The 72,089-nt window shown below is 36.5% G+C and overlaps 1 protein-coding gene across 4 annotated transcripts; it reads left to right on the plus strand.

Annotated features, from left to right (window-relative positions):
- The first annotated feature begins 23,317 nt into the window (after positions 1–23,317).
- Positions 23,318–59,167, plus strand: SKD1 (AAA-type ATPase family protein). Of its 4 annotated transcripts, none has more exons than XM_011626705.3 (10): positions 23,318–23,366; positions 23,451–23,509; positions 23,710–24,460; positions 41,756–41,861; positions 44,429–44,627; positions 56,784–56,852; positions 57,038–57,112; positions 57,506–57,604; positions 57,811–57,966; positions 58,698–59,167. In XM_011626705.3, the coding sequence occupies exons 3-10, from the start codon at positions 23,986–23,988 to the stop codon at positions 58,821–58,823; spliced, it is 1,305 nt and encodes a 434-aa protein (XP_011625007.1). In that variant the 5' UTR covers positions 23,318–23,366; positions 23,451–23,509; positions 23,710–23,985; the 3' UTR covers positions 58,824–59,167. The 4 variants fall into 4 exon arrangements, with proteins under 4 accessions (XP_011625007.1, XP_020525616.1, XP_011625004.1 ...); XM_020669957.2 differs by having other exon boundaries at positions 23,754–24,460; XM_011626702.3 differs by having other exon boundaries at positions 23,318–23,509.
- The last annotated feature ends 12,922 nt before the right edge of the window (positions 59,168–72,089 follow it).

Genomic DNA, 72,089 nt, shown 5'->3' on the forward strand with positions numbered 1-72,089 from the left:
TTGAGATGTATAGATACATTTAAAAAAATAAAAAAATTCAACCATTAAAGGTAGTGTTTCTTACATATTGTCAATTTTCAAGATTTTTAAGGATTTATAGATAGGCTTGATATGCACATTTTTTTAGAGCTTTAACTTTCATAATTAGAGATGAATTTAGACTATGTTAACGATTTTCCATACCGGAAGTACACTCGAACTGGGCTTGGAAATTGGCCAAGGGCTGTGTCCGAGTAATCGGTAAACTGGCCGGTTCAACCGGCCTAACCGGGCAGATCCCAGCCATTCAAAAAAGTGTTAAAAAATACAAAAAAATCCAAAAAGATATGGCAAGTATATATTTAAAACATGATTAAATAAAGCACATCCAAATGAAGTTGAAAAGTAGCGAAAAAAATGGATTTTAAAAAGCAATTTGTGGTCAGGAGTATTTTTTAAATTTTTTAAAAGATGAGAAAATGTAAAAAGAAATATTTAGGGCTAAAACACTTCCCAATCTGTGCCAAAATGATAAAAAAAAAACATTAAAAAACATTGCAAACAAATCTCTTATTTTTGAAATTATATATATATATTTTAAAATTTTTTAAAATTCCCAGCTGGACACCAAAACCAAATTGACTAGTACGCCGTTCGGATCTAACATGTCGGTTCTTAGTTCTATAGGCCAAGTTTGTTAACACTGCTTTTGATGCCTTATTTAAACGACTCCTTATTTAAACCACCTTTGTGAAATTATATAATATAAACTATATTTACCTTGTGAAATTATATAATATAAACTATATTTATCTTTCATATAAGAAGATCAATATCAACCTCATCCAGTCAAATCGGAGGGATCGTCATATGTAATAATGTTTGATAAAAATTTTCTTTTGAACTTTAAACGTGGTGAAAAACACACCTGGGTATCCTGTTTGAAATCTTACAGTCAAAGGTGACTGACTCATTGTACCGCGCACAAATTAACATATTTTTCCAATTATTGCAGAAAATAACTACACAAATTATCTTACACGTAGCCAAGGAAATAAAATCAAAACTCTATCTCTCCTCTAAAAGCACTGGAAAAGTTATGTGATTTGCAAGATAATAATTTTATATTAGGTGGGAAAGTTGTCGAATTCTTTAAATTGGATTCATTGCTCCATTGATAATTCTCCAATCTCATTATAATATCGATTCATCAATGTTGGTTTTTTTATTTTTTTAACTCGAACTCCTGTGAGTTATTCGGATTCGCCCGAATAGCTTGGCTCGACCAAAGACCGAGTACCTTGGCCGACTCAATTTTTTGAAAACTGGTAATAGCTAATGGCACAATGGGCTTGGGCTTGTGTTCATTTGCCTTGGCTGAATACCTTGGCCAAGTTAATTTTTTAAACAGTGGTCGTAGCTAATGCATAATAGGCTCGGGCTTGTGTTCATATGCTTTGGTGGATTCATCCTGCTCGTGGTTGATGGATCATCACATTGAGCTTGCTGCTTAGGCCAAGGAAAACGCGCTTCAAATCTGACCGTTGATGCCTTTTTATCTATGCAAGATTGGTAGGTCATGAGTAAGGGTGGCAATGGGCCCGGTCTGGGCTGGGCCAGGACAAAAGAAACTGAAAAAGAAACAATGAGAAAAACAAGAAAAAATGCCGGCTGCGCCGGGCCACCCTGCCCATTGCCAGCCCTAATCATGAGTGGGCTCAGCATGAACTTTGAAACTCCTGTTTGAACGGTCCAACAACTCTACTAAATAGTGGAGTAATATGATAGAAACCAATTTTTCAAGTAACGTGTTTTGGTTGTGCTTGATTGGGGGTGTAAAACCCAATGGAGCAAACTGTTTCCTTTTTAGACTCTCAAATGGGTGGGGGAGTAAATAGACTTATTTGTTATAAATGGTACTCCAAAACAGGAAGTGCACCATAGGGAACTTTCCTTTCTGCAAAAAAAATTATATGACTATATGGTATCTTTTTCAAGTGGATTTGGAAACTCTCACCTAAGAATAAAGAACCCCTTGTCATATTGGAAAAAGTATATAAAGAGACCATTTGAGACTATTTATTTTTAGTACAAGGTAATCTCAATTAATTTTGACTGTTGGATGTGAAATTGGGTGACTGTATTTATTTTATTGACCAAACTCAAAGTTCAAAAGAAATTTACTCGAATTTTGTAATACACCTAAGCAGTCAGATTTCACATTGGATGGTTATAGTAATTGTGACCTCTTTGTACCAAAGTTAAATGGTCTCATTGTATATAATCTCATTTATTTTCATGCAAGGATGTCACAATCACTTTTGTAGGTCAGGTTTTATATTGGGTGGTTGTGAATGGATCATTGACTAGATTCGAACTTCAAAAAAAAAATTAAACTTTGCAACACAACCCAAGCCTTTCAATTTGACATCTAATAGCTAGTAGCATTTGTGACCTCCTGGTAACAAACATAATTGGTCGTATAGTATACAGTCCCTTGTCATATTTGAAATCAATCTCACTGCCTTCAATATGGAATAATGTTTTTATACCATAATTTAAAATGCTATTGTATTCCGTGAATTCAATGAAGTTTCTTGTATAACTTTCATGTATCAAATATGTTGAACGAATATTGAGCCAATGGTTGCAGCACTGTGAAAGTTAGCCCGTAAAACTCACTACACTAATTATATTCGAGCCCAATAACTCTCATACATTGGAATGGCAACTTAATCACAAGTTGTTCTACACTAGTGTCTTAAAACTCAATGGATTGAATCGGTTTTAGAAATATTGGCATGGACCCGGCCCCAACCACAAAAGGCTACTTTCATTAAAAAAAAAAAAAAAATTTAAGCATATCAAATGCTTTCTTAGGTCCCTATTAAATTCGCACCAATTTTAACTTGTATTTTTATTTTTAATATTTTCTGTATCGTCAATTCTCACTAATGTAGATCACCGATTTAGTGATATGACATGGAGATTTCATAACACTAATCTACATTGTTCAACTTGTTGGGCTCACCCAATCGAACCCTTTCACATGAATACGCATATGCGCTACGGAACCAGGATATATGGGATATAAAAATATGTCAAATTTGATGTGTGTGTGTATGTGGAAAAACATGTTATGAAGCAAATAAAGAAATAAATTTTACTGACACTAGATTTACATTGTTCACTTTTTTTGGCTACTTCTACGTGAGAAAGAGACAAATTCATTATTAACTTAATGGTTAAAATAATATTTCAAGAAACAAACCTTCTTTGGATTACTAATTCTTTTTAGAGACTTCTTTTCTTTTACATATATTTTCTATCTCTAAAAGAAAAAGGTTCTCTCTTTCTTTCATTTTCTTCCATTCTCTCTCTACAAAGAAAAAAACTTAAGAAAATGATCACTAGCTCTCTTTTATCATTTATTTTTCTCTAAGAAGAAGGATAATTATCTCTTCTTCTTCTTTTTAAGAAAATGATAACTTTCTCTCTATTTCTCTTCTTCTTCTTCCCTACAAAAGAATGATTCATGTACTAATACACCAAAAAGAATCCATCCAAAGAATGGCCCAAGAGAGATGTATTTCCAAAATGGCCCTTTGGTTAACACATAGGCTTTGGTTAAACCAACCAAGAGCAAACACAATCCACCCATGTGAGGGCATTTATCGTATGTTTTTTTTTAAAATAGATATGGTGGAATCTTTGACTGCCTTATTTATCTTTATCTCATGAGGACCATATGAGAATGTCACTTTAGAGATAAGACTATTATGGAAATAATATCTTATAATCTCCTAAAGTGGTTCATCTCCATCCTTCTTTTGAGTAGGAAATAAAAGAAAATATTGCCCATCAATCATGTAAGAAACTTCCTATATTTCAAGGGATTATGACTTAGTCAACAAGTCATCTTTTCTTTTTTTGTAAAATTACCTTTCCGTCAAAGACAATTTCCATTGGTGTCCTTCCCTCATGGGATGGGATGCCCAACAATCTCCCCCTCCAATCCTAGAATGGAGGTTTCTTTTTGCAGATCAATAATGTGCTCAAATAGCACCCGTGCCAACCTTGCTTCTCCAGGACACTTGCTTGTCTTTGACCAAGGTCTTCGGCATCATATCCGAGAAACTCATCTCGGTATGGATTTTTCCTAGTTGCAACAGTTTCTTACCCTTCTGAAGCTTAGACTATCATACAAAAACTCCCCCTGCAAAAGTAATCGAGTATCTCAAAATTGACTTTCTGGAGTCTAGTTCTCCAATAATGTCCTCATCTGTGTACCAATGTAACACAAGTTTTCCTCCCTCAAAGCAGAAACACACTTTGAATGTTCATCTGAGATACATGAATATCAAATTTACTATTGCCTAGTTTTCCTTGGCAATATTAGTTAGTTAAACCTACTCACTGTATCACTATCAGTCAATACAGTCACAAGCGGTTAAAGTGATTCATTGTGGTCAAGGTGGTGACTGATTGTCTATTGGTCAATATCTTCTTTATACAGTGGCAATTCATTGTTGGTTAAGATGATAACGAATGGTCTGTCGATCACAACTTTCTTTGCATAGAGGGCACTCATCGACAGTCTCTAACTGGTCTCACCACGCTTTCGCTGTATGTGCTTCCTACGGCCGACTCATATAGAACTTTATATGTCTTTTTCTTTCTTCCTCTTGGTTGAAGGGATTTGTCTGGCACTTAACTTCCGTGCCTTCTTGCCTTTCGACAACTTTACGAAGTCATAGATGTGATTCTTATACAAGAATATACTTCATCTTGTATAGCTTTAACCCACACCCATTTATGTTTATCGATCTAAACTTCCTGGTGGATTTCTGGTCCACCCATTTCAGTGTATTGTCAGTGTATTGGACATACTCTGATGTGGGGTAATTAGTAGATTGTTTATATCCCCTATATGACCTTCTCAGTTCAACTATAGGAATAGGCGGCTCCCCCTACTCCTCATCACCCGAAACTGGCATGCCCATGCTTTTGTTTCACTTTTCCCCTATTTTCATTTACCATGGTAGAGAAACTATAACCAATCCTGAAGATTTGTGGCTTTGTTGCCTTCTTACGTCTTCAATAGCAAGGTCTTCCTGAAAGACCACACTCATACCCTTGATCATATTCATGTACGCAGGATCCCACGACCTATATTTGAACTCTTCATCTGAGTACCCTTAGAAAGTGCATATGAGTGCTTTCTCATTCAACTTGGATCTTTGTTCATCGAGCATGCGCACCAATGCCTTGATCACCATCAAATGTGAATAAAAGATATCATTTTTGGTCCAAACTCTCTTTGGGATCTGACCATCCAGAGGAAACAATGGGGATCACTATTAGGTAGCATCTTGTGAGGACTGCTTCACCCCAATACTGCTAACTCGGAGACACTCTAGCAGCTTGTGTGTCTCCCTTGCCACCTTAAAGTAGAAATCTTGAAACATCTCAAATGCATGATGTCACGACCTTGCCCCCAGCTGCCCGTCCATTAGCACCGGAGGGTGACAAAGCGCGGTTTCATGATCTAGAGGTAGCGAATGTCGTGCGTTCATCGCTTCAATAATGTGGTAAACCAAAGCAAACCAATGAAACAGAACAAACAATAATTTTAAAGGGCATAAGAGCATAAAAGATTGGGTAAATCCATACACCACTGAAAATCCACTAAATAAAATTTATTCCAAAATATTACACTAGAGTTGGGGCAACAAAGCCCAATAATACATGTCTCAAAATACACAAAAGCTAGGGCCAACTGCCCAACAAATTATACAATGGAAGAAGCGTTCTTGTCAAGTCCCAAGCCCCAACCATCCATTGTTCTCACCAAGCCGCTTGCCTTCCACCTGCGAACTATCACTCTACATAGATATAACAAAAGAATGAGCTATGAAGCCCAGTAAATAGATCTAGGTACAATGCATCGTTATTAAATCTATCCATCAGTCAGAAACAATTCTTTAAATTATAAAAAATCACAATGTGAATGTTATATATAATCAAAAATCACAATTTAGATATTCAATATCCCTATAAATTAGCAGTTCAGAAAACCTTTCCTTTATGAGTACCATCACTATTTATCATATTATGCATTTCTCAATATCACCCATTCATCTATAACTGAACATGAGCATACGTTCATTTCAAAATAGAGCATATTTTCATTCCCTAACACTCACAAGGTCAGGTCATGTAATACACCCAAGGCATGCACCTCACTCATATTAATGACACAGGCAGGCCCTACAATACTCTCAAAGCAGGTACCCACTCATATCAATCTTGGTCCTGCAATACGCACAAAGCACTGCGAAATGAATCACACGACATTCATCACATCAGTTACACTACTAATGGATTCCCCATTGCATAGTGCTTTATATCACTCTAGCTCGTATCAATCAGACCATCGAATGGTCCCATCACATATCACGTCAAGTGGCAAGTTCATACTTGTCCATCAATACCACATTGTGATTATCATGTCATCACAGAGCAAGTCTCATTATTATGCAATCTTATCATAGTTAAGCAAGGCTTGATCAGTAATCATTTTGAACTTATCACATTCCACGTTATACTACCAATGTGTGCCCCATTACGTAGTGGTCATTGTCATAACATAACAATATAACACAACATTATCATAACATAACAATATAACACAATAGTGTAACATAAAAGTACAACATAATAGTACAATATAACAGTACAACATAACAGTACCCACTACCAATAGATGGCCCATTACGTAGGAGTCATTATCACAGTATCATAACATGCTCAAGTATTAAATTTCCTCATACTTAGTCAGTACCTTATAACAAATAATTCAAGTCTCATCATGCAAAATGTGAGTCTTGTTCACAAATATACAACTAGCATGTAACACTATGACACTTAGCATGAAGCATTTATCATATGAGGGCTATCACATGACACTTATCACGTAACATTTGTTATGGAACTATCACATAGCATTGCACTTTTCAGTCTTCACATATTGCATAGCTACATAACATCGTTCACATAATACTATGGCATTCAGTATCCATCACAAAAAAATTATCACATTGCACTCACTCTTGTCAATTATCAAGGATAACACTTTGCTACTTGAGTTGATCAGTGAGTGGTTTAGTAGGAAAGAGCACAATTTCATTACATCCATAACCATGATATCCACATAGAAAAAGGAGTGTCATTTTCAAACTGTGGGGATTTTTGGTATAGTTCCAAAATCAATTTCGAAATAGACTCACTCATGGTTCACATAAAAGTGATTTGAACATATTTGGGCAGGATTTAAGTATAAAACAATTTATTTCTCAAAACAGGCATAGAGTTGAAAATCTTGGTAATGAGTGACAGTGACGTACCCCTCTTCTAGGGAGCATAACTCTCAATCTAGAGAGAATTTCAAAGTGATTCAAACATACAACTTTAAGCTTATCCATAGATCTTTAAAATAGCGGTGGCTTGAAAGTGTTTGGACAAACTTTTGTAGGTCAAAAGCTTAGCACAAAATGAGTGACAATTGCTGGAATTTCCTGCAACCGTGGACAGTGGCCCACATTTCGGGGCATAACTCTCGATCTACAGGAAATTTCAAAATGAGTTCAACATGCAACTTTAAGCTCACTCATAAATATTTCAAATGGTGGTGCTTGAAGGCGTTTGGATATCATTTGATAGGCCAAAATCTTGATACAAAATCTTATTCATATTAAACTAGTCTTACAAGTAATTTATTTCACAAATTTCCACAACTAGCAAGATCATTTATATGGCTCAAACAATCTTGGAATGTAGAGGCATAAATCTGGAATTTCAAGCTCATTTTAACCCATTCAGATCCATACCTCTCATCCTACCATTTTACCCACTTTCATGACTTACGTTTACTTACTTCTAAATCAAGTGATGTATGGGAACTAAACCTGGTTACATGTGCTCATGGTGCCTTCAAATCTCTACAGGCTACTTCAAGCTTCAAGTGGTGGTTTTCTAATGGGAATAGCAATAGGCTCTAACTAGCTTTAGAGAGAGAAAATGTGAGAGAAAAAGGGCAAACGACAGTGAGATGGAAGGGGAAATAGTTTAAGTACCCAAGGTAGGTGGGGTTCACTATAGCTAACAGTGATAGGCGTGATAGGCATGGCGCTGACAGATACGACACTGACAGGCACGGCGCTGACATGTACAACAGCAGTCAAATCTTGATTTTACACTCATGGCGCTACCCTTTCTTTATGCGCGACGTTATTTATTCTTGGCTTTCACACGCGGCGTTCCTCCACTTCACGCACGGCGATGTTCCATTTCATGTGCGGTGTTCCTCCACTTCACACGCAGTAATACTCTTTACGCACGCGACGTTCCTCCCCTTCACGTGCGGCGTTGCTCACTTACACATGTGACGTTATTCCCATGCACGCACGGCGTTACCTCCCTACATGCGCGGCGCTACTCTTTGCGCACGCGGTATTGCCTCTTCCTTAGTCTTTTCTTTTTTCTTCATGCATGGCACTGCCCTCTCTCTCTCTTCTTCTTCCATGTGTTTGCCATGTGCGACTTTAGCCCAACGACGAGCGCGGCAGCAACTTTCCTGCATCTGACCATGTTGTCGTGTGCATCTCACGCCCAAGGAAATTTGTGGTCTTTACACATGATCTTTCGATTTCACCCATACCTTTAATGAAGCATCATCGATGAAGATGACGAGGTATGATGAACTACTAAACGACTTGACTTCTATGGGACCACACACATCTTAATCCACTATATCCAAGATTTCCTTAAAGCCCTTACCAGAGAAAGATATTCTATGTTATTTGCGTAGCAACCAGTGATCACATGGAGTTAGAGATGCATACATCTCCCTTACTCACAATCTTTGAGGAACAATTGTTTCCCATCTCTACAGATCTAAAATATTTCATTTTGTAAGAAGCAAAATAATGTCTTTATGGAGTAATATGAAACGATGCTTTGGTATCCACAACCCAGTCTGAGTTGCATGATGCACTATTAATGCATCTTTCACTACAGTTTCCGACCACACTAACATTTGTAGTCATTGTAGTGGTTTGCCTCCCATCATCCATGGCATTATCCTCATTCCGCTCATTCTTGAACTTCTGACAATCTTTTTTGATGTGTCCTTCCTTGTCACAATAAAAACATGATCTCATTTCTTGCCTTCGAACGGTTTTGGTCCCCATTCATGGACCTTCCTCGATTGTGATAAGGGCTTGCGAGTTTGATGTGTCGGAGGATCTTCTTCTTAATTCCTCATTCAGCAGACTGCTAATGGCCCGGCTCATGGTCACTATGCTATCAAGTACTGAGTTCTTCATCGACAGATGTCATTGTCGGATAGTTTCGAGAGTCTTTCAATCCAACTTCTTTCACTCATTGTTTATCATACCTTTGGACTTGTGTTCTACCCCTCCAATGCGTGCATACAAGTCTCGACAGTATAATAGATATTTCATCTTTAGCTTCGAGATGATCCAGTTATTCCCATTGAGCGAGATCATTCTATTCTTGGTACTGGAATCCATCTATCCACACACAATGTCTATCCACCGTCAGTTATATTTAGCTATCGCCTTATGTTACGGTTAGCGATCGCATGTGCGTTACGGTTAGTTATTGCCCATGCGTTACTATTAACTATTTATCGTGCATTACGGTTAGCTATTGCCAATGCGTTACAGTTAGCTATCACCCATGTGTTACATTAGTTATTGCTCGTGCGTTACGATTAGCTCTTGCCCATACGTTATGGTTCACTATCGTCTGTGCGTTACGGTTAGTTATCACTCGTTCATTACAGTTATCCCTCGTCTGTTAAGCCTTTGCAAAAATTTTCACAAAATTTTGACATGGCTTCTGCATGAGGGTTTGAATCCCTAAAAATCTCGTAAGCTAATTAATTGATTGTCAAGTCGGGGCAGAGCCCATGAGCAGTAACTAAGATTAAAGGAGTGGGATTTATTTTCTTTCTTACTCATCTTATGACTGGTAGGTTCGTTATACCGAAATACGGTAATAGGGAGGATCAAGTGGTGAGGGAAACATGTTATGATACCACTTGTTGGGCTCACCAGTCGATCCCTCTTGCTCGAATGCGGATATGCGCTACTAAACCAGAATATATGGGACACAAAAATATGTCAAAGTCGATGTGTGTGTAGGTATGAGCGGGAAAACATACAATAAAGTAAATAAAGAAATAAATCTTACTGACACTGAATTTACATGGTCGACCTTTTCAAGCTATGTCTACGGGAGAAAGAGACGAATCCATTATTAACTCAACGGTTACAATAATCTTCCAAAAAACAAACTTACTTGGGATCACTGATTTCTTCTAAGGACTTATCTCTCTAGGTTTCTTCTCTTTAAGGTTCTCTTTCAAAGGCTTTTTTTTTTACAGAGGTTTTCTCTCTCTAAAAGAAAGGGTTTCTATCTCTCTCATTTTCTTTTTTTATCTCTACAAAAAAAAAAAGGTTTAAGAAGATGATCATGGTCTCTCTTTCATCTTCTTCTTCTCTCTAAGAAGAAAGATAACTCTCTCTCTTATTCTTCTCTCTCAAAGATGGATAACTGTCTCTCTCATCTTCTTCTCTTTAAGAGAAAGATAATTTTTCTCTCTTCTTCTTCTTCTAAAAAAAGAAGGCTTCATGTATCTCTGATATACTAAGAAGAACCCAATCAAATAATGACCCAAGAGAGATGCATACCCAAAATGACCCAAGAGAGATAGCTTTAGTTAAAACCAACAAAAAACAAACACAACCAACCCACATGAGAGTCTTTTATGATGTGTTCTCTCTCTCTATGATAAATATGGTGGAATCTTTGACCACCTTATTTATCTTTATCTTATCTCATGTGGGGACCACATGAGGATGTTACTTTAGAGGAAAGACTTCAACCTCATCACAATTTTCCATTATGGGATATTACCATAATGGAAAGAATACCACATAATCTCCATCTCCTTTTTTAGTAGGAGATAAGATGAAATACTGCCCATGGGATGGGAAGCCTAACACGACCTCGATGATTCCAAGTGTGGGATGGTGCATATCACCCAACTCAATGAAAAAAATGTAGGTATGCTTTTAAGTTGCAACTATATTATGCCATTGTTTCAATGAGAGAGAGAGAGAGAGAGAACCCTGATGAAAGTTAAATACTTGCAGCTCCGTCAACTACGTAACTAGATGTTTAAGTAAGTTTATAGGAGTGCATCTAAAAATGGAACGATAAAATTTTATCAAATGTCTATCTGATATAATTAGAACGATACGTAGTAGTTTTTAGTAATGTATATATCACAAATTGAGTATACCATGGCGATATGATAAGCTTGCAGATAATCTCATTGAATTGCTTATTCAATCATTAAATGAGTTACAAAAGGTCCACTACTGCCCCAAAAGACTTTAAAACAAAAAAAAATGAATGGGGTAATTTGGGATGGCACAAGTTATAGCCAATTTCTCTTAAAATCTTTATATGGATCATTGTTTCATGATAGAATATGGTGGGGTGATAAATCATTTGAAAATCATGAACTTGCCTATATCTCTCAAAATACCCTTTATGCGGTTGCTTGTGATGCAAAGGCTACTGAAAATGGATCAACTCAGGTAGTGGGAGATTGTCATGAATGTGTGCATTATGTGTATAAAAGATGAGAATATAGGAATGGGGGTTGGGTCGTGGTGGTAGCTCTCTCATACCTCATGACCACACTGTGGTTTCCAATCATGTCTTCAAAAAAGCTAACTCCCTACTCTACCTAAAAAAACAGGTGGGGCCTTGTCTACCCTACTGAATTACCCAAAAAAAGAAGAAGACAAGAATCCAAATAATTTTTACTTTAATTGTAAAATGGCATGAGAACTATGGAGTTGGTCTCTTTAGAAAGCTGAAAATATGACTATGGGGCATATTACAATTCTCTTAAATATACCTTTATTTTTAGAAATGGAAGAATCCTTTCGAAGATTATGACAGAGTATACAAAGAAAGAAACAAGAGAGTTTTTGAATGAATATTAACACCAATTGAGCACTTAAAAGTGAGGATCTTGTTGGGAGAGTCTTAACCTATATGGGAGGGACCTCTATAGTATTACCCCCTATTGACAAGACTCATATTGGAAATACTATTCAATGACTTGCTAGGCAAATCCTTGAAAGCATATAAAAAGGAAAACTCACATGAGGGTGATTAGGGTTTTCTTTAGGATGTGTGTGATTTTTCTTATGTGAGAAATAAGACAAAGTGCGAGAGAAATAGTTACAGGGTGAGATATTTTTATTCAAGAGAAAGAATAAGCCTCCAAGAAAGGAAAGAAGCCTTTTAGAAAGAGATAACCATACTACAAAGAATAAGATATTTGTATAGAAAACACCCAAGGGAAGAAAAAATTAGAGAGAAAAAAGCCTCTAAAAGAAGTAAAAAAAAATTTTAATTCAAAAGAGAGCTCGCTACTTGGAAGAAGGTTGTACTCCATTATTTTTAATGGATTTTTTATCTTTTTCACCTGAGGCGCAGATTAAAACCGAACCACGTAAATCTCAAATCAATTGAGTGGTTTATTTATTATTTGTTTTATTGTATGGTTTCACATTCATATCTACACACGTAAACATCAAAACGTATACAATGATACCATTTATTTTTTATATAAAAAGGTCACGATCATCATTGACCACTAGATTTGAAATCTAATGGTTGAGGATGTGTCATTATTTGAGCACAAAGTCCAAAAGAAAATTTCTCAAATGTTGTGACACACCATTTATTGAATTTCACATCTAATGGTTATAAGCGATTATGACTTTCTCGTACCACAAATCAATGGTCTCATAGTATATAATCCCCGTAAGCATTTAGGGTCGTTTGGGTACCAGAACATATATTGTTTGCATAATGAGGATACTCTTGAAGCACCATTTTATTGAGTTTAACAGTTTAATAGCTAGAACTAATTGAGTTGTAGTTTGCTCACTATTTTTGGAATGGTGACTAGGTTTATTATTAAGTTTAACAGTTCTAGCTCTATAGAAGCATAATCTAATGAGTTTAATTGTTCAAGAGTTGGAACAATTCATCCTTGTCTTATATAAAGAAATACATATAATAATAATATAAATAAATTACAGACAACTATGCTCTAGTTAAAGTTGCCGTAAAATACATGATAATGCACCTACCCTTCCTAGTTCCTATACACATTGATTATAATATGCAGTTATATTCTCAACCTTGTAGATACATACACTTTCCTTAACACTCCCCTCACACTCAAGTAGTTGGATCCTCAAGTGCACAACTTTATATTACTTAATCAAAAAGCACAATTGGACCTTAGAATCGGAGCTCAAAATGGTAAGACGAAGACATATTAGCTAGTAGAACATGATAGGTTCGAGAAATGATAGATCAACAGGCCCGAGGAATAAAAGGTTATAAAAAAGCAAGTTCGAGCAACAACATATCAACAAACTACAACAATAGAAAAAGACTTCAGATCTTCACCAGAGACAAAAAAACTGTCGATACAGCTGAAATAACTAGAAGAAGCATGAAAAATACAATAAATTAATTTCTGATGGTAAATTGGTTTCTAATAGTCCAATTCAAGACTAATTCAGAAACTCATATATAAGAATAGACAAGATCAAGTAATAGAGCAACATACTCGATCATATAGAAATACAATGGAGCGAAGATGATCTCAGAAACAGAACATGATTTCTTCCTTGTCCTTTTTTTTGAAAAATAAAAAGATTGATAAATCATAACTTAATAGTCCATAACCACACTTTAACAAATGGTTGATCACAAAAGGTCCTTCACCACACCTTTACAAATGATTTGTCGCCACAAAGAAAAGGCTTTGGAAAAGTGGTACACGTCACTTTAAGGAGGAAAACACTCTTGAAAAGAGGGACCCAAAAGAAAATAGCGAGAGAGAGAGAGAGAGAAGCGAGCGCTGACGAGGGAAAATGGAGGTTTTTTCACTGAGTTCAGGTGTTTTTTAGCTAGTTTAGGCAGCTTATAGGTGGGTTCAAGGGGTGGTTTTTTCGAGGCGGATTCAAAGATAGAGGGTTTTCTATCAATTAGCAAAACGGTGCGTTTAGGGACATTTCTGGAGAATCCATAGCATTATCCAACTAACTTAGATATTTTTTCGGCCAATGTTTTTAGCTAATTGGGTCAGATTTTAGACGGATCTGGACCTTGGGATGAAGATTGAGAGCTATAATAATTTTTATATTACAGAGACAGCATAAATTTTTTTCAGAGGCAGTTGTTTCTTTTTTTATGAGAAATAAGAGTGGGTGGTTTTACATAACTGAGGGGGTTTTCAAAGGTGGGTTTCACAGAGCAGGTCAGGATAGATCTGGGCAATTGGCTAAGAAAGATAATAGTTGAGGGGAGAAAAAGGTGAGTGAAAGATTGAGGGGGCAGATTTGAGTGATTGGGCGAATGGCTGAGGTAGCTGATTTGAGGGGTTGAAGCAAGCGACTGAGAGATGGCTGAGTGATTGAGTGGCTACTTATTTGCCCTTGACTTGCTCCAAATTCTCAGTGTTCAACCAAAAGCTCTATTTTTTGGTATGCAGAAGCTCTCTGTCATCTGTCCCAAAGAAGAAATAAGCAACTCTACCATATGGAGTCGTTGATACTTTCAATCTTGTAAGCTCATGCTCACAAAAAACATGAGTAATATCTTGTAACAATCTCTTCCTATCCAAACAAAAGAATTTCAACAAGAACCTGGCATAAAGCTTTGGTGGGGTATAACGTTCATTGTAATATGAATAGGAAAAGTACATGCATATAAAAAGCCTCTTGTGGAGGCTAGATCACTTTACGGTTCTCATGGGACCTTAGCTAGTAAGAACACAAACATTATGTAGCACCATCTACCGTCTGTGAAAATTCCAAGGATTGATAAGCAGGCCTTAGGCAAACAAGAGCAGACAAGATCAAGTGATAACAAATGACCATATAGGCATGGACAGGGGGAAGATGAATTTGGCTCTAAATCACGGACACTTATACTATACGCAGACTTGCATAAAATACATGATAATGTATCTATCCTTCCTATGCACATTAAACACATCATGTAACTAACATATAGTACATTTTAGTTAACATAATCTGATGAGAAGAAAAATGTTGATGATAGTTGGGTACTAAAAAAACGTATGATTTTTATCTTTTGTAAAGATGACCTTGCAATGAGACTTAATTTCTCTTTGATAAGTTAAAAAACATCTCACAAATAAAAAAAGTTTCAATGGTTCCTCCTGTCTTCTGCTAGGTCATGAGCAATCCATATTAAGCTAGGATGTTGGAGAGTTTTATTGAATAACACATTGCATGATCTATTTATATTGTGATAGAAATAATTTTACAATTTAATTTATTTATTCATGTTTTTTTAGAAAATTAATTGTTCAATAGTAACCATATTTAAATGGCTAGAACTAGTTTCCATAAATTAGTTTATGCTCACTAATACTTATAAATTTGGTTGGTTTTTGTCAAATTTCGTTAATTAGCTGGTCTTTGAACTTGGTAACTATTGTTGATGAATATGAATGGTGGGTTAAACAGCTAACGAAGACCAACCCGAAACAGTTGGGGCAAGGGTGATTAAGAGGACCTCAAGAACAGGGAGCCCTTCAAATTAAAAGCCCTTCAAGATTATGGAACCCCAAACAACTGTATTTTTTCTCTTTTCCAAATTGTAATATGGTTTTATTAAGTGGGAGTTCATATATTTTAATCAAAAGCTGTATTTTGATGTGATAGAGCGAGGGAAAAAGATTTGTGTAATTGTATTTAGAGAGAGATGGAGAGAGCATAATTATAAATCAAGAATTTATATGGGAACCTCAGTAAATTTGGAGATTTTTGTATGCAATATTTTTTTGTTCCAATGAAAATTCAATTGTAGATTAACTTATATAATTCTAATGGTTTCTCTTCATGAAGTTGTTCAACCAGATGTTGGCCTTTTGATTTTGGTCTGATTGGTGAACAAAATGAAAAATGGGAAAAGGGAGAGAAAGAGAGACACTATAACTAGAATGATAAAGTACTGATGACTTTGTAATATGCAAATATTGTTTTCCCTCAATAATGAAGTAGTATGTAACAAATTGTGTGGTTTGCTAAAAAAACATCTTGCTTGGTTTGAAGATTTGAGATACTTTCAATAGATTGAGAATAATAGAAACTTTAGGATGTATAATTGCTAACTAATGGGCCGTTGAAGATATTAGGATACGCAAATCTTTCTTTTGAGTATACAGGTTTTGAGAGCCTAAGGTCGTTTGGTTGTTTTTTTGAAGAGCATATCCAGGATATCTGCATCCTCAAAACCTCTCATATTCAACATCTGCTCATTCCAAAAACAAAAAAAAACAAAAAAAAAAAGAAAATTTTGAATGAGCAACTCAAAGCTTTAAGGAAAGCTAGCTTTTGCATTGGGGGGAGCGCCTCTTTGCCATTTTCCTTCTCACTCATAATAACGATATTATTCCATATTTATAATGTTCATACTTCATATTATTACTATTTATTATTATTGTTGTAGTAGTTGTTAATATTATTATGAGATAATCGTCAACATAATTAATATTAATACGTAATATTGTTATTATTGTTCTTATTACTATAACTATTATTGTTGTTGTTATTATTATTATTATTATGGCATAATCATCAACATAATTAACATTAATATTATTGTACTATAGTATGTTATTATATCACACCATATTTCTTCCAATGTTATGCTATTATCTTAACATATTAATGTCATATTGTACTAATTATATAATAATAATAATTTATTATAATATTAATTAATTTTGTAATATTAATTAATACTAATAAACTTGGTATTATTTTTATTATTATATTAATTAGTTTTCTCAGAGTATATTAATACTAATAAAAATATATCATAGTATTAATAAATGTCTATTAATTTACTATAATATTATTATAATTATAATAATATTTTCATAACACTAATTATAACATTATTATAATAATATTTATTATAATGCTATTATAATTATTTATTATAATGCTATTATAATTATTTATTATAATATTACTATAATAAATTATTATAATAAAATAATTATTATAATTATTATTATTTATTATGATGTTTATTAATTTATTTAATATCTATTAATTTTATAATATTGTATTAAATACTAATAAAATGATATTCTATTATTATATGTCTATTATAATTTTGATATCATTATAAAATGATATCATATTGTATATAATTATTATAATTTTGATATTATTATTATTATTATTATTATTATTATTATTATTATTATTATTATTATTATTATTATTATTATTATTATTATTATTATTATTATTATTACTATTATTATTATTATTATTATTATTATTATTATTATTATTATTATTATTATAAGATTTTGTTTGTCATATTATGAATGTCAAAGATTTCTACCGTCTAATTCCTTTAACATATTATGGATATCTTATTTTAACAACAAATTTCCAAAACCTGGTTTTCAACTTAGTAGAGCTAAACAACGGATTTGTCATATATTGGATAGAAGTTAACCAAACATCGTTGTTGCTAAAACCAAGTTTTACATATGGATGCGGTTAGCATGCGGGCCAATCTCGCACATGTAGAAATGTCGGGCCCTTAATAAATCTATTTTTGAGATGATTTTTGGACTTAATTTGTAAGGATATGTAATATCTAACATAGAGATCATGAATATGAATAACTAAATAAATTTTAAAAATTAGAAATAATAATTTAAAAAAAAAAACAATTGGACCGTTAGTTTCAATTATTTTTGGATGGACCACATATTTGCATCCATCTTTAAAATGGATGTTTTATACTTCTGGACCGCATATGTATAAATGCGGTCTAACTCGAATGAAACAATTTTCTTTTACATAAACTTGAATGTGCATATCTAGGTTTTCAGGAATATACATGATTTGTGTATTCAGGGACCCAAATGGCCTATAAGATATTATAAAGGGAAATGAAGAATTAGTATTTCATGAAGGTCAAAACGAACAAAGAAGAATGCAATAAAAATGGAAATTTCGTTCTTAAATCTTAAATTTAAATAAAGGTAAAAAAATAAAAAAATACCCATACAGAAATTCTAGGATACACTTCTCTCAAGCAATCCAACAGTGGACATGCATCATCCAGGTGCTATCCAAACAACATAAACCTCTATTCTCAAGACAAGCCAATTTTAGTAGAAGCCAATTCCAGAAAAAACCTATCCCCATGACAGTTATCTAGATATCCAAAGACCCCTATAAAGTTTGTGATAATCTTATATTTATCTTGTATGTAGGAGCAAATAATAATCCTTCATCTCTAAGGGGGAAACATTTTGGGGTGGACTACCGAAACTTTCACACTCACTATTTTGGGGTGTTTATGGGCATTTGTTCATGCTCAAATTTGGCATGCATATTTTCAAGGACCGTAGCAAGAAGATCATGCTCTTTTTTAACACGGTAGAGAACGTACTTAATAGAGTTTCTCCATTTTAGAAAAAGAAAAAAAAAAACGCTATTGGTCATAGGGGTTTTTTTGGAACCAAAACTTCGTAAATTGCCTCATTGACAATTTTAGCGAAAGAATTTGATTTTGTGGTTTTTAAGTGCTAGAACAAAACACCCACGAAATGGCATGCACCGAGTTCAAAAAACCCATTTTGAGGTCTTTTGCAAATCTTTTTAGGTTTCTTTTTTTTTTTTTTGAGCAAATGCGAGAATTCATTCAAGTAATGAAAGTTACAATATTTAGAAACAAAATAAAAGAAAGAGCAAAGAGAAAGACATGGGAACAATGAAGAGAGACAGAGAAAAAAGAAAAAACGGAAGGCCACCTTCAATCACGTGGCCATCTTCGCCAGCAGATCAGTGTCAGAGCTTAAACTGAAAGAAAAACCTATGTGATCATTTATCGGGGAATATATATATATATATATATATATATATATATATATATATATATATATATATATTTTTACCCTTTTCTTTTAGCAAAAGATCACTTACATGTGGTCTTTATTATATTAAGATAACTTTCAAAATAAATTCAACATAACAATAAAATCAAGATCTTAACAATTTGATGCCATTGAAACAACTATGCACTATGTTTGAGAATAAAAAATAAGATTGCAAGAAACAAAAGGAAGAGTCTCAACCGGGCTTATTACACCCCACACCGAGTCACCACCATCTGATGGTGCGGAATCAATGGTCTAGCTTCAATCTCGAACCGAAAAAGCAAATTTTGGCCAAGCCATACCATTAGAACATAAACCCATTTGATCACAAACTCAAATCCTAGGTGAATTCTTTTAGCAACTTAGTTTGAGAGAGATGGATTCTATGATTGTTAAACCCTAAAACCCTTAGCCATAAATCCATATTTGAGAAATAGGAGAGAAGAACTCCATAACCTAAACCCTTAAGTTCTTTCACAATGTGGGAGAGAGATCAAACATGAGTGAGATCAAACATGAGAGAGATAAACTTTAGAGAGAGATAAAAAGATAAGGTGTAGAGATTTTTTGGTAAAGACAATCCATTTTTATAGGCTTTAAATAAGATTATGGTTTGTTAGGGTTTTTTTTGGCTTGCCTCTTCTTGTGAGATTGAACATAAACCGTCGATCAAGGGTGAATTGTGGGTGAGAGATCTGAGCCATCCATTTCATAGATGGGCCATCAACATTATGGAAGGTGCATGAACCATTATCTCTCTCTTAAACCATTTTCCCATCAATAGAAATTAAATAAATTAAATCTAATCAAAATATTGTGCATATGCACAAGTCTACTCAATCTTTTCACAAAATCTTTCAAAGATATATTAAGTCAATATTTAATCAATATCTTCCAACGATAAGGCCACATATCATATCACCAAAAAATAAGAAAGAGAATAAAGGTGGGGCGTGCCACCCAACGGAGGCACTCATGGGCCCCACCTTCTAAAAATATGGCGAGCCCATGTGTACAATGGGCCCCCATGATATTTTTATATATTTAAAATTAATAAAAGGATTTTAGAATATTATTTGAATATTTAAACGATTATATAATCAATATCTTTAATTTTATAAATCCAAAAATTATAAATAAAATATTCAGGGATTCATAAAAATTCAAATAATAATCTTAAAATAATTTCTATCATAAAACAAACACAATTAAATTAATTTGATGGGAAAATGATCCATATGATTTAGGAATCAACAATCATGGGGCACAAACCACATTTGCTTTATCAGACTGACACAGTGTTTCCCATGACCCTCAGTCCAAGTAGTGGCTAATTAGAGGGTCACCAAAGTCTGGCCGATAAGCCAAGGGATCACAATCCCAGTCTGTAGATTTCAGGTCTTTTTCTAGAGACGAGTCAAGATCACCTAGACCTGATGCGACCATAGCTCTTATGGTGCGTAGGGGTATCTCTCGCACATGAATACGCTTCACCATAAAAGGTGGATTTCTAGCTTTCCCCAACGATCTATCGATATGCATGCCGTGTGATGGTACATGGATGAGGCTTTGGTCCTCGTCTTTGTAGGCCATTATCACACACAAGGGTCACACTGTCCCTCGGCTCACTCATCTGGGCATGTTCTCCGACTTCATCAAGGCTAACCCATAAACCCTCATCGGTTTGTTTTTCATGCCCAGGTAACATAGATTTTTCCAACCGACCGGCCTAGATCGTTAAGCACAGATCGGTATCAGCAAACCATCGTTTGCTTAGTATGGTCCACGAGGGACCACACTCCCACTGAGTTCATGTTCCACTATATCATTTCATTTTACAAGCACTCATAAGGCCTTTAAAGGCCACATGAACCCAACAGAAACCTCGGACCACATGAGGAAAGATCACTTCAAGCTCCCTAAGAAGGACCATGATTTCATCTATAATAGCATTGAGCCTCCACGGAGTGGAATATGGATTAGAGCACCATCTTATCACATTTGTCGAGTCTCCTTCGATGACAACTCGATGGAAGGAGTGGTCGAGCTTAGATAACCCCATTTGCAATTTCATAAGAGTATATCCTCCAGAAATAAGACCAAAGCGTGGCCCCATTGTGGTCCCCAAAACCAAAGATTTCTCCCTTAACACTGCCCTCAAAATTAAGTTTAACCCAACTTATAGGAGGTTTAGTCCAGACTCTGTGAAAGGAGGTTTGTCTTAGTCTGTATTGCAATAGGTCCTATAGTGCGTGAAAAACATTTCCTTTGGTACTATAGTGAGAGGGAGAAAAGCATAAGCCTCGAGAGTCAATGGACTTCTCGACTGCAGCGAGAAAAGTAGGCAAATCTCTGCTATGCCCTTTAAAATTTCTCAAATTCTTTTTAGGTACTCCTACATCAGTTAAAAGAAAATTATTTTTGGTTGAATTAGTGCCCAAACAAATACATGCAAAGCCCCAAATTGGCAGAGGACGGACTCGACTAGCTGTCCACCCTTAGGGGGGCAAAATGTTTTGCCGTTTTTAAAAGGAAAAAGTTTATATATAGTCGTGGTTCTAAATAATCAAATTATATCCCATCTTAAAAATTTTACTAGAAGAAATTGTTTTGATTCCTAATTTTTTTCAAATTGATCATCTCGACATCAAGATGCATGAACATGAGAAAAACATGGATTTCAAGTGTTGGAACTATAAACCCTTAGCCAAAGAATCATGTTTGTGTTTGAACGGTTAGCTGTTGAGTTGGGAATGCTACATCTCAAGTTTGCTTAGTGGCAGTTTAATTGCAATATTTTTGGATTGTAATTAAAAAATCTTGTGAAATAGATTTGAACCGTTTAGACAACCTCATGATTTTGTTTGATTTTTAGATTGAAATAAAAAATATTGCAGTGTGAAGGCAAAAGTTACCGTAAAAAAAATTCAAGTTAGACTTAGATTTTTTTTTTATGAAAGTACAGCTGTCTCATCCTGTGTAAACCTCAACCCATGACCCAACAACTCCGTGAAACCTCATAAACCCCAAATCTACTCTCTCTCTATGAATAAATAAAGCAGTTTTAGTTTTTCTCTCTAAAAAAAAACCAGAGCAGCTCAAGCCCCATCCACATGGCAGCCTTAAAGCGGCATCTTTATAAAACCAAGACCCTTTTTCTCTCTACAAAAGGCGAGCCTTTCTCTCATACCACATCCATGTGATGCTCCTTCTCTTCATGAATAAGGGAAGCTCAAGCCCCATCTTTGGGGCCTTAGGCCTTTCTCTCCTTACAAAAGGCGAGCCTTTTATTTCATACCACACCTATGGGCTCTGGTGGTAAAAAACCAAAGAAGCTCAAGCCCTATCCATAGCAACCCTAAACCCTTCTCTCATACCACACCCATGGAAAACCCCTTCTCTTCATAAATAAAGAGAAGCTCGTGTTGCGTGATTGCTTATTCTTGAATTGGTAAGAGAATTTTGGAAGGGTAGAATACTACTTTGCTTTTAATATGTGATATCTATCTCCATCATAATAATAAAAAAAAACATGGTAATGGTTATTAATTAAAAATGAAAAAACTTATGCTTTTTTTCAATATGAAGGTTTGTTTATTTGACATAGAAACTGGCCCTTAACTACCCAAAAAGATAAACCTTTAGCCAAGGATGGAAACACGTCGGGTCTAGCCCAAGCCAGTCCATACCCTAGTCCCTATAGGGCCGGCACATGCTCAAGCCGACTGAAGAAAGCCCGCATCCATGGTGGCTCACTCAAGATTGGGCTGGACCAAATACAATAAATATAAATAAAAAAAGTGATAAGAAAAAAAGGGCTGGGCCGGGCCATTGGCAGCCCTAACATTCAGCTTAAAACTTCACTTGTCCATTCTCACTTATACCACCATTCCATATTGTATCAAACACATATTTCCTTCTTGTTTATTACTAATTATTAATTCATGTTACGATGCAACTCGGTAGAGGAAGAAATACGGAGGTTTCCTTGCTACAACACGCTAATTCAGGAAAATTGATACCTTCAATCATAATCAAACTGCAAAAAACCATAGGAGTATACACACATTATAAATAGTAGATACGCACTAAATATATTGTTATTTTTACTTTTTTGGTTGAAATTTCCTTATTATCTAAACAAGACATGTCGGTCTTTCAGAGAGAGAAAGTTAAAGAGAAGGTTCATCACAAACTTGTTCTGCTCCAACGCGTGCGTAGACAGCAATTTTGACGAGGGGATTGGTTGCTGGTGGTGCTCTCGCTCTCTCTCTAAAACTCTTTCTCTCTCAAAAAATCACTAAGTCCTTAATCAAATCCCCGTTCTTTTTCTCAGATCGAATGCCGCATACCTAAGAAATCCCCCATATAGTAGAGGCTTCTGAAGATCAAAAGGTTGGTTCTGTTAATCTCTCTCGTTTTTGTGTGCTCTGATCATCATTCTGTATCAATCGGATTTAACCTTTTTGAAGATTTTTGAAGAAAAACCAACCTAAAAAACACGGTTAAATTGCAAAGGTTGGTTCTGTTAATCTCTCTCGTTTTTGTGTGCTCTGATCATCATCCTGTATCAATCGGATTTCACCTTTTTGAAGGTTTTTGAAGAAAAACCAACCTAAAAAGCACGGTTAAATTGCAGGAGCTGGCTAAGTTTTTCCCGATTTTCGAAGAAGCCCAGCCCTAGAAAAAAAAGGGAAAAAAAGAAAAGAGAGGATTTGACCATCTGATTAGGGTTCCAGTGTTGGTCTCTTTTAGATATTGAAATAATTGGACTTATAAAGGGATAATTGAATATAGAGAGAGAATTATAGCATCTAGGTCAGCAAAATTTGGAGCTTTTCTCTCTCTATGCAAGCCGTTGATCCCAAAAGATGTATAGCAATTTCAAGGAGCAGGCCATTGAATATGTGAAGCAAGCTGTACAGGAGGATAATGCAGGGAATTATGCCAAGGCCTTTAGCCTTTACATGAATGCCTTGGAGTATTTCAAGACGCATTTGAAATATGAGAAGAACCCTAAGATCAAAGAGGCGATAACCCAAAAATTTACGGAGTATTTGAGGAGAGCGGAGGAGATTCGAGCTGTTTTAGATGAAGGAGGAGGTTCAGGGCCTGCAAATAATGGAGATGCAGCTGTTGCTACAAAGGCTAAGACAAAGCCAAAGGATGGAGAGGGAGGAGATGGAGAGGACCCTGAGCAGGCGAAATTGAGGGCTGGCCTCAATTCTGCGATTATTAGGGAGAAGCCCAACGTGAAGTGGAGTGATGTTGCAGGGCTTGAAAGTGCAAAGCAAGCATTACAAGAGGCTGTTATCCTTCCTGTCAAGTTTCCTCAGTTCTTTACAGGTTCAAGAATTCATCTATTTTCATCGTTCATTTGATCTTTCTCTCTCCCTCTCTTTTTGTTTTGGTAAATCTCTCTATCTCTGAATGGGTATTTTCTGCTTCTTTTTGTTGCTTTTTGGGTATCACTTTTGTTGTTAATGCTTTGAACAAAATTGGGTAATTATGCTTGATTTGCTTGTTTAGTTATTTTAGGATATTGTTCCCTTGAATGAAATAGGTCACAAGGAGATTGATGAGAACTGGGGAATTGCCTATTTCTTTGTGCATTTATTGGGTGATTTTGGTGTGATGGTGGCTGCTGATTCGATGCATCTCAGGTGTTTGCGGTTGATGATTTTTCTGTCAATGGCTTGCTCTCTATTTTGTTAATTTGTCTGAGACTATATGCAGCATGATTAAATCATCAATGGCTTCCTGATGCCTTTGCAATCTAGTGAAGCACACTAGTTGCTATTTTATCTAAAATCATGTTGGAGAACACTTAATAGTTTGGCTTTTGAACAAGTTTTATGTTATTAATGGCCTTTAGATACTTCAACCAGACAGACTTGGAATCTCTTTCGTTGATAACTAGACTTATTGACTTAAATATGAAAGTTGTTCAATAAAAGTTGTTGGATTATTATTGCTATTATTCTTTTTATTATTCGTATTATGTTTATCATTATTATTATTATTAGTATTATTATTTTATATTTAGAATGTATCTTGTTTTACGAAGAGCGCAGGTAACTTCTCATAAATTTTGAAATTTTCCACCAGTTGTGTTATTTATATTTCCTTTTGTATTCTCCATGGATAATGGTACGAGCATCTAATGATGTTTGCAATGGAAATCAAATGTGACAAGTGCGTTCATGTGTTCTTGGCCACCATGATTGCAACTCCAAGCTGGAAGCTAGGTGCTACTGCTATGATATAATAACTTTACCTGAATTGAAAAAAAAAAAAAAGAAAAAATCACAAATCTAAATGGACTAAACATATAGAACCACATAGCTCATAGATAGTTTGATGACGATAGTTTGATGACTATGAAAAAGGTACTCATGAGAGAATTAAAGAACTTTTACAGACTAACGTGTGAAAATGTGCTTTTGAGATAAAAAGAGACGTAGTTTGTTTTTAATTGTTAGCTGTATTTTATTTTTTAAAATTGAGGTACAAGTAAGTGTGTTCTCTTTCTGTGTACAAAATCGACTCAGTACAACATCTCTTAGGAGGTGCGAGTTAGTTCAAGTGGAAGGATTGAAAAGAGCAAGGGGTTAGGCCTAAAAGGACATGGTTGGAAGTAGTCCAAAAAGATATGGGGATTTATGGCCTCACTGAGGGTATTGCCTTAAATAGGGCAGAATGGCAGACCAAGATTCATGTAGCCGACCCCAATTAATTGGGAAAAGGCTATAATGATGATGATATATTGGTCTCTACAAAAATAAGTGCTTGTTTAGAACCGGGTTAGAATCAAAACAAATTCACTATTGCGCATGTCTTGGATATCGGAATCGTGGCCAAAGCATGAGCTTCTTAGTTGGCTTCCCTCCAAGTGTGTTGAAGCTGCATACTTATCCTTTCGGTACAATCCCATATTTTTTCGAAAACATTCTGCAGTTGCCAAGGGAAGGGCTCGTCGCTGCTTCCCTACACAATCATATTGCTGGAGTCTCCCTTTGCGTTCAACTGTTTCAACTGGTATCTAGGACTCTTAGTCCTTTTAGTGGGGACCTGGCTTGAGCCTCGTTCGATACACAAGTAGGAATTGGCCCAGAATAGGATAGTATAATCTTCACTCGGTGATTCATAAATCAGCCCCTAAAACTTGCTGAGCCTGGATTTCCTCAGGAGCTCCCTACTAAATTCAACTTCTATGTATCCTCTGAGGGAGGAATTCACTTACTCAGCTTGTTTTGCATTGGCATAAACGATGTAGCAATTCATTTGAAATGGGTATCAAAATTGGTCACCATGTATCCCTAGCAATGTTTTAAAATGCAGGATGTGGCCCTGATGCGGTGGGGGGCCGATGCAGCTCGATGCGGCCCGGATGCAGGTGCATCGTGATGATGCGGTAAATAAATGTAAATAAATTCTAAAAAATCTAAAAAACTAAGTTAATGCATAGAAAAAAATATGAAGGTGATATATGTGATAGTAGGTATTTTAGTTTAATGATTAACTTCAACACTATTAGCTGTCGGAGATTCTGTATTCAATTATCCACTATCCCCTGATAGAAACTAGAAACTTGAAACCAGCTTCATAAAGCATTCAACAATCAACAACCATAAGCTCAAATTTTCTCCATAAGCACAACCATCAACAACCATAAGCACAAAATAGTGATATTACAAAATACAAACCAATAGTCAAGCTCAAGAAGAGTTAATAGTTAATAACTTAATACAATCATCCATTTTGAGAGTCAATTTTGAAATTTGAACTTCATTTTTTCAAATATTTATCAGACAAGTCATCTTGAGAGTCGTCATGCGCATCATCAATATCATCCTCGACGGCCTCCATGTATTCTTCTTCATCGGTCTCCTCTGAGTCAGCTTCCTGCTCGACCTCTGAAGCTAATGTGCGAGTGCGACTAGACCCAGCAACTCCTCTACTCCTTTGTGCTCTAGTGTTAGGTCAATCTTCTTCATTAACCCTTGTTGCTAGCTCGACATCAAGCCATGTAATATTCTCACCCTCAAACACACGCTCTTGTCTTGGATCCATGGTCCACTCACTTATGGAATCACCATCAGCTTCATATAATTGAATAGGGTTGAGCTTCGTGCGATTTTCATGCCGCTCCCTAAGCCGCTCGTTATACCTCACATAAACCAAATCATTCAACTTTTTCTGCTCCAACCTATTTCTTTTTTTTGTATGGAGCTGTGGTAGAAATTTGAAATCAGATAAATTAGATTTTAGATTAGAAAATTGCAATTCAAGAAATAAGGATTAAGGAATAAGGAGTAAAGGACTTACATGCTCAAATGCACTCCAATTGCGCTCACAACCAGATGAGCTACATGTGAGATTCAACACTCGAATAGCGAGACGTTGTAGATTTGGTGTCTCGCTTCCATATAATGCCCACCATGCAGCTGTATAATATTTTATAATTTAGAATATAGTTAAAATTAAGGGTATAAATAAACAATGGAAGTATACATAAAGTAAGAGACAAGTAAGATTATTTTTGGGCTTTTGGCCTTTACCTGGATCTGTAGTGTCCCTATTTCGAGTGGCAATATCTCTCCCAAAGTTTTCCAAGGCTAACTTGAACTTAATCAATTCATGGCTCTGGATCTCATCCTGGATATCTTTGTCTGGCTCCAACCTCTCTAGCACATCTAAGAACCCACCATTTATTACACGATCTGACTCAATGGATGGGTGCTTGTAGTGAAGAGATGGGTTTAGAAAATAATCGGCTGAATGGAGGTGCCTGTGAAGCTGGGTATCCCATCTCCTATCAATAATTTCAAGCATAGCCTTGTGTATATTTTCATCATCCTTTAAAACATCTTTTATTTCAGTTCTTGCCCTAGTCATTGCCTCATGTATGTAGCCCATAGCAGGCTTCACATCACCATCAATCAGTCGAAGCACTCTCACTAAAGGGCAAGCGACCTCCAATGCAATAATTATTTGACTCCAAAAAGATGTATTCAAAATAATTTTTTCAGCCTTTCTTCCATCCTTATGCGTTGACCATTTGTTTTGACTTCATTGCTCTGAAGCAAACATGGTCCTCAAGGCACTTTTTTGCTTGGCTAGGCTTCAAAGAGTGAGAAATGACGTGGCAAATCTAGTGATACCCGGTCTCACTAATTCTCTCATCTTTGTAAAAGACCTCATCATGCTTAGGACTATGGTGTGATTGTAAATAAATCCAACAACAAACATAGCTCTTGAAATCACCCCACTAAATAAAGATGTTGTACCCATTTCCTTAAGCATAAGATTAACACAATGAGCTGCACAAGGTGTCCAAAACATATGCTTCCTCTCCAAAGTCAAGAAATGCCCAGCTGCAGCATAGTTGGCACCATTGTCAGTGATAATTTGTACCACATTTTGCTCCCCAACAAAATTGACAATCTCACCCATCAAGCCAGATAAGTATATACCATCATGTGACTTGTCTGATGCATCAATAGACTTAACAAAAAAAGTACCTGTTGGGCAGTTAACCAAAAAATTAATGAATGCCCTTGATTTCCCATCGGACCAACCATCACACATAATAGTGGCCCCATATTTTTCCCACCCTTCTCTCTGAGAAATCAAAATTTTATTCACATCAAATACATCCTTCAACAAGGGCTCCCTAATCTCATGTAGTGAAGGAGGAATAAGTCCTGGGCCATCTTGCCCAATTGCCTGGACCATACATGCAAAATTATCCAGATTTTTAGTATTAAAAGTAATACCGGCTATGTAAATCCACTTTGCAATCCACTAACATACCGACTTCCTTTGTTCTTTCTTATATTTATTGTCAATTGTGGTTTGTTTTGTTTTTTTCTTTCTCTCCTGAACCACAATTTCGGGGCTAGGGGTGAAAAAAGGATCCATTGGCCCCTTAGAGAGAGGTGTTTTTCTCTCAGCACTACCACCAATATTTATAACCCTCTCTCTTGAGATCTGGTACCCTAACCAACTCATTCTTGAAATGAAGTTCAAGTGCTGTAGCTCATCTTTTAGCTTTATAAAGGCCTCTTTCTTTTGTACGTTAATCTAACGAATAACTCCCCACTGCAATCTAATTCCCAAACCAACTCATCCTTTAAATGAAGTTCAAGCTCTGTAGCTCATCTTGTAGCTTTATAAAGGCCTCTTTTCTTGTTATCTTTTAGATCCTGTTTCCTAGGTGGCTGCATCTTGAACCACTTATTGAGCTAGAAGCAAGTTTTCGTGCCATTGCGCACCATCTGTTCTTTTACTAGCCTTCCTGCGTCGTCTATCCCACATTTGCAAGCCAATACCTGCTCAAAATGAGATGCATTGGATGTTGGTCTTTAAAATATTTGGGGCTAGTCATTTTCACTTAATGGGCATGCATACCTTTACTCGCGTGGGAGTAGACTGTATTTCTACTTCCTCAGCACTATCCAACATTCATTAAATCAAATGGTGGGTAGCACCCTGATGAAAAGTAGGGAATGAGGCAACCGGTGCCCTTGTTTGAAAGTGAAGTAAGAGCATCGTGTACATCTGTGCCTCTCACAATTCCCTCTTTCTCTCTCTCTCTCTCTATGCTTTTCAATTTTCATTTCATACGGTTTCTCTTTAAAAACTCTCTCTCTTTGCAAGAATCTTTTTCTCTCTTTAATTTCACTCTTCTCTTCTCTATCTATTTTCCCCAAAGAAAATGAAATAATTGAAATAAATTTCTCTCTCTGTCTCTATCTCTCCCCCATTTTATCTTCTTCTTCTCTTCTCACTCCCTAAGAAGCAAAAGCTGCTTCAGAGCATCTCATTTTCTTTCTCTACAACAAGTCTGATTTTTCATCCAAAATTAAGTTCCATCATCATGATTCATGGCGCTCCAATGACTAATTTTTCAAATTTCACCTCTCTTTCTGAACCGGGGGGCCAAATTCACACTCTGCCTGGTTCTTATCTTCTCCTTCCTTTCATTCCCTCATTTCAGTCAGTCTAATGATGCTCCAAAATCCTTATCTCTTCAATTTCTATAAGTTCATAAAATCTCTCAAGTGAAGTCAACAAATTCTCGAATCCCTCTTCATGTGTTTCAGATAGAATCTGCTGATGTTTAAACATTGAGTAAATTGATCAACTTGTGTAGAGAAAGATTAAAGAAGCCATTGCAGCTGTTGAAGACATGGAAAGGCGAGGAATTCATTTGAATTCAAGTACCCATCTTCCTCTTTTGCAAGCCTGTGCATGCAAAGCCATTAAAGGAAGGGAATATGTTCTACAGCCATATTCTGAGGTCTCCATATAAGCCAGTCTCTTAATCTTCAACAGAGTCATGGAAATGTAAAGTAAGTGCAGCACCATGGTTGATGCTTGAAAAGTGTTTGATGAAATGTGTGGGAAATTGTGTGAGGAAAATCCACAGAAAAGTTCTAAAAGCAAGATGAAGATGAGAGAGAAGAAAGGGTTGGGTGAAGAGGAAAGAGTAGAAATGAGTGGAAAACTTTTAAACAGTAAGAATAGAGGTAGTTGGTGTATGTTTCAGAACAACTGGCAGTGGGTGCATGTGTACGCACCGCACCTGAAATTTTTATCCAATATAGGGGAACTGGCTGGCTTGGTTATCTATCTTGAGATTGAGCTCTCTCCACAGTTCGATTTAAAGAGCAGTGGTTAGAGTGGATGGAGTACGGGAGCACGAAATCTTTTGGCTTAATTATTAGCCTTGCATTGTAAACTCTCTACAAATTAGTTTTTCTGATGCGTATCTCTCCATCAATTATTGGCATCTTAATTCATGCATGATATGAAGTATTGTTATGATTAATGCATACAAAGTGTGTTGATGACGACTTTTTATTATATGTTTCAATGTATGACACGTTGGCAATAATACAAAACTATAGTGTGTATTAATGTCATGCACCATGGATTGTGCTGAAATCAAACGAGAATTTCTTCCATCAATAATTTTCTTGCTGCCGCATAATTTTCAACATCTCTTCTCTTTTCGGGTGAATAATGACTTGAAACTTCATTTCCAACAACCTTTTATTTTTATTTTTTTTCTTTTGATGACTATTATTCGTGGCAGCCTGCAATGCATTCTCTTATCCAACTTTCTGCACTGTTGTGTCAAACAATGAGGGAATGTAATGAATTTTAAAATCATTTTTCCTAGAGGACAAATGACCAAAATATTAATCGAAACATTTTCTCTTCCATCTGTCTATCCATCCGGGTATGCCTCTACTACTTCCATACTTCTATGGGGTCCCAGACCTACTTTCATATTCTCTACTCTTGTAAAGAATGTCTCTAAGCTCATAAAACTAGAGGCTTGAGGACCAATCAAACTGCCTCAGTGCCTCAGAATCAATTGAAAGCTCTGATACTGAGCAGCATTAAGAAGGATATCTGCTCAATAAGGTGAACTTGCTATACATGAAGATACTTGATACCTGTCTCCACTTTTAAATATTTTTCATTAGTAATATGTTGTCTTGAATTCAGGACAGCACTTCAAGGTTGTCTCCACAGTCCATGCCCTTGCTCCATTTGTTTCTCTACTATTAGTTCTTTGTTGTTTAATGTTTTCTTTGGATTTTCTTTGTTCCTTACCATTTTGGCTATAGATACTAAGACATCTATTGGACCTCTTTGGTGAAGTCATGTACCACTAATTCATTTTTTTTTGGCTACCATTCCTTGATCTCCTCCTACTTTCTCCTCTAGGCTAAGAGCGTATTTCTTCCATTTCTTCTCCAAACTTGCTCTTCATTCTAACTCTGTATTTCGGATTTTTCTTTTGTTTGGCTTCCTGAATGTATATGTTGAAAATTAACCATTTACTCTAAAAATGGTTGCAAGTCACATTGTTTATCCTCGGCTATTGTTTTTTCCCCGTATTTCCAACCCAAATAAGCTATTCTTATGGGTTTGGTTTCATTCCTAAGGATTTCTTGGGATAAGGCGTTGTTTCTAATGTGAGTGCATTGCTCTGATGTGAAAGTACTAGTACAAGAAAACGGGTCCAGATGTCTTTTCCCCCCATTGTAAAACAATGAGAAAAAGTGCTTATTTCCTTGCATGCTCTACCATAGAGGCCTTTGGCAGATGGTGGTGTGCTGATCATGTCAAATTTGTAATTTGTATGAAATCAATGCAAAACGACCCTTTACAAAAAATTTCTGGATTAAAATGTGTTTCAATCCTCATGGACCTTGAGAATTAGGTATGGGAATTTTTTCTTACCCTTTTTTTTTTTGGTGGGGTTTGGGGGGGGGGGTTGTGGGTGAGTTGGGTTCATTACCACGTCAAGCATTGGTTAAATGTAAGTGGCCATGTGACTACTTCGCTCCTCAACAAACCACTGTTTTTTGGCCAAATTGCTTCTTGTTTGAGGCATATTGGTGAAGGACAGCTGTAACAGCAAATTGCTCACCATGGTGCCATTTTGCCATCTGGGGAGGGCCCTAAATTTTCCTATTGATTCTAGGTGATGTGATGCCTAAGTGACAACACCAAAGTTCCTACTTGGCTAGCTTTTGGATAATTGTGCCTTCTGCTGTTACTCTTTTTCTGTCATCAGTCCTGCTATGGTTGGGATTTTCTTATTTGACTACTCTTGGAGTTGCAGAATGTTTTGTAACCTCCATATTACAATGATATTTATGTTCTCGTTAGGAAATCTCACATTAGGTCATCTTAGTATCCTCTCTGTCACAAACCTTTTAGCGGGGGTAAACTATTAAGGAGAAATATGCTTTTAATGTTTTGGTTGTTCTCTTTAGGGTAAACATAGGTGCCCAGGTTATTTTTGAAGAAAATTGGTAATTGTATCATCAAATGTGGATATTCAGTTAGTTATATTCTAATGCTTCTTGTTCAAATTTCTGAAAACTTTTGAACATTGAATTTGTATTATCTTTTTTTTTTTTTGAGAGAAAGTTAACTGTTTCATTGAAGAAAAAAGAGTTTGTACAAGTGTTGGGTCTAGCGTCCCTTACAAAAATTGGGAGCTACCAGGACCCTAACGGGCAAGGTAATCCCTTTACAAAAAAGCCATATAAGAGTTAAATGCTTGTGACAACAATGAGGTTGCTTAGCGAAAATGGTGGAAGGGTTTATATAGCACCCTATTTACAATGTGAAGTGAGTAGAGCACAAAAGGGAGAAGATGGCCGAGCTAGCTTAAGAAGGTCGAAGATTTTCTGTAAGATCGGCTCCGTCATTGGCCATGAGATCTGCGAGTGCGTTGGACGTCCTGAACATATGCCTCCATGAGACACTGATACCCTTGCAAATGAATTCAATCTCATCAAAGATCGGCAGTAGATACCATGGTGGTAAAGACTTTCCTGATGCCCAAGAAATGATGTTGTATGAGTCCCCTTCAACTATCAAGTGGGATCCCCAAGATGGGTTGAAATGCTTGAGCCCTATCAACAGTGCCTTTGTTTCAGCATATTGTGAGTCAGTATAGCCAAGGGATTCAGCGTACGTGAGCAGAATATTCCTTTCATGGTCTCGGAATACACCCCCAGCCCCAGCTGGCCCAGGGTTACCCCTCGAGTAACCATCAAAATTGAGTTTGATAGTTCCTCTCCGGGGTGGTTGCCAGTTGTTGGATTTTTGAGATTTCTTAGGCTGATAAAAGAGGATATTACCCCATTGGCTAAGAAAAAAGTTTGTAGGTGTACCCACAAAGACTTTGTGGTTGATTGACCAAAATGTTACCAAGGTCTTAATCTTGTGAAGGAGTGCAGGCAGCTGTTGATAACGTCCCAGGAATATCCTATTGTTCCTTTCTATCCAAATGACTCATATGAGCGCGGCAGTGGCAGCTTCCATATTATTTTTCCAGCTTTAGGCCAGGGCTTGGCGAAATCTATGGATAGGAGGGAAGGAACCGTGGGTGGAGTAGCCCATTCAAGGCCAAAGAGGCTCAAAAGTCTACTTCAAAGGTATCTCGCCTGTTCACAATGAATGAAGAGACGTTAGATTCCTACTCGTTTTGACACATAATACATCTGTTTGGGGTATGAATTCCCCTCTTTTGTAGTTGGTCCACAGTTAAGGCTTTATGTGATCCAGCTATCCAATTGAAGGTTTGGACCCTTGGGGGTGCTATGGAAGACGAGACTTTGGCTAACAACGAGGGAGGGTTGAAAGGCAAAATGGGAGATTGAATGAGCCTTTTATAAAATGAGGCTACTGTGAAGCACCCAGAGGGAGAGAGGGTCCACACCAAAGAGTCGTTCCCACTGATAGCACCCAGAGGGAGAGAGGGTTCACACCAATGAGTCGTTCCCACTGATGGCACCCAGAGGGAGAGACGGTTCACACCAAAGAGTCGTTCCGATTGATTTGTATTATCTTTAAGTTATGAAAATAGTATATGTTTTTCCTTGTATTTAAGTTGTGTTCTAAATCATGATATGTATTATCTTTAATCATGCTTTAAATCATGAAAATGATATATGAGTTTTAAACATCACTGTAAGCTATGATTTGTCAGTAATCATTCTTGATTAAAATAAAAGCAACAAGTATGGATTTCCTTCTCTTGCTTGTATTGTTGTTAACCTGTGGACATGTACATGATGCACATTCTAGCAAGCATGAATTCTTGCAAGTAAGCTTCATGCTCTATCCAATTGCTGATAAGCGGAATTTTGAGCAAATAACTGTTTTGTAATTTTGTCTTCACCAATTGGCATTCCCTGATCTCAATGAAATTTTGCTTGGGTTCACTCACCTCTGAAATATGAGCAGATTATTTTGTGTCAATCACAATTATCGTGGACTTGTTATTGTATTTTTATGTACCCTAAGTGAATATTAATTGAGACTTGGGATAATTGTCCGGTTTGACTATTTATACCCCTTTCATAACATCTGGAACTTCAGTCGGTAATTAGTTTAGTGTGTTTGCAAATTATGTGTGCGACTTGTCTTGTTTTTGATGGATTCTTTGTAGCTGGTGGGTTTGCTTTGCATATCAATCACGTGTTTTCTATTTGGATTATGATCAGCATGAGATAGAGTGGTTTCTTGTTTGGAGCATGGACATTATACTATGGAAGGTGGTTTGTGGATCAAACCAACGTTGATACTTTGTGGTGCTGGTAATTCTCAAAATAAAATTAATAAATTTTATCATATTCTATGTTAGATGTTATTAATTTCTTAGCAACTCATTGGGGCCTTAAAATTTTGAACTTATATTCAATTTAAGTCATATCTCATACATGTAATATACTGACCCAATCTTCAAGAAGGCGGATTCAGCCGCCTAGGTGTGCACCTTGAAGATTGTATCGCAGGGTTCTATTGGTTATAAAACCCCCTGAATGTTTGCACGAGACATCCTTTTTTTTTTGAAGAACATGAACATTGCTTTGTAGTTTTTTCGTGTCTAATGTTATTGTGCAGTTCAAACTTAAACAACGTGATGTTGAACTGTGAAATTGAATGACTAAAACATTAAAAGAATGAAAATTTCCAAAGATTCATGCACTCCGCAACAAGCCAACAATAGAAAATCTTAATAAATAGCGTATGTTAAATTTTTGTTGCTAATTACATCTCACAACTCACAAAGAAGTCACAACCATAGTTACTAGAATCTCTCACCCAAGGTCATGATTCCAATTCGGAACCCCAATTCCATGATTCCGACAATGAATCTTAACCGAATCCGTTTTCGTGAAGTCAGGTTTTCGATTACTTATTTTAGGAATCTCGATTCCAATAGTGACATTTTCTCGTTTCTAATATTTATTGATTATCGATTACGCAATTGTTGAATATCAATTCTACATTAATTGAATCTGGATTCCATATGTAATGGTACTCGATTCAATTATTCTTGAATCTATATTCCTAATCATCAAGTATCGCAATTCATAGTTGCAAGAAACCACGAATTTATCAAACATTGAATCTTGCTTCCACCCTCAGATTCTGGATCTGATTTTTTTGGAATTGTAATACCATTAAATCAAATATAATGTTCTAGGTGTACAAAATTGTGACTAATGAATTGGTTCAAATATTTGTGGATTTCAATTGAATTATATGAAAAGCGACTTGGAGACGATTGTCTCCCATAGTTCATATGTGCTCCGAATAATGATCTGATGAACACATTGTTGAAGTATTGGTTCCACAAATTAAACTTTCAAATGCAAATATGTAGAATTAAGTTCTAACAAAGGCAAGTATAACTTCAATTATAGGTAACACAGGCAAATATAACTTGGGTGTTGGAGCATTAAAATTAAGGGAACTTGGGCCTTGCACCGTTAGAATTTGGATACTCCAGGTCTTCACCCTTTGTGTCTAAGGCACATATTACAACACGGACAACACCATGGCATAGACAAAATCCTATTTTGAACTATAATAATGAATCAAAATCACGTTTTAAAAATATATGAGCTAACATTTTTATCTTTTGTAGATTGTTTTCTTTAGTGGACTTCGGGGGTTTATTAATTGACCTTACTTTTGATATTGTGTTTGAGGCTCCATAGTCAATATATTGCCTTCAAATCTAAGAAAACCTTCTTCATGTCTTAGAGATCTGTGATCTCGATTGCTTGATGAGGTTCTAAGTTGGTAAGGTGGAAGACTTCGTTGATGTGGGAATCTTGATTCTAAAGGGTTGAAACTCGACCCCTTAAAGTTACAAATCTCGATTGCCAGGTGGGTCGAAACTCAATTCCAAATTGATATGAATTAATCTCAATTCCAAATACATCTGAAACCTGATTCCAGATATGTTGGAATCTTGATTCCGTAAATGAAGGAATCTCAATTCCATATGAGTTGATTCTAAATAGGCAGAAACTCAATTCCAGAGAGGTCGGAATCTTGATTCCATAGATGTAGGGATCTCCATTCTATTTGGGTCGAATCTCGTTTCTTGTAAAGTAGGAATCTTGTTTTCCTCAATTCTCCTCATACGAAAGTCAATTCCGAAAAAAAGAATCTTCTAACCAGCCGTGATTCTGCTATTCTGGTTCCTAAAATGATTCAGAATCTTAGGTGTTTCCCAGAACTATAGCCACAACTCAAAGGACAGAAACTAACAAAATTTAGAAATATGATGAACTCTAGTCTAAGGTTGATGCTCACGTCTATGATAAACATCAAATGCACATGAATCTGAAGATGCTGCCATTTGCCATCATCATTGTTATTCTCCTCATATTCATCTTCTTCCTTACTCTTATTTGTGTCAAACCTTTTCCTCCTCTTTGCTTACTCGCACTGGCTCTTCCCTTTGCCTTCACCTACCCATTCCTTTGAGTTTGAGATCTTGTAGCCCGCATAAGGCTAGATGCCATACTAGTCAGTTCATGAACTTGGGTCCATGTCAAGCTCCCTCATGCAAATACGAGTTCATGCACAACATCCTCCTCAACCAACCAATCATTTGATTCATCCATATCATTCACAAGGATGGGTCCGATTTCATTCTGCAGTAAATGGAGCTCTTTCAGCTTCTAATTATACTAAACGAAAGTAAGGTCATTCGGTCTCTTTAGCTGGAGTCTATTTCTCTTCTTCGTTTGTATCTGTTTCGTAATGCGTGATTGCAATATTAGAATTATATTACTTAAGAAAATATAATACGAGTTATGGTGGTAGGAGAGGAGGACAAATGGCGAGTTTACCATTTTGAATGTGCTGAAATTGTTCTCGCATCCGGACGATGTAAATGTCAAATTCAAAATTCGTTCAGCCATCCTCTGTAAGCATATGGTGCTTTATCCATGGTTGGTCCACCATGAAGGTATGGTACATTAAAAATAAATAGAATATATATATATGGAAAAAGTTCTTGTACGCCCATGTGCGTATCGCTACAATAAACAACCAATGGCCCAGATCGAATCTGGGCCGATCTAACGATCACGGTTATCCGAGAGTGTTTGAATTTTAATTTTTTTTATACAAATCAGAATGATCTGAAATTTGGAGCGTGTGTACATCTTAGTGAGGCACACCTAATAAAAATATAAAAAAATAATTCGCAAAAAACAAATTGATCAAAATACCCCTGAAACTTTTAGGGGGTATTTTGGTCAATTTATTTCATGTAAAATATTTTTTTGATATTTTTTGTAGATTCGCCTATTTTTGATGAATGCACACTCCAAATTTCAGATCATTCCGATTTGTAGAAAAAAAAATGAAAAATAAAACACTACTGGACATCCATGATCGTCAGATCGGCCCAGATTCGATCTGGGCCGTTCGGTGTTTGCTGTAGAGGTACACGAATCGGCATACTGTAGCATCTTTCCTATATATATATATATATATGTATATATATATAGTAAATTTAGAAGTCAAGTTAAAGTTTAGAAGTAAGAAGTAAGAACTTAAATAACAAATACATCATCAGGATGCATGGATAGATATTAATCCTTTGCCTTATTGCAATGTCTCTCCCAAGTGTCCTAGAGTAGTGATACTTGGCAAGCTCCAAAGACACTTTGTTTGGGATGTTCGACTCGGGGTTGAGCTTAACATTGCACTTGTTAACTGCTTGAATGAGAATCCTTAGACTTTATCCTAGGATCAGTATATTAATAAGCAGGGTTGAGCCAGTACCCTGCTAGGTGTAGGGGCCCCTCCAGCTGCGAATCCTTTGTCTTCTACAATTTTCAAAATAGGGGCATATCTACTTTCCTCATTCAAGTTTAGCTTGATTTCATCTTCTGCAACCTCCATTGCCTTGTACATATGCCTCATTCCCAGTTCTTTTTCACTATCCACAAGGTGCAAAACTTCTACAAGTGGCTCCAAAAGATTGATGCAGCACTTAATCCCATTCCAAAATCAGGGTGTTATAACAATGTCACACTCCTTTTCCGCCTTTGTATCCTTAGACCACTTGATTTTCTTCCAATCTGAAGAGGCATTTGATCATGAATAGATTTCAAAGACAAGTACGAGGTTGCAAGCCTTGTGAGCCCTGGCCTTACCAAGTCTTTTTCTTCTGTATACTTCCTCATTATGGCTAAGACATTGGTGTGGTTGTATATGAAAACTGTAACGAGTTTTGCTTCTTTAGTTTCCCCTCCACCACTTTCATCTTGTTGATTGCCTCAAGCACGAGGTCAGTGCTTTGCGCTGCAAAAAGCATCCGAAAATGTACAGCCTCTTCGAATCCATACATTCTAGCAGCCTCCATATTGGCCTTAGCCATATCAGTAAAACTTCCACGACATGTGCCTCCGGCCACCTCCTCAGTGCACTTACTAAATAAAAAATGGCCTTTCACATCATGATCTTGTCAGATGTGTCAATGGACCTAATACATATTGTCCCAATAGAGCAAGTATCCATTAAGTTCATAATGCTTCTTGTCATCTTTTTGCTCCAAGTATCTGTCATATGGTGACCCCACTCCTGCCCCATGCATCCTTGTGGGGCTTGAGGTACTCATTTGTGAGCTCCGCCTCTTTCTTCAACAAAGGTGCCTTGACCTCATATGGTGCAGGGGCTTTATATGCTGGCCCAAACTGCCCCACTGCTTCCAATATAGCTTGGAAGCTTTTCAAGCTAGAAATATTGAATGACAGACCTGCGTGGTAAAACCATCAGGCTACAAATTGAGATGCCTGATCCCTGTCGTCTTTCTTAGAGTGGCTCTTAATACTAGTCTGCTCTCTCAAATTGCCACCTCAGGATCGGGAGGGGGAAATAAGAATCAATAGGTCCCTTTTTTGCTCATCTTTCGCCTACCATGTAAATGATTTAGCATTTCTTTCCTAATATCTGCATGCACTTGAGTACATGGGGCTCAATCCCTCTAATGCTGGTCAAATGCTTCTTCAATTTATTAATGCCAACATTATACTCCTTCACCTAAACCCCAAAAGTTGCCCAAACCACCAAACCCAAACTTGAATACACATACTACAGGTCCAGTGCTGAGATAAATTCATAAAAGCCAGATTAATTCACAAACCCAAATATTTGAGAAATGAATACAAACCAGTTAGGAATGAGCAATAAATCAACTATTTACTATCATATTGTTTAATAAACAACCACACAGTCTAAAATGGACAACTTAAACTCGTTATTGAATCAATAATGTAAATCACTATCACAATCTCCAAAATATGCAATGAAGCCATTAATGCCACATTAAATATTAAAAGCAAATCATCCAAATTTATAAATGGGCAGTAAATTAGAAAACAATTCCCTGTTCTTTTTCATATTTGGACAATCTTAGGAAGAACAAAACCTGGAATGCTTAAGAAAAAGCCAAAAATAAATGTCAAAAAATTCATAATAGACCTACATATCAATAGGCCAGTAATTGGAAGAGTAATTGGAAGCAAAAAGTGAAAATAAATCCACATAAACATTAACCAAATTGAAAAGCTCAACAAACCATAAATATCACGAAACCCTAAACCAAGAAATGAATACACCAACCTCTCAAAATCCAATTAAAACCTGGCTCGAATCTGTGAGTTTTGGTTGCTAGAAGACTTCTTTTGCAACCGCTTCAAGTCTCAAAATTTTTTGGATTGAATGCTTTTTGATTTTGCAAGAAATCAGAAAGTTTAAAATTCTTTCAATCTACAAAAAACATAAATACCAAATGTTGGTTTTGGGTTTGTTTCAAGCTCTAATTCAACACAAATGGGTCTTGGGAGCTAAAATGCCACCCATAACCTTTCCTCCGCTTTTTCTTTGGGGTGGGGTGGGGGGGTTTTGCAGGGGGGAGAGGGGGGGGGGGTGCACGGGGTTGATGACTGCTTTTGCCCTTGGCTGAGGGCTTTTTCTGCCCTCAACCAACATGTATCATCGGGCCATCTAGGTGGCCCAAGGGCGCCTAGCTGCATGCTCGAGAACAAAACCGAATAGGGCCTACTTAGGCCTTTTGGTGTGGTTAGCCCCCTAGACCACCAAGCCAGCCAGGTGGCCGAATTTTTTATTATTGTACTGACTTTTCTTTTTTTTGGTTTGTATCCTAATTTTTACGATATACTACTGTATGCTTGTGTGGGGATGTGTGTTTTTGTGTGCATATTCGTGCATGTGTGTGCATCTGTGCAACTGCATGTTTGTGTGTGTGTGTGAGAGAGAGAGAGAGAGAGAGAGAGAGAGAGAGAGAGAGAGAGAGAGAGAGACTGTTTTAGTTATTGTTCTGCATCACATTGTGATAGTTAGGATTTCTGAATTGAACTTTTATATGTTGGTTTCGCTTTTCTGAAATTAATTTTGGTCAGAGACGAATCATGCAAACACACAATCTATTGTAATTCCTAGCCATTCAATATGAGTTGCTTGATAAGTGGTGTGCAGGTTTGTGTGTGTATCCAGTATGATACCATTAAACTTTTCTTTTTCACTTCAAGAAAACGTTCTCTATTACTCTGAGTAGATTATGTAATATGTGTTGAGTTTGATTGCTAATATTAGGTTCTGAGATCCATTCATCCTGAGAAAGACAGTGAAATATTGTTTTTTTGTGGGGCTCCTTTTATTCTTTCTTTCTAGTTGCTTCTTTTAGTTCTAATCGGAATCAATGATAAGAGACTGTAATTTTTCAGATTGATGCAGCATGTATTATTTCTTCATTTCTTTCAGGTAAAAGAAGGCCATGGAGGGCTTTCCTTTTATATGGTCCGCCTGGAACTGGAAAATCATACTTGGCAAAGGCTGTTGCGACAGAGGCAGAATCTACCTTTTTCAGGTAATCCCTTTTTTTCCTATTTGATATGATGGAATATGGTTAGGGAGAAAATGCTGAATAAAGTTTTTGCTGATAGGAGCATGATATGGATCATCTATTCATTTTATTGGGTTATACATGTCTGGAGCCAGTATTAACATTTAGTATTACTCTCATAATCATTGCTCTGACCTTTGTTGTTATTGTTGAAATTTTCCTTCTTATCATGGTGCTTTATTGGTCTATTAGAAAGGTTCAAAAAATTTGTTGTGCAGAAGTAGAGTTAAAATAATAGGCAACATTCCTCGGAGCTAATATTCCCTCTAGGGACTCTTGAGTCCTGTAATCTTTGTCATTAGCTTCCCTATTTTGAAATGGGACTCCCCACATAAGAGGTCTTGAAACAAAATCTGAAGAGCATCACTCAGGCAATAAGACATCCATTTTTGCATTCGGCTTCTACTTTATTCAGTGGCTCCATTAGTGCGTTACAGCCTTGTGAGCCACTAGACATGCAGCCCTTGTCTAGTGCTTAAACTTCTGGTGGGCTTGCATTTTCAAAGTGCTGCCATTCGTGTACGACTCTTAATGCTCAGACAAATTCTTTTCTCATATTTGCTTGGAGAGCTGCACTATAGGCTCTAGATTTTGGATCCCTTTCCTCCCTTTAACAGTTCATCATGATTTTCTCTCCTTTTACTCTCCTCCTTGTTCTTACATACTATTCTTTTTCTCCCCAAGAGTTCCCTAAAATATTGCTGAAAAGGTTGGTCTCTTGAGAATTCAACCACAATTTTATATGGGGCTCAAGAACCTAGTTAATGAGAGGGAGATAAAAGGCCATCGGTAAGAAGCCAATAGGGCTTCATTAAGAACCCATGAGATATTCCCTGATCACTTGAACAAACTTGTAATTTAAGACAATGCATCCTTTGTCACTTTCCATGTCACATAACTGGAAATTCTTATTCTGAGGATACTTACTTTGGGAATCATGTCTTTCACCGGCAACTGCCGAAAGCTATCACTATTGGTGGGGCATGGGCGGATGGGCCTATGACCTCAACCTCCTAGCATGATACTTTCACCTCACACCGCAGACTTCGTAGACTGCATCCTTTTAGTGTGGAAAAGACCTCTAGCTAGCCTAAGAGATTTACCAACTGTAGAATCACTTATTCCTCTAAATCCCACCGAAGCTTAAGATGCCACAAAAGTCCCCCTCCCCCCTTTTCCACCCCCTGCATTCTAAGCAATCTGTTAGCTAGGGACCCCCATCCATTGCTATGATGTATAATTTATATTATGTTGTTCATTTCCCACCCCCCGCATTCTAAGTAATCTGTTAGCTAGGGACCCCCATCCATTGCTATGATGTATAATTTATGTTATGTTGTTCTTTTGTGTTTCCTATACCCTGCACTATCTGAGCGACAATGGGATACACATTTTTTGACCCTGTTCTCTCAAGGTGTTGTGCATCCTGTTTCCTCTTTAATCATTCACGTAAGCCTGGTTGTTTCACAGTTAACCATTGTTTCTTTATCTTTTGAAACCAAATATTTTTCCAGAAAAATTTGCCTTCTTTTGCAGAAGTCATGATCCCCTTTTTTACCTAATTGTGCAATTATTATGATTTCATACTATTTCCAATTATGATTTTCCATGATAGAAATGTGAAGTGCTGGTGCGAGTGGATTTGATGTGATAGAATTGTTCAAAACAAGAATACTCAGTAGCTATTCAAAGAGAATTGGAAGATAATTACTGTTTTCATTTTCTGCTTATATGGGGGACAGGGAAGGAGGGAAGGGGATAAAAATAAAACATAATAACTGTGATTCATGTGATTTTCTATCAATGTCTCAATCCACACGCTCTCCTTGTTCCCTGTCCAATCCAATTGGACTAGGCTGAGTCTCCTAAGGAATCAACAGAATAAAATAGATACTTTGCGTAGTCTTGTCTCAGCCAGTTATTTTCCAAGCCAACTCGTCCCAATTTCACTCTGCAAGTTTTTAAATAAGTTTTGTCATAACTGACGGATACCCTTAGGCATGTTGGTCGCAGCACCTAACCATTCTTCTTGGCAAATGGGGCAAAACACTTTTCTTGTAGTTTTTGTCATTGTGGCTATTACCATATAAATGGGGCCAACATGCTGTAGATGATGGCACCACACCAAACACCCAATTATGTGGGCCTGGTATAAGTCGTCCTCAACCAAACACTCCCTTAATATTCATTTTGGGCTTTTTGTTTGGTACTCATGGCAATATGTGATCATTTTGGATTTTTTTTGTGGGGTACTTGTGGGAATATGTATTCACAACTTGTATAAATCTGGTGCATATTAGTCCCCTTGGTTAATGTTATGTAGTTATTGAATCATATGGCAGCAATATATAATGGCAAAAGTAGTAAGGCGGAAAGAAGGAAATATAGAATTACCCTAATAGGTACTCCCGGTTCAAAGTATGCATTCTCAATATCTACTCTCCCATTCTCGATGCAAAACTGACTTCTAAGCATTGCATATATATTGTTATTCTATTTAATAGTACTTTTGGTGTACAATTCATGTGCAGTGTCTCTTCATCAGACCTTGTTTCAAAGTGGATGGGTGAAAGTGAGAAGCTCGTTTCAAATCTTTTCCAAATGGCACGAGAAAGTGCACCGTCTATTATCTTTGTGGATGAGATAGATTCCTTGTGTGGTCAGCGTGGGGAAGGCAACGAGAGTGAAGCCTCTCGAAGGATCAAAACAGAACTTCTAGTACAAATGCAGGTATCAGTCAGGTGGTTTTGGCTGTTTTGTACTTTCAGGCAGTTTCATAGATAAGAAAATTTGTTCAAAATGGATGACTTGTTGCATCTTGCCAACAAATGAATTAAAATTACAACTAGATAAGAGAAAGGAAGTAAAGTTTATACTCAGGTTTAACCTTCGTTCTATGGCTACTCTCTGAAGTAGAGGAAGCATTTAAACTGTGGTAAACCTTGACTTATTAGTCCATAGTTCTTTGCCTATTAAGTCATCGAAAATGAAGTCATGTACCGCTGAGTCATAAATCAAAAGGATGGGGATGACATCATCTTGTAATCCTGGATACTAGGAGCTGCTCTTGACTTATTAGTCCATAGTTCTTTATCTATTAAGCCATCGACAATGCAGTCATGTACCGTTGAGTCATAAATTAAAAAAGATGGGGATGACTTCATCCTGTAATCCTGGATATTAAGAGTTCCAAGCAGCTCTGGACTGGCAAGGTTGATGAAGTGTTCCATGTTCAGAAGAAAGTGAGGATCTACAAGGAACTTCCAATATATCACACTCATGTCAGTATTTCTTAGAAATCTTGAGATCAATGTCTTTAGGTATTCTTAGGATGACATCAGATCTAGTTCCTCAGCTATCCTTAGGATGGTCTTTACGTATAGGGGATTTCTTCTAGGGTCTTTTCTACAGATTTTTATTACATTTAAGGTTTTTTAGCATTGACTTTTGAATATATAGCAGAGAAATATGAATCTTATAAATTTCCTAAAGAAGCTGCCTGGCTTTTTAGATGATGTTATTGGCTTTCTCTTGTTCTTATTGGACTATTGTCAATCTCTTTAATTCCCCTTGCTGTATCAGTATGACTTCTTGCATGTGTATAAATGTGTGAAAATTGCATTTGTTGCTCATAGGGTGATATGACATGATGAGAAGGAGTCACCAATTGAGAAGAATATCGTATTAGTAGTGGTCCTAGAGTGACATGGGAACGACATTATAGTCACGTCACGTTTTTTTGAGAAAATCATAGTCACATCATGTTATTATGAACTTTCTAGGATTGGGCAGCAGATTAAAGTTTGCTTATATGAACTTGTATGTGATGATATTTAAGAAGTGCAAAAACAACTATCTTGAAGAAGAGTCTCTGTATGAGCAAGTGGTTAGTGATAATTTTACCATGAAATGTGACATGCATGATCAATTTATCATCTATGCCTTGTCTTGTTGTGGTGCAACATGCTTGGAAGGGGACTCGAAGTCAGACCCTAGTTTTGTGTTTCGCTTGAAATTTTGATCAAGAAATCATGTAAAGGCCCTTCTTTCTGTTCTTGGTGATAGCAAGAAAAAGATTGAAAGTAAAATGAACAAAATCTCTTCTTTCTTGGATTTTCTTGTACACTGTGATTTGATATCTTCCTCATTGCGATGCAATGTTCACTTGGACTAGCCACGAATCCTGTGACATGCAGATCAGGTTCTCCTTTTCTTATGCTACGGGGTTAGCTATCCAAAAGCAAATCATTGATTTACCAGGACAGGTCTTTTACTATTTCCAATCCCTCTTGACTAGTTGTCAACTGGAAGGAAGCAGTTGCCATTCCATTTTGAGGATATGTAATTAGATGGCCTTGGATTTAAGGGTATGCTAGAGTGATGGTGGAATATATTCAAGGTGGATGATTTAACAATGTCAAAGGTAGAGGTGGAAAATTTTAAGGGTCAAGGGGAAATTAAGAATAGAACTTTGGAGTCATGGGAAGAGGGAGGGAAAATCCCTAATGAGCCTTCCCTGGTAAGATAGGAAGAGTCTGCTACTTGGTCAGCCCTGTGATGGAAGAGTACGTAAGGAGGGTGATTCTGAAGAAGGAGCACCTAGATGTGTCAATGCAAAGGTAGATCAGATGGGGTCAATGTCTAGAGTGAAGTAGCATTGGAAGGGGTACTGCATTAATACTTTTTCTGTAGAATTTTCAATGACAGGAGAGATAACCACTTCTGAAGCACCGAAGTGAGTGCGATAATAGTGCAAACTCACATTACTAGATGCGGTTATGGTGCATAAGGTTCTTCATCGGCCAGATATAGAGATCTTGGTCGAGATGCTCCATGAATATTAGGAGACGTCCATCAATGGGGGAAAGGGACATCAGAGACCTTACCTATTATTACTTTATAGTTTTATCACCAGGTTTAGCAGTTTGATGGCAGTGTATGTCTGATACTAGTCGAAGTCCTTTCTGTAAGACTTAAGGAGGTTTAGTTTAATTACCTCCCATCACGAAGAGCTTTCTGAAATATAAAATGGATATTTTGTAGATTTTTCGTGGCCTGCAAGTGCTTGAAATTAAGTTTATAGGTGCATGGTGCAGGAGTTGAGGAGGGAATTGAAGCGGGAATGGGAGATGTTAGTATTTTAGGATACAAAGTGGTTATGAGTTTCGAGAGTGAGATCGGGGCTTTGGATCCGGAGTAGGGGCATGCCACTATAAATATATTGCAACCAGTGTTTAAAGAACCAGATCAGGTGCCTAAACTGGTCAGCCACTGGCTCCCAGTCGACCTGGTGAACCAATTGTCTCGGGTTGGTACGACCTGTTTGGCCACACTGAGCTGGCCAAAAAATTTCAGAAGATATTTAAAAATGATAAAAATAAAAATAAGTTCATTTTGGAAAACACTTGATGAATTTGTTGTATTTTGACTAAATTATCCAAAAATATGAGAACACTGAGAGTCTGGTTCCTTTCTGAGTACCACACAGTCATTTCATGGTCTAAAATGCAGTAAATCTTTTTTAAAACAAAGAGAGGCGAAAACAATAAAATCGAAACTTTACCTAACAAAAATACAATATCAGTACAGTTTGAACCTTTTCTAAAAATAAATTAACATAATATTTATACTAATTTGGATTTTGTCAAAATTATTCAAGAAAACCCTAAATGGTGACAAAAAAAATTGAAATAAAACTTATCTAGCACCCTGCCTAACAGATACTAGAAAATAAATTATCATACCTTTTTTTTTTTTAAAAAAAACCAAACATTTAAGGAAGCCCCTAAGTTGAGACAAATAAATTTAAATAAATACAAGTATTATTTTTTTGAAACTAAATAAATACAAGTATTATTCAAAAACTATCTAAAACCCCATCCAACATAACCTAGAACTTAATTTTAGAAAAATTTAACTTTGTAATATTACAAATATTTCTTATTTTTTTTTGAAATTTTTTAGGATATAAAATGAATGCATATATTATGAAAACCCTAATTAAAACAACCTGGAACCAAAAATAATAAAATAATATTTCCGCAAAATTGATTTCCTTGAAATTTTTGAGTTATACCCTAAATCAAAACAAAAAATTAAATAAAATATAAATATTATTAAAAATGATCTAAACCATACCTAAGGAACTAAGAAAAAATTCTTCAAAAAACTAATTTGTGAGAAACAAAAAAAAACTAAGAAATCTACAAAAATACATAAGGTCAAGTATTCAAAATAAGAAAAATGATTCATATTATAGAATGTGTAAATCATGATTAAAATAAAAAATACTATTGGGATCACGTGCGTTGCACGTAGAAATGAAATCTACAATCTCATAAATAACTACGTGAATATGCAATCAAGAGTATGTAGATATGTTGCAAGCATTTATGTAAATAATTTCGTAAATTTGTGATGGAATAATATATTTTTTTTTGAGAAAGTTAACAATTGTATTGCTAAAAGAAAGAAATGTACATCAGTAAGAGTTGAGGGTACCCACAGGCCGGGTCTCTCCACCAAAAAAATAGGCCACCTAACTGTGATCCTGTACAAAAAATGGAGGGCTTATAACACACGCCTAATTACAAGAGATATACAGTGCAAAAGAAATAGAAAGTGCACCCACAGAGGTCTAGAGCAAAAAAGGAGATGGACCAGCGATAAAACCATAGTCTAAGCAGCTCATCAGAGGGTTGCGACTATACGAGGGCTTCAGCTTTTGTCCGAGCACCGTCCTTAGCCAGAAGATCTGCGAAGTTGTTCGACGTCCTCCAAATATGTGTCCACGAGATGTCTTATCCTTGCAAATATGCTCAATTTCGTCAAAAATATGGGCGAGGTACCAAGGAGGAGTGGCCTTTCTAGAGGCCCAAGAAATAATGTTTTTGGCATCCCCCTCGACGAACAACTGAGAACCCCAGGATTGGTGGAACTTCTTAAGACCCAATAAGAGAGTCATAGCCTTTGCAAACTAAGAGGCTGTGTGGTTTAGGTGCTCTGAGTAAGAGGCCAAAATATTGCCATTGTGGTCATGAAGGAGCCCTCCGGCTCTAGCTGGGCCTGAGTTACCCAGTGAGCATCCGTCGCAATTGAGCTTGATGATGCCATCAGGGGGAGGCAACCAGCGGTTGGCTCTTGATACCCGAGGGGGTACAAGGTGTATGATATTCTCCCAGTCATGAAGGTCGATGGAATAATATATTGATAGGCCTTAAGCGATCACCTAAATAATTACATGATTTTCCAATGGGAAATTGCATTACATGTAAAATATATTTATAATATTTATCTATGACTCTAATTATATTTACATAATTGTTTTAATATTCATTATAATATCACTATCCTATTATTAATGTTGTTTCTAGTATTACTAAAAAACAGTTAACGATAACAATTTAAATTATTATCCTAACTTTAAATTAATTATAATAAATTCATATAATTTTATTTAATTATTTCTAATGTTAATAATTTTATATAATTTTCATAATTACTACATTAATATTAATTAAATTGAGATAAAAATAAAAACATTTTGGAATATTTATAATTAGAAACATATAAATATGATATTAAGAGAAAATCATATTTACTTTGTTATTACTTTATTAGTAATATGTTATAACTACAAAAGACATACTTTGGTTAAATTGAATATGATATTAAGAGAAAATTACGTCGTTATTACTTTATTAGTAATATGTTATAACTACAAAAGACATCCTCAAGTTAAATTGGTTTAGTAATTCTTTTATTTAATTGTGAATTTTAATGTATAAATATATTTAATATAACCTGTAGTTTTAAAAATTTTAAGTTCTATAAAGTATGGAAGTAAAATTTATATATTTTGAAATAAATATTAAAAAATAACATTCATCTGGCATTCAATTTTGTAGAAGATACCTTTCTATGACGGGAAAAGTTTATATAGAGCCAAGGCTTTAAACAATCAAATTCGAGCCTACCTCAAAACTTTCATTATAAGAGGATGTTTTGGCGCTCAAATATCGTCAAATTAATCATCTTGACATCAAGATGCATGGACATTAGAAACAAATGGATTTCAAGTTTTGGAAATAGTGTATTTTGTAACGCATATTTGGGTCGTCAATTTTAAAGATTTTCAAGTTTTCATAGATCTCTCGATATACACTATTTTTGAAGCTATAAACTTTATAAATAAATATAAAAATATATTTTAAGGCTATCAAAAAGATTTTCAGCATTAAAACCACATTCCTCGACACTATTTGAAGGTAGGCTGTAATTGAATTGCTTAGAGCCTAGGCTTAATACAAACCGCACCCTTCAATGACATAATGTGGATTTATTTAGTTTCTAGAGCTTTTTAAGCTTACTTACTATACTATATGGCTACCTGATTAGGTTGGGTAAGGAGTATATGGCTATCTGATTAAGTTGGAAAGGAGATGCAAGGGTTTGAGGAAAGGCTTTTTATTTCTCTCTAGTATCATATGGATATGTATACCGCTATCTGATTAGGTTGATTAGGTTGGGTTGGTAAGGAGATGCAAGGTGCTACCTGATTAGGTTGGGGGTAAGGAGTATATGGCTATCTGATTAAATTGGTAAGGAGATGCAAGGCTTTGAGGAAAGGCCTTTCATTTCTCTCTAGTATGGCATGGATATGTATACCGCTATCTCTTTAGGTTAAGTTGGTAAGGCATGGGTATGCTATCTGATTAGGTTGATTAGGTTGGGTTGGTAAGGAGATGCAAGGTGCTACCTGATTAGGTTGGGGGTAAGGAGTATATGGCTATCCGATTAAATTGGTAAGGAGATACAAGGGTTTGAGGAAAGGCCTTTTATTTCTCTCTAGTATGGCATGGATATATATACTGCTATCTTGTTAGGTTAAGTTGGTAAGGCATGGATATGCTATTTGATTTGGTTGGTAAGGAGATGCAATGGTTTGAGGAAAGGCCTTTTGTTTCTCTCTAATATGGCATGGACATGTATACCGCTATCTCTTTAGGTTAAGTTGGTAAAGCATGGATATGTATACCGCTATCTCTTTAGGTTAAGTTGGTAAGGCATGGATATGTATACCGCTATCTCTTTACATAGCTCAAATACAAACAAGTAAATTGATGTATCTTTCAATGAAAAATATCAAAAAAGGGTTGAAATTCTTGATTTTATCACTAAAGTGATAAAAGATATTACAAATTACACTTGAAGGTATGCTTTTAAATTTCTATATCAATTAGGTACGTCCTCAATGAAATATTAAAAATTCCCAAATTGCCCCTATTCTGAGTTAGGAAGCTAAAACAATTAGGGGTACTTTGATAGTTTTACCACTCAAGAGGCCTTAATCAAATGATAATTGGGGGTAAAATTACCAAAATATCCCTAATTATTTTGGCTTCCCAACATCAAACTAGGGCCATTTGGAAATTTCAATTTTTTTTTTTAACGATGTACCTAATTGATACAAAAATTTAAGACTATACCCTTAAATGTAATTTGTAATATTTTGACCCCTTTACTGATATTTAAGGGGTTTCAATCCCCTTTTGATATTTTCCCTGCAAGGAATTTAGTTGAAAAATTGGGAGAGAACTTTGTAGAATGGCAGATTAGGGTTTTTGGTTGAAAAAATGAAGAATTTCTGTAAAAGAAAATCTTGAAAGTCAAAATTGATCCCTTATTTGTTCGATTGGGGCTAATAGAGTTTGTTTGGTGCTACAATTGAATGAAATGGGGCTGATTGTAGCTGTGATTCATAAACAAGCCAAAAACTTCTAAAATGGGGCTAAAAGATGTGTTTTTTATTTAATTTTTTAATTTCTTTTGTTTACATGGAAAAAGAGGTACCGGGTGACTTGCCTGATTTCGGAAGAGACATAGCCCTATACCGCTCTGGTTCCCATTCGACTCGGCCGATTTCGGGTCAAATTGGCAATTTTTTGAACCCTGGTTGATTTTTTGAATCCTGATTGCAACCATCTTAAGGCATGGGCAAGGGAGGCCTGAGATTGTGGGCACGTTAATATGGGGAAAAAGTTGTGATTTGTGTATCTGGAATACTTGATTGGATATTTGGGGTTTGGTAGCAGATGGAGATGATGGATTATTACCTATGTTATATTCTCTTTCATGGTGATGTGGGAACCCCAGGGCTGTTAACCATTCTAAAGGGGCTCTAGACGTGGAGAAACCCTCTTCCCCTTCTTGTTTGTCCAACTTAGAAAGGTTTGGTTTTGTTTGAAAATGTTAAAAATGAATTGGGTGGTATAATGATTTTTTCTCTCCTGTTTGCAAAGAGATGCATGTCTTTCGTGATACCTTGTATATTTACACAATGAGGTTGGAACTTTAGTAACTTGAAGGAGGTTCTCCGGCAGTAAAGATGCTAGGGAGCTCCACAATTAATCGCTTCTTGAGTCCCCAATATGTGATAAGCCTAGGAGTTCCTAGGATGAAATTGTAGAAAAGTAATTGATGCCATAGACGAGCTAATCTTTATACCTTTAGTGGAGGGACACGCTCATTGTGACCACCTTAAGTACAATTCTCCTGTTTGTCCTTGTTCAAAATACCACCCATTTTGTAGAGCAACTAGGAAGCTGTAGGGTTTTCCCCTGTTTGTATTGAAAATTATGTAATACTTCTTCAAGTTCTTACACCAACATTAACCATTCAGCCAAACCTTCGTTCTCCAAACTTGATAGATATCTCACCTCCTTTGATCAGTATTCCCATTTGCCCAGTACCCACACCATTGCCCTCCCCAAACCCACCTTTGACTGTCGCCCTTTTCTCTTGGACGCTATGCCAACCACCAGAGACCCCCACCAGAGACACTGTCACCCTATTCTCTTTCCACTTCAAACTTGCCTGGCTCAAGGAATTTGACATTCATTCCTCATCCCTGCTTGGTGGAAGTCTTTCTCACCCCTGGTCCACGGTTGGGCTGTATTCCACCTCCAGCGGAAACTGCAACTGCTCAAACTCACCCTAAAAGATTGGGCCAGCCATCTTCCAGGCAACTTCCGGGCTCAGAAGGAAGCCCTACTTCACACCATCCATCTCTGAGATACCACCGATGAGAGCCGACCCCTGTTTCTCGAGGAAAGACACTTAAGAACCCAATCCCAAATTAGCTCTTGGGACCTACTCCATAAAAAGGAAATCTTCTGGTCCCAGAGCTCTAGAGTTAGATGGGCTTAAATATGGTGATCTCAATGCTGCCTTTTTTCACAAAATCATGAACTGTAGGGTTAGATGGTTAAACATGGTGATCTCAATGCTGCCTTTTTTCACAAAATCAGCAACTATAGGCAACTTCATTTTAGATCAGGCTCCTCAGATTGAACAGGCCATTACATTGACAACTTCAGAAGCCTTTTCTTTGCAACCTTGGGACTTGGACTGATTATGGCTGACCTGTCCTTTCAATCCGTCCTTTCGGATTTAGCGACTTGCTAGAATGCCCCTTCTCTGAGGAGGAGATATGTAGGGTGATCAAGAACCTCGGCCATGACCGCGCTCAGGGATCTGCCTTGTGGCCTTGTTTAAGACCTTTGGGACCACCTAAAAAACCTGACATCCTTGCCTTCTTCGACGAATGCCACTCCATAAGGGTGATTCATAAGGCAATCAATGCCACATTCATCGTCCTCATCCCCAATGTCGAAGGTGCAGAAGAAAAAGATTTGAGAACTATCAGCTATGTTAATTCCTCATATAAGTTGCACTCTAAAGTTCTTGTCTCTAGATTGAGAGAGGTCCTTGGGTGAGTCATCTCCCCGACACAAGGGGCTTTTGTCAAGGACCATCAAATCCTAGATGGAGCTTTGGTGGCTCATGATTGCATTTACTCTAGAGACCTCGTCAAGATTCTTGGGGTAGTCATCAAACTCGATTGGGAGAAAGCTTACAACCACGTCGATTGATCCATCCTTGATGAGACTCTTTGTAGGATGGGGTTTGGACAGCGATGGTGGGTCTGGATCTATGGTTCCTTTTCAGTTCTTATTAAAGGTTTCCCTAAAGGATACTTCCTTTCCTCCGGAGGGCTCAGACAAGGTGACCCTCTCTCACCATTCTTGTTTGCAATAGTTCGGAGGTCTTTAGCTGCTCCATCCCAGGAAAATATCAACATGGTCTCTATGGCTTCAAGATTAGGAGGCAAGGCCCCATTATATCTCATCTTCAATATGCAGACGATACCCTCCTCTTTTGTGACACTACCATCCAACATGTTGACTCCCGTCTACTTTTCCTTAAATGCTTAGAAAATGGCCACTGGTTTTAGAGTAAACATGCTAAATCCACTGACCAGTGTGTTTGCCGATCTTCTTGTCAATCATCTCGCGGGCTTATGGGGCTGTAAAGTCGACCATTTGCCATCCTTCTCTTTAGGTTGCCTTTGTGCATTTGACAAGCCCAAACTTAGGCAATGGAACCGCTTAATTGATATGTTTGACAGGAGACTTGCAGGTTGGGGATGGATTTCTCTTTTTGGCGGGTCGCATTGCCCTCATTAAGGTGACCCTCTCTAATATCCCCATTTTTCAGATGTCTCTCTTCCATATGCCAGCCTCAGTGGTAGCCCATCTTGAGCAACTCATGTGAAATTTCCTTGGTTCTGGAGAGGGAGGAAGAAAATTCCGCTTAATTTCTTGGGCAAAAATCTGTTCGCCCAAATCTCAAAGGGACACAATATCTGCAGCCTCAAGATTAACTATCTTGCCTTGTTAGAGAAGTGGTGGTGGCGTTCTGCTACCCAAGAGAACCACTTGTGACAGGAGGTTCGCAGATCAAAGTACTGCTGCCAGGAATCAGCTTGGGTTCCTAGAGGAAGGGCCAACAACACCCTTTCCGGTCTGTGGAGGTCCTTGGTTCGCAGATATATTCTTTCCAAGACCAACATTCGCTTTAGACCTCGAGTTGGATCGAGGGTTCTCTTTTGGTCTGACATTTGGACTGGACATTCGTTGCTGAGGGATCACTTCCACAATTTGTTTCTCCTTGTTATTAACCCCCAGGCGACAGTGGCTGACCAATTTGAATCCGTGGGCTTTGCCAGAGCGTGGAACCCTAATCTTAGGAGGCTTTTAGCAGACCATGAGACCCCTGAGTTCCTTTTTCTATCCTCCCTGCTCCAATCCTTCTTTTATCGTACTCTACTATCACACCCTACCATCGTGCACATGGCTGTCACTGCTAAGGCGTGGCTCACCCTTCTCCCTCCAAAGATTCAAGTTTTTGACTGGATAGTTATATCCGTAAGGGCGCTCATAGTAGACCAACTCCAAAGAAGGGGAGTCCAAATTCCCAATCGATGTACCATCCACGAAGAAACTAATGCCCACCTCTTCATCTACTGTGACCTTGCTCGAACTATTTGGGGCGGGACTGTTGCAACTCTTCAATTGGTCGTGAGTGACTCCGCTTTCTATACCTCATCTCTTCCAATCTCTCCTTTCCCCACCTAGGGTGAAGTGAGAGATCCTACTGTGGCTGGCATCCATGACTGCCATGTTGTGGGTCCTTTGGACGGAGAGAAACAAGAGGATCTTTCCAGGGGAGCAACAAACTGCAGAGGCCCTCATTGAGAGGATCAAAACTTTGGTTATCTTTTGGGCCAAAAACAGCAACGAGTTCAAGCACTTTTCCTCCTCGGACTTCCATCTGGACTTGGCAGGCGTACCGCACTTAATGCCCAGTCACATCCCTCCCTCCTCTCCGGCCAAACCAAGCTCAATTTCTACAGGTGTTCTCTAGGTAACCCAGGCCCTGCAGGTCTATTCACGTCTTTTGGAGCCATACTTGGAGGGAAGCAAACACATCGGCCGATAGCCTTAGTAAACAGGGAGCTACACATATGGCAGTTTCGCAGCATGACTCCTAGGGGACTTTCGGAGCACCTTTGTTAGCACAAAATCCCCATTTTGTCTTTTTTCAGCTCTTATATGGCCAGTGTAGCATTTTTGTTGTCCCCAAGGGATTGTTACGTTTTTTTGTACACGAGGAGTCTTTTGTATAGGGCTCCCAGTCTGTAGAGTGTATATCCTCCTCATACCTCTCTTATAATTAGTTCTTATCAGAATAGTTAACATGTTCCAAAAAAACAGAAAACGTTATTACACTGTGTCTGAACAGTTAACATTATGTGTCCAAAAAAAAAGTTATTACACTGTGTCCAAAAAAAAAATTACTTCTTAACAGAATAGTTAACATTATGTGTCTGAATCTAAATCATTAAGTCAATTTCTGGTGAGAGACTTCCAAAAGATAGCAATGTTTGATACTTACTGATGTGGGACCACAAGAATGCCTATGTACACCAGAGAGGTACCTGATTGGCATTCCAAATTGAAAAAGATTTCCTTAAATTTTGGATGTAGATGTTCTTCAGTGGATAAAAGAAAAAAAAGAGGCACACGAGCTATATGAGTGAAACTGTATGCTATAATATCAATTGAATGCAATGAGAAATTGTTTTCTGCCTACCTGACCAATCATTAAGACCTTAGTGTGCTGCTTTCTTGCTAACATAAGAGCATTCCCCTTTTCTTCTTGGTGCTATCGATGTATCTGGTTGGTCTCTAACCGCACAGACTTTGGACCATGGTCTAGTGTGCATTGTTGTTTTGTGAGGCCAATTTCTAAAACTTAATTATATTTAAGTAGAAATTTTTTTTGGCAATTGGTACCACAGTCAAAGAAAATAAAATAAAATATAATAAGAACTGGTAGTGGATATTATTTCCTTTCACTTTTTAGGCAGTTTATAAATCTTTATTCGGTATCTATATAATGTCTTATTTCATTCTTTGTAAGTAACACTCACTTTCTCAATTGTAATTCTGAATATTTGCTTTCCTTTCTTTTCAATTGCAGGGTGTAGGGAACAATGATCAGAAAGTTCTCGTTCTTGCTGCAACCAATACCCCATATGCTCTGGATCAGGTCAAGAATATTTAATGGATGATGTCAATATCCTACACTTCTAACTGTAATTCCTTTAGTTTTTGTTTTTTTTTAAAAAGAAGCAGCTGTAATATCTTTCTGGTCATGGGCTTGAATTTGTTCTGAGAAGTTGAAAAGTCTGATGATATCATACGTGCTGATTATAGTGAAATACAAAAATGCAGGCCATACGTCGAAGATTTGATAAGAGAATTTACATTCCTCTTCCTGATGTCAAAGCTAGGCAACACATGTTCAAGGTACATGATAGTTTGTGCGGTTACCTTTAACATTGGCCAAATCCCTTCATCTTCATTGACACACCTGCACATAATGCTTCATGTTATGTGACTTTTACATCTGATATTATTACCTGAAGTTTTGCCTGCATTTATCATTTCACAAGGCTTGCTCTCTCTCTCTCACACACACCCACACCCACACCCACACACACGTGGCCATAACATGTGTGTGGGTCTGTTGTGGTTATGTGTATTATATTATTGTGGTTCTCACTTTTGGATATTTACACTTGCCCATATATGTCTATAAATAAGGATCAGGATGTTAGTTGTTTCTATGAGCATCTGCACTGCATTATATTCTATATCAGAGAAGGAAAAATTTGTAATGTTTGATGTGAATTTGAGCAGGTTCATCTCGGAGACACCCCTAATAACTTAACAGAAATTGACTTTGAGAATTTGGCACGTCGGACAGAGGGATTTTCAGGTTCAGATATCTCCGTTTGTGTGAGTGTCCTCCTATCCCTTCGTCATGTTACTCCTCTTCTCCCTTTTTCCTCTTTGCAATTTATTGTCTTTCTTTTAATTATTTGTTTTTGTAATTGATTTTCTCTCCCTCCCTCTGTCTCTCTCAGTTTTCTCTCTCAGTTTTTGTAATTAATTGGCATGACATCTATCATGGCCAATAACAGATGTCTCTTGTTGATTGGCAGGTAAAGGACGTTCTTTTTGAACCCGTTCGTAAAACCCAAGATGCCATGTTTTTCGTAAAAAGTGCGAGCGACATGTGGATGCCATGTGGACCAAAGCAACCTGGAGCCGTGCAGACGACCATGCAGGAACTTGCAGCTAAAGGCCTTGCTTCCCTGGTGTGCATCACTGTCTCTCTCTCTGTGCATCTTTTCTTCTGACTTAGTTGACTATTCCTCCCATTTTGCACCGTGCACCTTTTCTTCTGACTTAGTTGAGTATTCCTCCCATTTTGCACCGTGACACACCTTCATGTCCATAAATATGCAAAAGAAGCAACCAAAAAAGTTTAATATTTTCAAGATTCGTGCATAACATGAACCTGTGGGCTGAAATATAAAATCAAACGAAGAAAAATGGGGCATTTTGATGTGTCATAGTTTTCTGTGGTTTACGATACTACAAATTTATATTATACTATATACTGCACATAATTAGACCTTTCCGACCCAACAATGGGATTAACCATTCCACACATTTGTGGACAATTGAAAACTTGAGTTGCTGACTTGAGGTTCATCCCAATTGCAAATATATTGAGTTTGAATGGTTGACAGTCTACCATTTGTAACAATGTAGTATGTTGTGTTTCTATTTCTCTTGGGTCACTTGTATACGAACCTTGCAGAAACTTTTGCATAACTGCAGCCTCGTGTGTTGTTTGTTATTTTCCCTTTGAGAATATAATGTCTTCTGTTTTTTGAATGTCCTGAAATATATGATTACCCACATTGGAATTTTATTTTGCATGCTTAAAAGCACTGATTGTGGTTTAATTTAGTATTACATATCATTTGTGATTTAATTGTTATTATATTCTTTGTATTGGGGTGGTCTGTTTTTTATGCAGATTCTTCCACCACCAATCACAAAGACAGACTTTGACAAAGTGCTTGCGAGGCAGAGACCCACGGTCAGCAAAACTGATCTTGAAGTGCACGAGAGATTCACAAAGGAATTTGGGGAAGAGGGATAGTGGACTGTCTTGTATTTATTTTAAGTGTCAATTGCAAAATATTGTGAGTTCAGCTGTGCAAAGTCTCTCTGAACAAGGTTGGTTTATAGGTCGACGATGAGAGAGACGAATTGATTTTCTTAAATGGGTTTATCGAAAAGCATTAGAGATTCAAGGACTTTGTCGTGACACCCACCTTGATTACCTATGCTTTTGACATGTATTTGTGTGAAGATTGGGTATTTGGAGAAAATAGAAAAATTACTGAACTTCAGAAAGTAAAAAATGCTATAACTTCCTTAAGATAGAGGGAGAGGGAGAGTGCTGTAGCTAGTAATTATTTCCAAGGCTAAAAAATAACTTGATAACGGTTAGAGGCCGTACTGCTGGTTATTGTTGTTTAAATGTAACATGAATTTAAAAAAAATTAAAACTAAAAAACAAAATATCACGCTACACTTTTATAATTGCCTTAGGATGCAATCAGTTAACTAGTATAAATAATTATTTTTTAATTTTTGGAGAACATTCGAATTTTTGCAATTATGATAAGGGTTGAATGACATATTTGTGCGCGCAAGTAGGGTTCTAACAATTTGTACAACTGGGATTCTCATGTAATGTGGGCCTTCAGGTACAAATTTTTCATCGAATATTGTCTTCCTGGTTGAATGATTGTTGTAGAATAACCGTACATATCATGGTTCCTACGGTTATTTTTTAATGGGTGCAGTTGGCATATGGATGCATCCGTAGCGGTAGAGTTAAGGTGCACCCTCAAATTTTATCATGGTATATAATATTGATGTAAATTATTTTTTGGATTATTTCAAAATCTATTTTTATATCTAATTATAAAATTTTAAATTTAAAAAATAGTTAAAATCAAATAGATTTATAAACATATGAAAATGGACGGTGTAAATAATATTTTGTAAAATGCACTGTTACTGAGACTTGAAATCTTTTTACCTTTCATGGTCATGCATCTCGATGTCGAGCAACATTAAAATTACTTTTTCCAATCGATTTCTGAGGTGCATCCGTAGTTCTACATTATAAGGTTGCATATAAACTTTTTCCTTTATTAATAAAAGAAGCATACCTCCTTATAGGTAATATAGGAAGAAATAGAAAAATATAAAAAGTAGTCTGCACATATAGTGATAATCAACCGTAACAACCACACACAATATAAACCTAACCTCAAAGGGTCTTGTACCACTTCCAAAAAAAATGCCTAACCCATGATAGACAACTTCCCTGAACATCCTCCACAAAGACCTTTAAAACTGATCCGAGCTGCTCACTAAGACACCGCTAAAGCACACCATGCTTTTTGCAATCACCTTACTTGGGCAGTGTCCAACAAACTCAGTAGCAACGCCCAAGAAAAATTACTGCACACCAATAGGTGGAGGCGCATAACCAGCAATAAAAAAAAATAGAATTTAGATGATAGAGGACAAAGGAGAAGAGAGAGGCAAAAAGAGGAAACAAAACAGGTCAAGGCATATGACAGGTCATTTGGTTATGACAAGTTCTCATTTTCATTTGCCTCGAGTAAATACAAGCTTGTCTGCCACGACAGACTCAATTAGTAAATAAAAAACTTGTCATGTAAGCATTTAAACCACATAACCATGACAAGTGTTTTTTTTTGTGGCAAAGTGCAAATTTGGTTAACAAGACTCAACCAGACTAAAAGCTGCTAAATAATCGGCGTGAGTTTCTTTTCTCCACTTTTTTTATTTTTCTAAAAATCTTTTTTTTATAACCAAAATACTTCTAACTTTATTATAATGTATTTTACATATATCTTTTTTGCCAGGGTGCGGTTTGTATAGAGCCGAGGCTCTAAACAATCAAATTAGAGCCCACCTTCAAATAGTATCGAGAAATATAGTTTCAAAATTGAAAAGAATTGTGCTAACCTTAAATTATGTTTTTATCCTTAGTTATAAAATTTAAAGCTTAAAAAATAATGTAGATAGAGTAGATCTATAAAAACTTAAAAATCTTGAAAATTGACGGTTAAAAAATGTATTACAAGATGCACTATTTCCAAAACTTGAAATCCATTTTTTTCTCATGTCCATGCATCTTGATGTCGAGAATATCAATTGAATGAATGATATTTGGGATTCAAAACAACCTCTTCTAGAGAATAACAATTTTAAGTTTTGAGGTAGGCTCTAATTTGATTGTTTAGAGCCTAGGCTCTACATAAACTTTTCCCTTTTTGCCACTGTTACAAAAGAAAAAAAAAAATTCATTCCATAAAAATTTAGTGATGGAATTTTGAGGCTTAAAAGAAAAAGGGTGGGAGAGCTGTAGTTTTCTAGTCTCTCTCTCACCATCCATAATTCATCTCTCTCTACAAATTTCAGATGTCTTGGTCTCAAGGAGCACCCAAAAACCTTGCAAGGTCATCTTGAGGCAAGCCACAACTCTACGTTGCTATTAATCTCCTCATGCTTTAAAATTTCTAGCAAATTATTGCGATGCTTTTGATATTCTAAATGTATGGATTTTCATATTCTCTACAAGTCATAGTTGGAGTGTTTTGTTGAATTCATTCCACACTTCATATTTGCTCATTTTGTTGTGATTTATAATTTAGGGCAAAACATAAAATGGATGATGATGGATTGGACATTTGATTCTAAGTTTTGAGAAGCCTATAGTTGTAGATATATGCTTATATTTCTTATGTGATTGGATTAAAAGCATACGAAATGTTCAATTATATTCTAAAACAAAGTTCATAGAGAGATTTTGATTCAAATATGATTTTGTATTAATCCGTAGTAGTAGCCCCTTTAAATCAATCCTAACAATTAGTATATCCAAAACAACTAACAATGACAACAATACACCCCATGTAGCCATCTGGCTCCCCATTGGCATCTGTATAACATTCAAAGAACTGTAACAATCCATGATCTCCAACCAAATCGATCTTAAACTCGCGTCACAACTTGCTTTTTCTCGCTCCAAAAAGGCAAAACCTATCATACACCAAGAGGTCTCTCGGAGCAACGTCAAGAAAGCAAACTTGTCGAAGTCCGATAGTAAGTAACGTTTACTATGCACTTGCTAGAACTATATAGGCATTTGGAAATTTTTGTTTTGCAAGAATTATCATTAACTTTTTAGAAGAAAACGTAACATGCTATGAAATACGCTATGGACCTATTCAGTTTTGATAGGTCTCGTTTTTTTTTTCCTTTTTCTTTATTCCCAAAGTTGAAAAAAAAGTGTTGAAACAATAAGTGGCAATAGTTTTACATTAAAAAGAAAAAAAACAAGTGGCAGTAGTTTAACAAAAAAAATGGTGACGAAAGGAAAAAGACTTGTACTAAGGCGCTCATTTGTTGTTTCAAATGCATAACTAATTTTTTGGGTGGTTCAAAGAAAGGATCCTCTCTCATAGTAGGAATGAAACTTAAGACGTCACATGGTGGCAACGCACCACGAATACCTAGCTTTGAGCCCATTTCTTAAGAGTAACTATATCAAATGTGATTTCCTTTTCCTTTTTTGCCTTTTTATGGTTAGGGTGAGAGGCAGGGTTGCTATAATTGTATACATTGATTTTGCACTTCTATTAGTAAATCATACTTTCTATAACCGCATTTATAATAAGAAAATGCACATAATGAGACCATTTATTTTTTATCCAAAAAGGTCAAAATCGTCATTAACCATTAGATTTGAAATGGGGGGGCCGAGGATGCGTCGTTATTTTGCACAAAGTCTAAAATAAATTTTTTTGAATATTGTGATACTTGTATCTATTTAGATTTCACATCTCATAGGCTAAAAGTGATTAACCTCCTTATATCAAAAATCAAGATTCAGTTACTTGGGATCTACCAGAAAATTATATGACTCATTTATGGATCAATGGATAATGATAACCTTCCTGACCAGTAAAGAGAATTGATGTCATTTCCCACAAATTTATGCAAAATAAGATCACATTTGTCCCAAATTACAAGGATGTTTTTTTCCCTCCGAGTTATTTTCATCTGGTAATACGAACACCAGACAAGTGAAGTTTATATCATGTAAATCAAAATAGCGGTTAACTGTTTGAAATACCAAACAACTATTTACTATCCTCAAAACCAACAAGTCAATCTCTCTCTCCAAATATCTCGACTCTGCATTTTTTTTTAAAATAATCTCTCTCAACCCTTCTCCTCTCGCGCTCTCTCTCCCCCCTACCATCTCAATCCATATAAGAATAAGATATTTCGCATTATAATAAAATCACAATTAAGAAACCAGACAGCTGGGTGGGGTTTTGTAAACCCCACCTTGCCGCTTCATTTTGCTTGTCCCTCGCTCCTTTCTCTTCTCTTGCTCTTTTCTAGGGAGGTGATGGGATAGCTTGCTGCTCTGGTGGATAAAAGAACGAAAAATTGAAAAAGTGATTGATGAATAGATCCAAAATTAGAGAGATAATAATAAAACTTTTGCTGCTAGCATTTTCATCCCATTTTTAATGGGGTTTACTCTGGCTGATTTTTTTTACCGATGGGGAAGGGATTGGATTTTCTTTTGATATGCTGATTTTTAATGGGGTTGTTGACTCCTGATTAGAGACTGTGCTGATGACTACGCAGATGATTTTCTGGATAAAACTTGGTTGGGATGATTACACGATTGATTTGAGGCTGATTTTTTGGAGAATAGGTCTACTGACTGATTTTAGGGCTGCTTTTTTTATTTATTTTTTTCAAGACAAGGAATGGATATGGATTTTTTTTTTTTTTTTGATTGATGGGGAATACCATTCATATTTTCGGCGAGAAAATGACCGAAATTGGCGTTGTATTCCGCTGGGAACCCAATTTTATGGTGGTCCTTTCAACAACTGCAACATCTTCGGGCACTATTTTCCGGCCTGATTTTGACTTCGCAAACTTCAAGTAGAAAAATGCATGTTTTTTTTGGCCGTAGGTTTTCTTGCATATGGGAACTTTCTTGTTCTCGTTTCACCGCCTATACGAGAAACCCCCTTAGAGTTGTCAAACATTTCAAACACTAGACAATTGTTTTGTTTTGCACTATATAAACTTTGCTTGTCCGGTGTTTATATTACCTGACAAAGGGATATCTTGAGAAAAAAAAACACCGCGAGAGAGGTGCCGCCCATAATTTACGGAAAACTTGATCCCATTTTATAATTGAAAACCCTAATATAGTCCGTACATAAATTTCTCTATCATATACACCTCAATTCCTCATGGACAAAAAATCTGACGCAACAACGTGGCTATAGGTTGTTGAAGAGAATGAAACATACTTAAAAGGAGATAGATTCTACTGATGCTGGGATGCATCAAGCTGAGTTTCAATGGGAGTTCTTTAGTGAACCCGGGCTAGGTTGGGGTTGGAGGGGTGGTTAGGAATTTGGATGGAGATATTATGTTATGCTTTGATGGTCTTTGTGGTTTTTCTACATCCAATGATGCAGAATTATGCGCTCTTTTAGAAGGTTTAACGCTAATATGTAATAATCATATTGGTGGGTACCGTCTGGTGGAGGGAGACTCGTGTTATTAATAATTGATATAATAACTTGGGTAAACCACCGTGGAGTTTGATGATGATTTAGTTACAAATAATGGATATGTATGAGAATTTGGAGGTTTCCTTCTCTCACGTCCATAGACAAGCCAATGATCTAGCAGATGGATAAGCTAAGGGAGGAGTCACCAGTACTGAGCTCATTGTTTCTGAAGTTTTGTTCTGATAAAGTTGTAATTTCATGATCTATAAATACAATGCCATAAAGTTGTAATTTCATGATCTTGGGCGAAGGCTAGAAATGATTATTTGCCAATTTGTCATCGAAGAGATTCAAGCACATCTCAAACAAGAGTAGACCACCAGATGGATTCTCCCCCTCAGCCCCACCTGACGTGCTTAAACTCAATTTTGATAGAAGTTTGAGAGGTAACTCAGATAAGCAGAGTCGGTAGGCCTTGTCAAAAACCACATGGATCATATTCTCTAGTGCTACTTGGTGCCGCTTGCGAATAAAGTGAGGCATATGCCCATCCATGCTTCAAGATCCAGGACTCTTTCAATCAATTCGTCATAGAAGGTGACCCGTTGGGTTTACTCCAATGGTGCAGCAGAGCTGAGAGAAATCTACAACAATGTTTTAGAGCAGCAACCTGTTAAGTGCTTTGCTAGCTGAACGTGTTTATCGTTAAGGATTGTCCAACACGTACATGTCAAAACCATGGACAATATTTCTCAGCTCACGAGACAACCCTTTATTCTTACTTTTTCCTACTTTGATAAGATCATACACCCAAGGTAAATATGAGAGACAAGTTGTAGTTTCTTCGAGGGAAACTAAACCTCCAGAAAGTGCAAAGCACGAAGATTTTACTCATGACCTTCCTTTTAACCCAATACAAAGCGATATTTATAACCTTTCCCCAACCCGTCTACTAACTTCTCTACCCATTTACCCCACCTTCCCTTCATATTAGAAAAGTGACCCGTTACAAGATAACTACCCACACAATACGTGAAGACCCCACTAGAGACTCTTACTTATAAGCAAACAGCTAACAACAAGTCAATTGAGTCCTATCATCAAGCCAACAGGCTCCTAATTACAAGCAATCAGCACCCACACACTTGCATCACTCTGCACGTGATTAGCACATTGTTTTATTGAATGAAAAAAAGAAACTAAGAAACCGGGAAATGTAACACAACACTTGAAGGAGATATGCGTTTGATAGTAGGGAAAGTTAAGAAATTGCACCGGGCTTCCCCTGGGCAATGGCTTCCCTAAAACGTTGATGAAGATCATGCCCCCCCAATTCAATTTAATACCACATGATGCAAAAGCATAAGGCATTCAATAAGATCATAAACTGAGCCCTAGGGTCTACCCACTTTGGTTCAATAAGATCATAAACTAAAACCTAGGGTCTACCCTCTTTGGTAGAACTAGTGGCTAACCCCTAGAGAAAGAGAGTTTTCTTTTTCCACACTTCTCAGGAGCTTTTACTCTCTCTCTAAATTGCACATCTCCACTTCAACCACCCTGCTCTAATCCTTAGTTTTTTCATTTTATTATATTATCGATCCAAGCTATCGAAAGTGTGCTATAATGGTATTTATTGACCATCAATCTTAACTATTTCCTCTTCTCTACTCCTATTATTACTAAATTTGTACTCTATATACTCTATTTTAGTTCGGCTAATTTTAAAACCTTTAGATTTTAGAGCATCCCTCCAAAGTTAAAATTTTATTGGCGCCACTTTTGGTCTCATCGATCAAAACGATGTCGATTAAAACTATGCCGAAACGTTTCATAAATTATTGTAGAAGGTAGAAGTTCTTTTTGCTTTTTCCATGGGCTTGATGTGCATTTTTTATACAATAGAGTCTCTAGTGGGGTCTTCACGTATTGTGTGGGTAGTTATCTTGTAACGGGTCACTTTTCTAATATGAAGGGAAGGTGGGGTAAATGGGTAGAGAAGTTAGTAGACGGGTTGGGGAAAGTTTATAAATATCGCTTTGTATTGGGTTAAAAGGAAGGTCATGAGTAAAATCTTCATGCTTTGCACTTTCTGGAGGTTTAGTTTCCCTTGAAGAAACTACAACTTGTCTCTCATATTTACCTTGGGTGTATGATCTTATCAAAATAGGAAAAAGTAAGAACAAAGGGTTGTCTCGTGAGCTGAGAAATCTTGTCCAAGGTTTTGACATGTACGTGTTGGACAATCCTTAACGATAAGCGCGTTCAGCTAGCAAAGCACCTAACATGTTGCTGCTCTAAAACATTGTTGTAGATTTCTCTCAGCTCTGCTGCACCATTGGAGTAAACCCAACGGGTCACCTTCTATGACGAATTGATTGAAAGAGTCCTGGATCTTGAAGCATGGATGGGCATATGCCTCACTTTATTCGCAAGCGGCACCAAGTAGCACTAGAGAATATGATCCATGTGGTTTTTGACATGGCCTACCGACTCCGCTTATCTGAGTTACCTCGTCACATACCAATGAAGCTAAAAGGGAAGTTCTTTAGGACAGCCGTAAAACCATCGTTGCTTTATGGGGCAGAAAGTTGGACGGTCAATAAACAACATACCATTAGGATTAATATAGCTGAGATGAGAGTATTGAGATAAAGAAATGGCAAGACAAAAATGGATAGAATTTGAAATGATTGCATTTGGTAGAACTTAAGTGTGTATCCAATATGTAATAAGATGAGAAAAACGAGATTTAGATGGGCTGGGTATGTGCAACGTAGATCCAATACAGCACCTGTTAGGAGGTACGAGTTGGTTCCTCATAAAAGGCAAGGGGTAGGCCTAAAAGAACTTGGTTGGAAGTAATGAGAAAATATATAGGGACTTATGGTCTCAATAAGAATATGACCCTTGATACAACAGAATGACAAATCATAATATGTGTAGCTAACCCCAAATAGTTGAAAAAAAAGCATTGAAGATGATGATGACGATGACCTTCCACAAGAAGAAACTGGGCTAACCTCCTCTGAGGGTATCCTTGGCCTTGTGATTCCCCGAGTGGAAGGTCCAAAAAAAATTGGCACAAAAAAATTAATCTACACAACAGATGTAAAAAGATAACATAATAGAATAATAAAAAAAGGAACCCTATGGGAAGATCCTTATTTAGCATGGCAGCCCAGCTCTAAGATGTAGGATTCTTAGCCAATCCAAGCCTCGTCATTGCTCTCTCTATATACATGGTGAAAAAAAAACTTCTATACCCTCCAACTCCATTTGAATCTCGTCCAAGGAATAGAGAAGGGGTTGTGGCGCCATCGAATTACACACTCTCTCTATCTCTAAAAATAGGCCTGAAAAAAATGTCAAATTTCTTTTTCTTTCCATGATTCTCTTTCTGACTTCTCCTTCTCCCCCATCTCTCTATCTCCGAAAGCCTCTTATTTACCAGTGCTTATTCTCTCTCTCCTAAAGCTTACCTTTTTTTTCTCTTTGTCACCTTCCTTCTTTCATGGTGTTTTTCACCCCTTTGGACCTTACCCCTCCGTCTCTCTCTCTCCCCATAAGAGCCTACTTCTTTCTCTCCTTTTCTTTATAACTTTCTTCTCTCTATCTCTCACTCGTTCTCCAAGAGCCTGTCTCCCTCTCACTCTCCTATTGACTGCTTCTCTCTCCAGAAGCCTACATTTCTCTGAAAAGATAAAATTTAGCCTCTATCAATGAATTTTAAGATAAAAGGTTAAAACACCTAGTTTCTTGCTTTTTGATTACCGATGGTGGAAAACTATCAGCATTTGGAAATCCAGACAAGTTACTAAGCGTTCCTTGCTTCAAGGCCACTAATTTGCACTACCCAATTTTTAGGGAATCTTGGTGAGTTTTATTGAAATCCAGCACCTGAGAGATTCATGTGGAAATTACAAAGAAAATTATCAAACGCTCCTATAGAGACACCGACATTGGGAGGACAGCGTCTTGAGAAAAACTGAGCAAACCCTTTCGGAGTCGATGTGATTTTTCCTAGTGTCCTTTGACTCAATTTTGTATATGGAAGGGGGTGCACATACTTCTCTAGCAACTATGTATTTAGTTAATAAAAGGGAAAATTTTATATAAGGATAACACATTAAACTTTAGTAATAATGCCCAACATAAAAATTTAGTGGTAAGAGTTGTTCTATACTGAAAACCCTCCAATTCATCATCTAATCTTGAGATGTATAGATTCGAAAAGAAAAAGGATTTCAGGTCTTGGAAATAGTGCATCTTGCAATATATTATATAGACTGTTTGTTTCTAAGATTTTCAAGTGTTTGTAAATCTGTTCAATCAGCACTATTTTTTAAGCTTTAAATTTTATAATTAGTTATAGAAAATCGATTTATAGACCATGATAAGCATTTCTGGCACTTGAAACCCATCTTTCATTATTTGGGGGTGTGCCTTACTTTGTTTGTTTAAGGTGCCAACCTTGTATAAGCCTCACACGTAATGAAAAGTCATTGTTAACGACCACCAAAACAGTGTATAAAAATGGGAGTTTCTGGGTGATTTTCAACTGCAGCCCTATATTGGTTCTGTTTATTTCGTAAGCTTTTATTTTATCAACCTAAATCAAATCCACAAACAAAGAGGGACGTGCATCTCTCTAACCTAATCTCTTGTGAGAAAATCCAATCCAGGGACTTCCATTAGAAATTAGATTTACAGCCATTCTTCTCAAATGATTTGACACCTCGTGATCTCTCTCTCTCAGTGCTGTCTATGCAAACATTCATCTTCTTTGTTTTGTGCGACTGCAGTTCAAGGTTGTGTACCTTGTTTTGTACACATTGTGCATAAAATCCAACTGAACTTTTATGTCTCCCAAAACAATATAGGACAAGGCCGCATGCCAATTTAAGCCACCAACCATCCAATTTAGTTGGACGGTGGTGATTGAAAGATATTTATATACTGACAATACTCGTATAAAAACTTTTTCCAACAATATAATGCCTATTACACAACGGCGAGACAGAAGAGCACTCGTACAGGTAGAAGCACAAAGCAATGGTAGCTTGGCATAGAGCAATAGCGCAGAGATTAGAGAGAAATATGAGAGAGATGGGTTTCAAGAGAGAGAAAGAGAGGGGTTTATAGATGGAGAGTTCTCTAATTTTTCATTTCAAGAGAGATAAGCAAAGATTCAATCCCCATCGTTCATCTTCTATAAACGTGTGTGGTGGGGACTAAATTTAAAAACAAATGTATTATATTAATATACATAACATAACCCATATATTACAAAACTAACCCATATATATATATATATATATATATATATATATATATATATATATATATATATATATATATATATATATATATATATATATATATATATATAGGAAGATGTTAGTGTGCGTCCACTAGCTTACGAGTAAAAATAAGCCCAACAGTTTAGATTAAATTTGGACCGATCTAATGATCACAGATGTCGGATAGTATGTGAATTTTTATTTTTTTTCTACAAATCCAAATCATTTGAAATTTGGAGCGTGTGTACATAAACAATAGACGAATCTTCAAAAAGTGTACATAAACAATAGACGAATCTTCAAAAAATATCAAAACAATATTTTACATGAAATAAATTGATAAAAATACCCCCAAAACATTTTGGGGGTATTTTGGTAAAGTTTGTTTTTGCAAATAATTTTTTTATATTTTTATTAGGTGTGGCTTGATGAGAACAACACACAACTAAAATTTCAACTGATTTGGATTTGTATAAAAAATATTTAAAAATCAAATACGACCTAACATTCGTGTTCGTCAGAAATTTGGGCCTTTAGGCTTATAATATTCCATGAGCTAGTAGGCTCACCCAAGCTTTATATATATATATATATAGGAACGAATTCGATCAGCCAATGGGCGGACAACTATAATAATTTGCCAACGGCCCAAATTGAATTTAGGCTCGATCGAATAGTTACGACCTCATTTCGTATTTGAATTTTTAAATTTAATTACAAATCCAAATCACTTGAAATTTTGGGTGTTTATTCTTCAAAAGTAGGAGAATCTAATATAAAAATATAAAAAATAATTCGTAAAATATAAATTAATCAAAATACCCCGAAAATTTTTAGGGGTATTTTGATCAATTTATATTTTACGAATTATTATTTTTATATTTCTATTAGGTGCGCCTTGATAAGAAGAATGAACTCCTAAAATTTCAAGTGATTTGGATTTGTAGCAAAAGAAATTAAAAATTAGATACGAAATGACGTCGAAACCGTTAGATCGGCCTAGATTAAATTTGCCCCCCCGCCCATACACACACATATTATTTTAAAAAACGGGGTTAGATCTGGATCAGATCCACCTATAACCGGATCCAACCCGATTTACTATTTAGATCTAGATTTTGGATCCAGATCTAAATTTTGGATCCAAATATTGGACCCATAATTGGATCCGAATATGATTCAAATTTCAAGTTTGGAATCCAGATTGGATAAATTCTTTGCTCCAAAACCACTTTATAAGGAAGATGAGAGACCCAAAAACAGTTTAGATATAGATCTCCTTGTCTCTTAAAACAATTTCCTAAGATTGTGATATGAAGCTCCAAATGGCATCAGCTATACAATTATCACCAACTAAAATCTCGGCCTAAACAGTGGATATAGGAATTCAGAGTTTTTCTAGAGCTCTAAATCAAATCTTATAAGAAAACCGCTATGAAAGCAATATCCTCTAACATTAATAGGATGCGAACCAGTCAAAACTAGGCCCACTTGTTATTTTATTATTTTTATTTTTTAAGGACTTGTTCGATAGACCATATCGGCAATCTGTCGAACCGGATCAAAAATTTAGACACAGTCCAAGTTACCGATCTGATCATTAAAACCTTGAAAATAACCCAAATCTCTCAACCCTCAAAAACAAAATAATATTACAAATATAGGATAGAAGCATATATGGTGATAAAATGGCTGTAGGAGAGCTTCATCGCTCCTCCCATATCACTTTTTATGGCAAACCATAGTTAGAAAGGAAACAACACATACGCCTCCATAGTCCACATTAGATTAGGCTAGGTGGTTCTTATTCCAGTGTTATCCGACTGGTTGTTAAAATGGTGAAGGGTTTAATCTAAGTCAAAATTAATTCAACTATTAGTTGACCCGGTTGGATAGGATTTAAAAAATATAACATAAAAAGATGAATAATAATTTATAGGGGTAATGATCCTATGGGACCCTGTCACACACAATGGCATATGACCCCAATAGATCACCTTTGGATTCAGATTCAAATCTCGAGGTAGAATTCAAATACCCCAAATTCCCACTCAGCCGTACAAAACTTGTAACCTATTTCTACATATACTGGTATTGGGAATAGAGGGCAGAAGTTTTATTTGAAGTGAGAGAAATGGGATGGGATAAAGGCTCTTGATTGTGTGAGCTACTGTGGAGAGAGATTATGTTAGCCCATGGGCTGGCAGCTACAGTATTAGCCAACGACCCATAATGAATCTAGGTTCGATCCAATAGTTACAACCTTATTTCATAATTGAATTTTTAACTTTTATTACAAATCCAAGTTATTTGAAATTTTGAGTGCTTATTCTTCAATAATAGGAGAATCTAATAAAAATATAAAAAAATAATTCACAAAATATTTGATCAATTTATATTTTACAAATTATTATTTTTATATTTTTATTAGGTGCACCTTGATGAGAAGAATGAACTCCT

The sequence above is a fragment of the Amborella trichopoda genome, chromosome 8 (assembly GCF_054954075.1).
Source record: "Amborella trichopoda isolate Santa Cruz 75 chromosome 8, AtrichopodaSantaCruz75HAP2 v2.0, whole genome shotgun sequence".
Taxonomy (NCBI): domain Eukaryota; kingdom Viridiplantae; phylum Streptophyta; class Magnoliopsida; order Amborellales; family Amborellaceae; genus Amborella; species Amborella trichopoda.

Bases quoted from the DNA above. Each gene is read 5' to 3' on its own strand.
- SKD1 (XM_011626702.3), top strand. From the start codon at position 23,986: ATGTATAGCAATTTCAAGGAGCAGGCCATTGAATATGTGAAGCAAGCT. The intron at 44,628-56,783 runs GTATCAGTCAGG...TTTCAATTGCAG, and splicing joins AACTTCTAGTACAAATGCAG to GGTGTAGGGAACAATGATCA. The intron at 57,113-57,505 runs GTACATGATAGT...GAATTTGAGCAG, and splicing joins CTAGGCAACACATGTTCAAG to GTTCATCTCGGAGACACCCC.